General features: G+C 33.9%; 7 protein-coding genes across 9 annotated transcripts; 3 read left to right on the plus strand and 4 right to left on the minus strand.

Moving 5' to 3' along the window:
• On the plus strand, window positions 15914-16837 carry LOC109707949 (transcription repressor OFP7-like). Its single transcript, XM_020229495.1, has one exon. It carries the CDS (start codon window positions 16036-16038, stop codon window positions 16693-16695), a length of 660 nt encoding a protein of 219 aa, XP_020085084.1. The 5' UTR covers window positions 15914-16035; the 3' UTR covers window positions 16696-16837.
• LOC109707699 (probable polyamine aminopropyl transferase) lies at window positions 21508-26906 on the plus strand. Of its 2 annotated transcripts, none has more exons than XM_020229176.1 (9): window positions 21508-21893; window positions 22234-22286; window positions 23111-23170; window positions 23272-23349; window positions 24049-24220; window positions 24487-24539; window positions 25648-25833; window positions 26102-26381; window positions 26500-26906. In XM_020229176.1, the coding sequence occupies exons 1-8, from the start codon at window positions 21563-21565 to the stop codon at window positions 26240-26242; spliced, it is 1074 nt and encodes a 357-aa protein (XP_020084765.1). In that variant the 5' UTR covers window positions 21508-21562; the 3' UTR covers window positions 26243-26381; window positions 26500-26906. The 2 variants fall into 2 exon arrangements, with proteins under 2 accessions (XP_020084765.1, XP_020084766.1); XM_020229177.1 differs by having other exon boundaries at window positions 21509-21893; window positions 24049-24178.
• Window positions 27843-28979, plus strand: LOC109707700 (lipid transfer-like protein VAS). The gene is made up of 2 exons (XM_020229178.1): window positions 27843-28452; window positions 28705-28979. The coding sequence occupies exons 1-2, from the start codon at window positions 28134-28136 to the stop codon at window positions 28821-28823; spliced, it is 438 nt and encodes a 145-aa protein (XP_020084767.1). The 5' UTR covers window positions 27843-28133; the 3' UTR covers window positions 28824-28979.
• LOC109707122 (protein FATTY ACID EXPORT 4, chloroplastic) lies at window positions 29518-31648 on the minus strand. Its single transcript, XM_020228219.1, has 4 exons — window positions 31312-31648; window positions 31132-31196; window positions 29864-29951; window positions 29518-29772 (listed from the first exon to the last, which is right to left on the minus strand). Exons 1-4 carry the CDS (start codon window positions 31595-31597, stop codon window positions 29663-29665), a joined length of 549 nt encoding a protein of 182 aa, XP_020083808.1. The 5' UTR covers window positions 31598-31648; the 3' UTR covers window positions 29518-29662.
• LOC109708287 (1-aminocyclopropane-1-carboxylate synthase-like) lies at window positions 34182-37405 on the minus strand. Its single transcript, XM_020229961.1, has 4 exons — window positions 37055-37405; window positions 36775-36906; window positions 36036-36196; window positions 34182-35469 (listed from the first exon to the last, which is right to left on the minus strand). Exons 1-4 carry the CDS (start codon window positions 37211-37213, stop codon window positions 34470-34472), a joined length of 1452 nt encoding a protein of 483 aa, XP_020085550.1. The 5' UTR covers window positions 37214-37405; the 3' UTR covers window positions 34182-34469.
• On the minus strand, window positions 54375-56856 carry LOC109708021. Its single transcript, XM_020229588.1, has 2 exons — window positions 55324-56856; window positions 54375-54770 (listed from the first exon to the last, which is right to left on the minus strand). The coding sequence occupies exons 1-2, from the start codon at window positions 55701-55703 to the stop codon at window positions 54674-54676; spliced, it is 477 nt and encodes a 158-aa protein (XP_020085177.1). The 5' UTR covers window positions 55704-56856; the 3' UTR covers window positions 54375-54673.
• Window positions 59796-66995, minus strand: LOC109707939 (DUF21 domain-containing protein At2g14520-like). Of its 2 annotated transcripts, none has more exons than XM_020229486.1 (13): window positions 66515-66995; window positions 66298-66374; window positions 66127-66210; window positions 65914-66027; window positions 64571-64657; window positions 63773-63912; window positions 63603-63690; window positions 62855-62928; window positions 62431-62612; window positions 61996-62279; window positions 61458-61504; window positions 60791-61055; window positions 59796-60163 (listed from the first exon to the last, which is right to left on the minus strand). In XM_020229486.1, the coding sequence occupies exons 1-13, from the start codon at window positions 66690-66692 to the stop codon at window positions 60110-60112; spliced, it is 1674 nt and encodes a 557-aa protein (XP_020085075.1). In that variant the 5' UTR covers window positions 66693-66995; the 3' UTR covers window positions 59796-60109. The 2 variants fall into 2 exon arrangements, with proteins under 2 accessions (XP_020085075.1, XP_020085076.1); XM_020229487.1 differs by having other exon boundaries at window positions 61996-62261; window positions 66515-66992.

Genomic DNA, 72089 nt, shown 5'->3' on the forward strand with positions numbered 1-72089 from the left:
TTCCAGCCCGCGTACGTCTCACGCATCCTTTAATCGATTTCGTCGCGTCCCACAGAAAACTTTTTCCTGCACTTGGTCTTCCACGTGCATCATTTGTGAGCCTGCTGTCAGGACTCAGCAAATTTACTATACAATTTGACTCCTTAGTCTAACTTCGCGAGCGGAGCTGGTTCGAGCAGAAAAGCGGATGCCGCACGGACTTTATAAATAAAAATACTAAGACCGTGACACTGCGCACTGAACTATAGAAAATTTTTATATATATATAAAAATATTAATTGCATACAAATACTTACAAATATAGTAAATTATAAATATATTTTTATAAAATTCAACTTTTATATATTATTTCTATAAAATTAAATTCTGATATTTTTAAATATACTCTTCAAAAATCCCAATTGTTATAATCGTGCAGAAATATTCCTTCCAAAAAATTTTAATGGTTATCTTTTTCCTATATTTCTTCTTTTTTAAAACTCAACTCAATCCACCATTGTTGCAACCTATTCTCTCACTACTTTTTTTCTAAATTTTTTTTTTATTTTAAGTAAAATAAGAAAAAATCATAAAGAAAATTGAGAAAAGCAATACGCGTTCGACATGGGCGAGACAACATACGTTATAGATGAATAAGGACGGAGAAATTCTAATTACGGATTTGAAACTAGCACGAAAAAGAGATGGAAGAGGAAGAGGAAACGAAGGAAGAAAAAAATTTCCATTATTTTTTTTTTAGAGATAGATAGTATGCTATCTGCTTCGTTTATTTCATTTAGAAATAACTTAGCTAGAAATGTGAATCAACTAGGATTCGAACTTGGCTCTCAAATACCAACTACCAATTTACCTCATTAACTAATTAATTATGGTTAACTATTTTACCAATGGTTAACTAAATTTTTCTAATGAATTTTAACGGTATGAATATATTTGTAAATATTAGGAGTTTTATAAAAATTATAAAAAAGTTGAATTTTGTAAGAATATATTTACAATTCATTATATTTGTAGGGACTATATGCAGTTAACCTTATAAAAAAGATCTCATAAAAAGTTTCTGATACTAAACAAGTGCAGTCGTATATTTACAAGATTTTTTATAAATCTATATATTGATACTAAGAAATTTTGGTCGTTCAAATTATAAACTTTTACTAATATTCTTATTTTAGTTTAATAAATAATAGTTATTGCAAAACGCGAATAATATGATATCAGAAGTAGATCGAAATCTCTAATACTTTTTTTGAATTACTTAAATTAATTTTAAAAAGGTAATTTATGAGTAACCTATATTGTGGGTATGTAAATTTTTATATACTGAAAAGGTTTTGGCTGACGTGGCAGAATAGGTCCACGCTACAGTTTCTCCACAGTGAGTAATTTTCCCACTATTTTTGTATGGGCATGCTGGGGTTGGCCACTTGCTGTAGCTCACGTCAAGTGTGTCACGCCACGTTTCCATTAAATTTTTTTAAAAAAACAATTCAATAGTAAGCAACTTTTACAAGCTTAATTTGGTACTCCTCACTGTACGTACAATTAATTAAATACAAATAGAAGCGCTACTTTGTTAATGGGGAAAACTTCAAAAACCCTCGTGTGGTTTCATAGTTTCTCATTTTGCCCCCCTGTAATTTAAAATATATCAATTTGTCCTTCTGTGATTTCATTTTTCTCTTTTTCTTATCAATTTTATTTTATTTTTTCTTAAATCAGTGATAAAGTTAAAATTAACGGGTACGAAAGTGAATATTTGATAAATCTAGATGGATATCTGAAATTTTTTGTATATAATTTAATAAAATATTAACGAAAAAGCTACCGAAAAGATAAAAACGAAACCACAGGGGAGCAAATTAATACACTTTAAACCACAGGAGGTAAAGTGAGAAACTACCATAGGGGGGGTTTTTGAAGTTTTCCCTTGTTAATTTAGTGGTTTCTCAACATGGTTCGCGTGGTACATTCAAAAATTTTATAAAATTTTATTTAATTTCTTTTTCCAATTTTAATACTGTAGTGAACATTTAATTTGCAAAACACATAATAAGAAACAATGGAATGCTCCTTATTTTGCTTTTTTTTACTGATAGATTTGGGTAGGATTTTGTGTAGATGTCCAACTAAACTTGATTTAAAAACTATTAGAGTTGGGACATTCATCTAAAAACGGCTCAAAGTTGAAGGAGTTCTACCTTTCTTTTTTCATTTGGGTAAATTTCAACATGCCGCTTAAGTGGTTTACCTCATTTTTTTTACTTTATCATTTTATGGTTTAAAAAAATTATACTTAATATTCTGTAATTTTATCTCTATTTTTATCCAAAAATGTATTATAAAATAGAATAACAAAAAAAAAAAAATTTATAACCATATAATGATTAATTTGTAATTTTTTAAATCACATGGTGACCAAATAAACATGAGCTAAACCTTAGAAAGGTGAAATATGCCTTTATGAACCGCTGAATAGTAAAGTAAAAATAAGCTAAACAGCAAGAATGCAAATTGAATTTTACTTCTTCTTTCTTTTCTCCTAAAGAGGAGAGGTTTCTTTTCCGTTCACTACTTTACCTCTTTTCTCCAATATATGTGAAATGTCAATCTTTGTCCTTCATTTTTAGGTTTCTTTTCCGTTCATTACTTTTGAGTTTACATCAACAAGAACTCGCGACATTGGATCAACAAATAATATTACGTTGGCTGTTGAAGAACTACTAGTTCAAGTGCACATCTAATGTACACTTTTCACCAAAAAAATGTGTTTTTTTTTTTTTTTTTTTTTTTTTTTTTTTTTTTTTTTGAGAGAGAGATAGGTAGCACGCTACTCGCTTCATTTATTTCATTTAGAAATAAACTTAGCTGGAAATGTGAATCAACTAGAATTCGAACTTGGGTCTCGGGTACCAACCACCAAATCCTTTGTCACTTGCTCTAGGGACAGTCGGTAAGTTTTTTTTAAAAAATTTTGCATACGCATTTTGTAGAATTTAGTTATGTATATAAATTAAATATATTTTATAATAAATATAATCATCTAATTTGGCATAGAAATAGGTATAGCAATAGTAGATTTAGTTTAGTTGGATTTGCTATTAAATAAAAGTAGATTATATATCTTAATTAAATTGTCTGAGTTAAAAATAATTTATTTTGTAATGTTATTTAAAGTATTGATACACTTCGAGAATAAAAAGAACATATTTGGAAGAAAATTTGGCAAAATTAAAATTTTTATTTGCTCTTTTATATAAAGCATAATACACATAACTTTTCTGAATGAATAAATCGAACTAATATTCTGTATGCCCTCATCGATCCTCTTCCATTAATTGGTTAACATATGGATGATTTTTTATTTACCAAAATTTTCCCACGTTTTTAACTTGGCATGTAGCTAATAAAAATAATTCCAAATGATAATAAAATATACAAAATAGTAGCGGTTTAGTTAGAGCAAAAACAAATAAAAAGTCCAACAAATTAAATAGTAGAGTACTTTTAACAAACTTTAAATTATTTTGCACAGATTTTTCAGGAATTATTTGTAAATTGAGCTGGCACTACTTTATGTTAACTCTATATATTAGATCCATTTTATTTCCACAAATGATTCCACTAAGATGGAGACACCTAATTTCGATTTGTTTGTTCCTATTGTCCACAACCCACTTAATAGCATTATGGTACAAAGTGCATATCCCTTTAAGAGTGAAATGATACTAATTTTGCCCAATCTTATTCAGCATTAGGTAGAAAAACTGGGCGATATCATTAGTACATTATTAGCGCATGCCCGTCGCTATACTAAGCATTTATCAGTGGAGAAGGTTTTTTTTTAAAAAAATGGAGCTAATATATAGCTAGAAAGAATTGTGCAAGCGGAGAGAATCAAGTAATAAAAAAATTCAGCTCAAATTAAGCTGCACGGTAAAAATTTATATATGATGTATTAAATTTTTCTGTTTCTATATCGGCACTATAATTGGCTTAAAATTGTAATGCAGTTATTTATAATTTCATTCGAAGTGAGATGTAAGATTATAATGACACAATTATACAGTAAATTATTAGTGCGTCTTTTATCTGAATCAAACTCACTTGTTTGTAAAAGTGAAATAAAGTATTGTTACAGAAGTTTACAACTAGGTCTTGTAACGTGAGTACGTGAACGGTTGGTAATTGAACGCATGGTAAATTAGTACGCAAATTTGCTTAGGGTACCACGTGAAATTGAACTCATTAGCTAGAATGTTCAAAATGTTGTAGGCGTATGATACAATAAATTGTACTGTTCACATTGGTCGCATGTCACATCGATCTAATGGGATTTACACTGATCCACCTCAGCATGTCTCTCACTGAATGAAATGAGATACATTGACAAAACATTCTCCTCTACTCATAGGACTCACACCGCAGCTGGAAAATAAAAAAACGGATTGAAAATTAAAGATTAAAAAAGGCCATTTATCTGGTGTCAAGTCTCAATCGAGCATTTTATTATTATTATTATTACTCTTACTATTAATTACTATTATTTTATATCGACCGTCTTTAGAGCAAGTGGCAAAAGACTTGGTAGTTGGTATCCGAGATCCAAGTTCGAATCCTAGTTGATTCAAATTTTCGGCTAAGTTTATTTTTAAATAAAATAAACGAAGCGCATAGCGTGTTACCTATCTCTAAAAAAAAAAAAATATTATTTTATGATTTCCATTAACGATGCAGGTTCAATTAATGCACCGTCTCTTCACAAAATAAAAACGTGTTCCTTTCACAAGATTTTGGCTTTTCAAATCAAAATCTACGGGTTAGTAGGATCCAAGGTTAGGTTTGATACTTGCACAAATTAATTTCTGCTTTTCTCCGAGTAATTGTTGAATTAATTAAGGATGACAAATTGGAAACCTCTCAATACCTAACAAGACGGAATTGGTAGCTAGAATTGAACCAAGTTAGACGAGAATCGGACTAAATTGTTTCGTAATTTTGTGGCGTGATTAATTCCGAAAACAAAAAATAACAATGGCAAGTAATATTAGAACTGAAGTATCAGAGCCTGTCCTAAGCTCTTTTCATTCTAAGAATTTCCAAAGTCAGACTCGCAGCAGATGCACTAATATTCTCCTATTAGTGCATCTGGTATAATTCATCTAATGTATATATTGCTCGCGAGAGAGTAGTGTAGAGATTAATTTTGAATTGTTTTTTTTTTCAGAATGATGTTTTGGATACATCGAGCTCTGAGGCCGTGTTAAAGATTCCTACCTAGAGCAAACGATTAATCTCAACCCTCTCATTCTCTCTAACCTCGACTCTATTTCTCTTTTTATTTCTTTAATTATGCTTTCTCTTTCCAACTTATATTTTTTCTCTTTTTTTCTAAAAAAATATTAAAATTATTTATAGTATTATTTAAAATTAATTTAATTAATTAATTAATTAATTAATTAATTGTATATTTTTCGTAATCTTAAATAACCTGACTAAATAATATGACCGTACGAACCAAACACCGAAATACTACATTCTTAGTAATAAGATGAATAAGAATAAGATTCTCGGATATTTTTTTACTTCTAGTAATTTTTTATAGTGCGAACCAAACGCGCCCTTAAGGTGAGCAAAATTGCATCTTTACTAGTCAGGTTTGAATTATTCGAGCCGGACCAGCTTGGTCATTGTGGCTCGAGTCACATACTCAGAGAAATGGTGCAAACAGGCCAGGTTACGTGGACAGGGGTGTCGAGGACCCGATTCGCACGACAAAAGTTTCTCAGCTTAAGGCCCAATAGGCACTTTCGAGTGTTAGAGCCCAATGCCTCTTTTGGGCCTTCATTGGCCTGTTTGGTAAAATCACATTCGTGGGCAACAATCATAACAATTAAAAGCTAGACTGGTGTCCCTGTTTGTGGGCCGTGAGCTTATCATGTCCTTCAATCCCACCATACACTATGCGACGCAACTCGTTTTGGTAGCTTCTGAATTGGCTAAATGCCAAGTCAATCTCACCGACCATTCCTAGCGCAAGTTGCAAAAGATTTGTATAATAAATATTTATAATAACTAACTGTCCCTAGAGCAAAGTTGCAAAAGATTTGGTGGTTGGTACCGAGTCCCAAGTTCAAATCTTAGTTGATTAACATTGCCAACTAAGTTTATTTCTAAAAAAAATAAACAAGACAGGTAGCAATGCTTTCTTTCACTAAAAAAAAAAACCAAAAATTAGAACCGTTAAAAAAAATGTGCACATTGAATGCAGAGAGAGAGTATATAACATAACGAAATATAAAATCACTGCTACATTGAGGCTATTTTGTTGCATGTTTTTGCAATTGTACTATAGGCGTAACTATATATAGATCTAAATATGGTGTTTAATTTAATACATTTGAGTCCAACTGCAGCAGTTAGAATTTCATAATGAGGCTCAACTACAGTTGTTGGAATTGGATCCAAATTGGTAGAAGTTTTAACTATAATAGTTAAGAGAATAACTTTAAATGAAAGCTAAGAAGGCCATCATCCTAATCATCTTTTAAACAGATTTTTGTTTTTTAAAATATATTGGAAGTAATCTTATGATTCTTATTGCCCTAAATTTAAACCAACAAAATTAGAAAAATACATTTATAAATATAGTTTTCAATACTATGCAATCAAAAAAATTATCTATATTCACAATATTTTATACTATATATAATTAAATAAGATTTATATAATTATAAGTGTTATTTTTCAAATTGCGTATTTTTTCTCAACTATACTGTATTTATAATTGTATATACTGGAAGGGCTCCAAAGTGAAGTGACTCATCTGCGATTTGACATAGCTCGACCACATGACACCACGATAAGCTGTTGCGTTAAATCTGATAAACCGACAAAAGAAATATATGATAATTGCTAAGCTAAAGTGTCATAAGCAAAAAAGAGAAAGTGTTTAGATAAAGTTATTTATAAGCAAAAAAATTCTTGGTTTTTCTTCTTTTATTTTTTTGGTATTTGTTTTTATTTTTGGGGAAAGCCTGGTAACTCCTCACTCATTCCAGATGCTAGAGAAAGCCGCAATAAAGTAGCTTCTTTTTTTTTTGAGAGAGATAGGTAGCAGTATACTATTCGTTTTATTTATTTCATGTAGAAATAAATTTAACTGAAAAAGTGAATCAATTAGGATTCAAACTTGGGACCTCGGGTGCTAACCAGTAAATCTTTTGCTACTTGCACTAGAGACGGTCGATCGCAATAAAGTAACTATTGAAGTCCCCAGAAGCGCTTCTGCGAAGAGCACATCGTCGGCGGTGGGTGAGCCGACACAATATTTCAACTGCTCTTTATGTTGCAATAGAAAACCCAACTCTGTTCTCAAAGGAAAGCAACACAAACACTATCTTATCATACACGTACACCCTGATGAACATCTAATTTGATTAAAAGTTGATTGTTAAAGGGAAAAGAAACGACAAAAAAGAAAACAGAAGGTGGGGAGGAAGTTGGTTCTTTTGGTGATCTTTCTGTTGCAATTATTGGCCAGATTTTGTATTACTTTCTGGGACATGGCCAGGGCTACTAACAATATGGCATGTGGGAGTGTCAAGCAAAAGTTTAACGCAGACAGGACCGCATAAAAGAATTATGAAATCTATTGCATTTTACTTGAATGATGGATCAAATGATCTTGCGATCGGTCTCCCTTAAATTCTTATTATGGAGTGCCTATTCGTGTCAATTGACTTGCTAATGCATCAACCGAAACTAAATTAGCGACCATATTATAGAATTTGATTTTAAAATTGTGCGCAGATAGTGTGATATCTTATATTACGTAGGATTAAGATCAAGATGGAAGCGGGTGTTAACACTAGTTTTTAATTGTTTTCTGTCGGATTAAAATATGTCTAAATTTTCTTGCTTCTTTTTATTTAATCAATTTTTTAGATAACAACTTAGCGGAGGTGCGTAGCTTGTCAATTGCAAACATAATGGGAACCCACTAATTAACTACCCTAAATAAGATAAGTTTTTGACTATGAGCAGGTTTTTATAGTTCTACCACACAGTACTAGATTCTCTCGTCTCCACTTATTTTAGAGGTTACATACACTTTCCCACAGACACACACCACAAGAGAAAAAAATTAAAAAAAAGGTTTGAATTATTGCAGAGGTGTACTACATGTAGAAAATATTAGGGAAAACTTCAAAAACCCCCCCTGTGGTTTCACACTTTTTCATTTTAGTACCCTGTGGTTTGAAGTGTATCAAGTTAGTACCCTGTGGTTTCTCACTTTATCACTTTAGTACCCTGTGGTTTCACACTTTATCACTTTAGTACCTTGTGATTTAAAAAACTATAGGGTACTAACTTGATACAAAATTAAAACCACAGGGTACTAAAGTGATAAAGTGAGAAACCACGGGGTACTAACTTGATACATTTTAAACTATAGGGTATTAAAGTGAAAAAAATTGAAACCACAAGAGGGATTTTTGAAGTTTTCCCAATATATTAAGAGCAAGTGTTGCTGCCTCGTGCCGGCTTCGAGGCATTAAGTAATACAAGAATGTCTATGGAGTGTAGCTAGGCCTCGAGTCTTATTTGCTCCTAATTTAAAGGAAGGTTTGATGATGTATATCCAATTGGAATCTTATAAGCACTTCTTAATTATACAATATTTGTATGTCTGAACTTCTGCTTCTGCTTTAAGCTATAATCACTTTTAGTACAGTATTTGTCAAATAAGAAAATTTGAAGAAGTTTCTGTTGCGATGAAAATTAGAAATGATATTTTGAGGATGAAACATAGACGCTCCAAAATTGGAGCCTGTAATTTTGCTCAATTGACAAAAAGCTTGATGATTGGTATGTGAGATCTCACACTTGAAATTTAGTTGTTTCATATTTCAAGCTAAGTTTATTTCTAAAAATATAAATACAGAGCGTGACATGTCATCTTTCTCTTTGAAAAAAGAAGAAAAAAATTAACAAAAGAATGCGAACCCTACCTAGCGAAGTTGCCTAAGGTCTTGATGGTTGATATCCGAGATTCCAAATTTGAAGTCAAACTGCTTCATATTTCTGACTAAACTTATTTGTAAATGAATAAACGAAGCGAGTAGGTTGTTATCTTCCCTCTGAAAAAAAAACAAAATTAAGAGATGATATTTGAAATAGAAGTTATACAAAGTTTTGGAGACGCAAATTTATGTCAAAGAGGAGCTAGGCTGCTATATTATCGATAGCACAAAGGTCTCTGTGCTATCAAATTATTTTCAATGATGCGGCTTTCAAATCAACGATAGACTCTGTTAGACTTGATTTATACTATTGAAAGTATTTATAAACTAAATTTTATAATTTTTTAACATTATTTAGTTACTGATCAAAAGGTCTCAAAATTGAGAATTTTAATAGTTGATACGATGCATTTATGAATTTAACGATATAAAACAATTCAAATTTGATGAATTTTTTATATTTTTTTTTTCACTATTTAGAGTAAGATCAATACATCCAATCTTAAATTTAAGCCTTTTATCATCATTTTTTATGAAATTTTTATTTTTAGCCGTTCATTTTTAGATTACTTATTTGATAGGTAAATAATGTCAAAAAATTATAAAATTTAGTCCTAAATACTTTTAATAGTGTAGATAAAGTTTAACAGAATCGACCGTCGATTTGAAAGTCACATTATAAAAAATAATTTGGTAGTACGGTGATTTCTGTGCTACCGGTAGCATAGCAATTAACGGGACTCTTCAAAGAGAGTTTATAGTCAGAAATAGAAGCTGATATGCATAGCTTTTGTAGTTGTTTTCTTTTTTGTGGGCCTACCAGGTGAAGGTTGATACCATGTTATTGCCAAAGTTCTTTTTTAAAGTGAAAAGGCCAAAAAGATAACGTGCACATAATGCATGTGGACTCATTGAAGGTTGTGCGCTTTCAAAATAAAAGATTATGGTCTTTAGAAATAATTTTGTTCTATATATAAAATTATTTGGTTCTTTATCCTCATATATAGCAGGTCACATCAGCCCGGTTAAAACATTATGTGGGTAGTTGACTTCTTTTATTAATTATTAGATGCATGCCTAACAAAATGTCATTTTTTTCTATAAAAATTGACATATACAACTTTTCAATATTATTAAAATAGATGAATTATATTCTAGTCAGGATTTGAATCTTTTAGCTCTGAGAACAGTAAAATTTATTTTGAACATACTAAATTTATTTTATAATTCATTTCGATATTGTCGTATGAATTTATAAATTTTGATCATTATTTACTAAATTGTCTGTCCATATTCAAACTCAATGATGAAACCTTAGTATATGAGTTCTTCGCTAAGATACTTAAAAAACTTTTATTGATTAAAAACAAATAAAAATAAAATTGGTTTTGTGATTTGGTGGGTACATAAGTCAAGTTTGAACAATTTGTTAAACTAGATGTTTTAGTTTTTCAGTTGCCAAAAACACAACATTTTTTTTTCCTTGCGTAGAAAATACGTTCCAGGGCCAAATAGGCCTCCATCATAGATGGCTATTGAATGAACAATTATAAGATAGATCGATCCTAAACTGGTATAAGAACTATTACTTAGTGCAGTGGTTATTCTCCAGTGAGGATTTCTAAATTGCAGGTTACGAATCCCGTACAACGATAAAAAAACCTCCACCTTTTTCGGTATTATAGTAGCATGTTAATTTCGAATAGAATAGAGTTATGGAGCCTATGGGCAGTGATTAAAAAAAAAAAAGATCTATTGGTGAAAGTGGCGTAGTTTGAAGATTAGAAATTAGCCAATGGCCTTTCGTATCACAAACTACTCTTAGAAGATAATAATTTGTCATTAATGAATAGTTGTTTTTTATTTATTTAGTGTTCACAGGGTGGATTTGGCTACGTTCAATATAAATGTTCAATCAATATTATCATCTTTTTTTGTTTTTTAAAATATAATTAAGTTGAAACAAAGGAAAGAACTAGGAAATGTTCAACTATCGCAGAGATCAAAGAAGATGACCGGTGCTCTTTAATCTCTACCAACAAAGGCATTATCGCGGATAGAAGGGCACAAAGGACTAGGCATACTCTGTTTGGTTCGAATCATATTACTGAACTAAACCAAGTTATTTCAAATTAACTCTGTCCGTTAATTTTTTGGGCAATAACGTTGGATTTAATTTTGCAAAGTGTGGATCAAATGTATAGAGTTCATGATCAAATTGGCGCACACTATTGGGACAGGAAATTCGTGTGCTTGCCTCTCTTTTTTTTTCCTCTATGTTGTGACTTTATTCTGTGCTCACGTGTAAGACATGTAAGCAATTACTCCGTAAATGTTAATAGGATCAATTTTTGAATAAAGCTTATAAAATTCCGAAACTTCGCATCCGATACATTTTGACCAGGAATTGAGTTTGCAAAAAGACACATAGTTTAATTTACAATCTCATCATCAAAATTAATTCGATCGGGGAGCAAAGTCGAACGTTAGCACATCACATGGCCATAATCATGCATAATTAGTCGTAGCATATTTATGTGTAATAAGTTTAAATATAAAAATGCCTCTGCAAGCTTTTGCTGTAGTACGACGCTGCTTCGATCGATATATGCCTCCATCTATGTACCCCGATTCTCTATGCATAAAAGAAGGATAAAATCATATAACCCACAAAACCATGCATAAATCCAAGAGGAGAGTATATTTAGAAATTTGTGCTCTCGATTAATCTAAGAAACGAACAATCATTCTAATTCGACCAACTTGTTCATATATAGAAAAATATTTAGACAAACCAAACTCGATCTTTAGGTCGAGACCACCTGAATTTCTTTTTCGCATAAGTCCAAATTTTTAGAAGGGGAAAGAAGGGACCATTAAAATGCCTATAAAAGTTAAAATTTTTTTATGCCTATCCCTTAAAAAGAAAATCCCCACAGTTGATAATCTATTGAAAAAGGGATGGTTGGATAATCCTCTCTGTATCCTCTGTGATGAAGTTACGGAGACAGTGGACCACCTTCTTATAGGATGTATATACACTAGATTTATATTTTTTCGAACCTTGAAGGACATCCAGTGTTTACAGACAATAGAGAACGTAACGATTTAGAGTAAAATGACCATAAATATTAGGTCGGGGGAGATTCTACAGGATCTGATTACCGTAGTAGCGTGCCGTTGGCTAATCTGGAAGAAAAGAAATAACACGATTTTTAAAAACCACATTATCGACCCTTTCTTTGTAGTTGGGTGTATCATCAAGGAATTGGTAAAAGAGTGGAGGGACTTTTGTTGAGCTGAATAACATGTCGATTACTTTTGTTATTATTTCTCTTTTCTTTTTTCTTTGAGCTATATTTTTACTTACTGTTTGTAGCCAAGTTCATTTTCGAAATGAATGGAGCAGGTAGCGTGCTACCTTTTTTTCAAAAAAATAAGAAAAGTAGGGACCATCTTGCAATAAACGAAAGAGAATGTGTGTGAATATGTGATAGCAATAAGTAGATCCACCACCTGCATTGAACACTGTAAAAGAGGATCACAAATCATTGGTTGCACAATGCGTATTCGAATTTCTCGTACACCGCGAATGAAATTTCATAACTATATAACATAAGTTAATCTCATAAATATGTTTTATATATTGCATCTAAAGTTTGAAACTTGAAAAGTTAGAAATAAGAAGATTGAAAATTTTAAAAGTTTATTATTCAGAAATCAATTATTGAAGAAAAGTATAACAAAGAAATATTAAAAGCAGATGTCTCAATTTTTTAAAACTTTTAAATTATTAAATATATATATAGGGCATGGCTACTATACTATTATGAGTATTGGAGCCCTCGTACTCATAAGTTGTTTTCAATGATGGAGCTTCCGAATCGACGATCCACTCCGTTAAATATGATTTAGAGTATTTGAAACTTCTAGAAAATAAATTTTGTAAATTTTCGAAATCATATTAAAGTCCATCAAGTGGGCATAAAATGAACGGTCAAAATCGAACGACGTCCTAAAAAAAGATGATCAGATCTTTCAATTCAAGATCGGAGTTATTGAACTTTATCTATGTGATGAATAGAATTTTTTATCAAAAATTCAACAAATTCCGATTCTTTTACACCGTTAAGCTAGCAAGTATTTCATACCGGCCGTTAAAAATTGTCAAATTTGTGGCAAAGGACTTGGTGGTTAGTACTCGAGACCCAAGTTCGAATCCTAATTGATTCACAATTCCAGCTAAGTTTATTTCTAAATGAAATAAACAAAGCGGGTAGCGTGCTAGCTATCTCTCAAAAAAAAAATGTCAAATTTGTGACCTCTTGATTGTAAGGTAAATGATGTCGAAAAATTATAAAATTTGATTTCTAGAAGTTTTAAATACTGTAAATAACGTTTAATGGTATGGATCGTCAATTCGGAAGCTCTATCATCGAAAATAATTTATGAGTACGAGAGTGATCGTACTCATAATAGCATAGTAGCCGGACCCTATATATATATAGAAAGAGAGAGTGCGTCTGGTATGCTTCTGGAAGTACGGAGCGCTCCGTGCTTTCAAGTTGTTTTCGATGTTCGGACTTTCGAATTAACGATCGGCTCCGTTAGAGTTGATCTAGAGTATTTGAAGTATCTAGAAAATAAATTTTGCGATTTTTCAATATCATTTGCCTAGTGATCGAAGTGGCTCAAAATCAACGGCTGAAAATAAAAATCTTACAAAATATGATGATATGACATTAAAATTTTAGATCAAAGTTATTGATCTTGTTTTATATGGTATAAAAAATTTTTTATCAAAATTTCATATGATTTGAATATTTCTACACCGTTTAACTTGCAAACGGCTCACCACGGCCTTTAAAATTATTGATTTTGAGCCCCTTCGATCACTAGGAAAATGATATCGAAAAATTACAAAATTTATTTTCTAGGTACTTCAAATACTCTAGATCAACTCTAACGGAGACGATCGTCGATTCGAAAGTCCGAACATCGAAAATAACTTGGAAGCACGGAGGGCTCCGTGCTTCCAGAAGCATACCAGCCCATTATATAATAATAATAATAATAATAATAATAATAAATTAATATATATATAGAGCATATCTAATTTGAAAGTATGTGTAATATGTTATTAGAAGAGGTTATCAGAGGGGGCAAATGCTTTAAGTTCCCTTAAAATTGCCTCTATACTATTTAAAATATATTGACAAGACATTCATATGTAACAACAATATACAAATGAAAAATATTTTGCTCACATACAAAATTTTCAACTTTTCACATATAGGGACGTAATATATATATATATATATATATATATATATATATATAGAGTTGAGCTAGAAATACTTACTCGATAGTAAAACGGGGTGTTTTACTATCGAGGTTGTTTTCGATGATAGAGCTTGCCAATTGACTGATCGGCTCGTTTAAATATGATCTAAACCATTTAAACTACCGAGAAATCAAATTTCACGGCACTTTCGATAATTGTTCGTTTAATCCATCTAATGAACAAAAAAATGAATGGCTGAAATAAATATTCTTTAAAAAATGATGATAGGAGTCTTGTAATCAAGATCAAGAGTAAGATCTTTGTTAAATAGTTTAAAGATTTTCTAACAAATAATTTAAATTGAGTTTTGGATATCTGTTACAACCGTTAAAACGAGAAAACGTCTCTTATCCACACATTAAATTACAAATTTTGAAACCGCTTTGATCATTAGGCAAATGACGAAAAGATTTGAAAATTTATTTCTAAACAACTTCAAAGTGGTATATGGATCATCTTCAACAGGAGCCGATCGTACAATTTGGGAACTCTATCATCAAAAAACAAACTCGATAATAAAACGCCCCGTTTACTATGAGAGTATGTGCGAGCGTCAACTCTAAATATATATATTATGAACAGGCTACTAACTATCGGTACACGGAGCGCTCCGTGGTACCAGAGTGTGTTTCGATGATGCGCTTCAATCGACGATCGGCTCCGTTAGACTTGATCTACACTATTGAAAGTATTTAGAAACTAAATTTCATAATTTTTCGATATCATTTACCTATCAAACAAGTAGTCTAAAATTGAACGGCTGAAAATAAAAATCTCATGAAAAATGATGATAAAAGATTTAAATTCAAGATCAGATATACTGATCTTACTCTAAATAGTGAAAAGAATTTTCTATAAAATTTTCATCGCATTTGGATTTTTTTACACCGTTAAACTCACAAACACACCACATCGGCCATTAAAATTGTCAATTTTGAGATCTTTTGATCACTAGTCAAATGATGTCGAAAAAATCTGAAATTTAGTTTCCAAATACTTTCAATAATGTAGATCAAGTCTAACGGAGCCGATCGTCGATTTGGATGCCGCATCATCGAAAACAACTTGGTAGCACGGAGCGCTCCGTGCTACCGATAGCATAGTAGCCGGACTCCTATATATATATATATATATATATATACTTTTAAATGATTCTCTTTAGCTGTAAGGATTATTATTTTATTCATAAATTAAATTACTGTCTATATAAATTATAACATTCATATGATTAAATAGGATTTTATTATCAGGTAAATAAAATAATATATAAAAATTATAATTATATATAGCATGTCATATATTGGTTCCGTTTATTTTTCTGAAAAAATAAATTTAGCTAAAAATATAAAATAATTAAATTTTAAATTTAAAATTTTTGATGTGTCAACCTTATGTCCTTAGCCGGTAGATTTGATTGTTTATTTATTTTATTTTTTTTTTCGTGGGGTGGTGCACCTAGTGCATGCAATAATAGTTTCTCATCAAAGGTGAAGAAAGGTCTTTCTTGTTCTTGTGATTATGGTCCGTAGGTAGCGCGAATAAATACGCGCGTACACCCCCACTTGGCACAATTGGCATAACGAGAAAGAGAGAGATAGAGAGAGAGAGAGGAGGAAATTAAGAGTGAAAAAAAAGAAAAAAAAAGAAAAAGAAAAAAAAAAAGAGATGAGTCCGGGTGCGGCGAAGAAGCGAAGCACGCGGAGCTCCCTGATGGGGCTGGGATGCGGGTGCAAGGACGCGAAATCCGTGTCGGTGTCGCTCTCCGCCTCCGACACCTCCACCGCCACCCCGCGCCGCCCCCGACACAACTCCTCCTCCGCCGAAACCCTAACCCTCCCCTCCACCTCCTCTTGCTCCGACGCCGCCGCCGACGACCTCGGCCCCCAAATCGGGAGCTCCGCGAGCACGCCCAGCTTCTCCGGCCTCCTGCGCGAGCTCGGCGAGCTGGAGCAGAGCGTCATGTCCCTCCCCACCTCCGCCATTGTCGACGACGGGGCGGCGGAGGAGAGGAGGAAGAAGATCCCGATCCATCGGCGGGTGGAGGAGGAGAGCGTCGCCGTGGTGAAGGAGTCGGAGGACCCGCTGGGGGACTTCCGGAGGTCCATGCTGCAGATGATCGTCGAGAAGGAGATCGTCACCGGGGCCGAGCTCCGCGAGCTCCTCCGCCGCTTCCTCGCCCTCAATTCCCCCCACCACCACGATCTCATCCTCCGCGCCTTCGCCGACATCTGGGACGACGTCTTCGCCGGCTACAACGACCACACCCCCGATCTCATCCGCCACACCCACCGCCGGTATCCCCCGCCGCCTCCTCCGCCATTCTAAAACCATAATATAACGTACACATAATTGGAAAATCAGTATTTCCAGCGCCAGATCAGTGCATACCAGATTTATCATATGATATCCCACGTAAAATATGAAGTGCTCTGAAAATATCAATTCCTCTATAAATTTCATTCAATTATTTTCGGTTGTATAGCAAGTCGATCGGGCCGGGCATGCTTACTTTTGATGTTCATATACTGTTATGTTAGCATCTGCATAATTTGATCTTCATTTTTAATATGTATAATAATTATTATTTTAATTTAGATATTAATTAGAAAGAGCGGTGCGAGACTTTATATGGGTGGTTGAGGTGGAGTGGAAGAGAGGGCGATTGGAACCTCGTGAGTTATGCTACTGCCTACTGGTGGTGTTGGTGGTGGGTGGAAATGACAAAGCGAGAACGAAAACTGATGCGCAAGTTGGCGTAATCATTGGGCCCCCCGTTTGTCCCTCGTAACCGCGATTTCAATTGTTAAGCACGAGTTAATACTGTACTATTGACTTGACAAGTTTAAGTAATCATCATTACATATATAATTATATATATTTGTGTCCGTGGTCTAAACACACGTCTCAGAAATTTGAGGGATTTAAGGGAACTAGTATGGCTAAAATTAACTTTGATTTTTCTAAAATAAATTTATTATTATATCTGGTCATAATTGAAAATTTTTCACTAGAATAATAATAATAATGTAAACTGCTTTTATAATACTAATTTCCGCGAACTAATTAAGTAGATTGAAGTTAAAGAAGGAAAAGTGGTAACCGCAAATTAATGATCAAAACATCTGGAGGACGAGGACACCTGGGAACCACGAACCGAGCTCGCGCGAACATCTGCTTTAAGTGAGTCGTACAGTGCCCACGTTGGCACTACACGAAGCCCAAGATATTCCGATAAATGTTTTTTTTTTCAATTGGAAATTGTATTTTCTTAGGGGTAAATTTTAAATGCCACCGTATAATTTCGTATTTTTTACTTTAATATACTATAATTTAAAGTATATTAATTTAATATTCTATAATTTTTTTGTCAATTTTTTGTTAATTTTTTATTAAATCATATACAAAAAATTTCAGATGCCTCACCTATAGTTTATCGAATATTCACTTTAATATTCTTTAGTTTTAACTTTATCACTTATTTAACGGGCAAAAATTAGTAGAGGGGTTAACAAAAAGAAAAAAAATAAAATCACAAGCTACGAAAGTGATACATTTTAAACCACATAATACTAAAATAAGAAAGTACCAAACTATAGGATGGTATTTAAAGTTTTCTCATTTCTTAACACAATGATAGTTGCAAGGAGGGGTAAGAGCTGCAAGGATAAATCCCACCCCAAATTTGATAGAATGAAAATTATGATGTTAAAATTTAGCATTTAACGTATTATATACGAATTCGCGTACGAAAAAAAATATATAAATATAAGCCGTTTTCATCCTTATGATAAAGACGATGTTAATATCTATTTGTAGTGAGATAAAGTGATTTTATTTTGTTATTCGTTTAATTTATTATAAATTTTATGTTGAGATTATATTTATATTTGCTAAATATTAATTTTTATGGAATAAAATATAGTCATATAAAATTTTAATACGAATATAAAACATTGGTTACATTGTATTCACGGTAATTCTAATTTATATTTATATATGTATATGTATTATTATTACATACTATTATCAAACTAATATTTGAATTTAAACATTCTTTAGCGAATATGACACAAAATTGGGCATCCTTTATATACCGTATTTGAGTTCGCATTTCAAGAAAATATAAATATAGATATAATTTTGTCAAAAATCTGACTAAACAGTTTTCACCCCTAATTGCAAGGGTGATAAAATGAAAGATAAATTTTTTATTCTTTTTAAAAAAAATTAAAAGATAAATGTTGAAATGGTCCACAACATGCTGGGGTAGTGGACAAGGTCCAGATAATAATTTCTCGTACGTCGCCGGCAAAAGATGAACGAAGCAGACCTTTTGAGTTAAACAATGATGCAGTGATGTTTTAATTATTTGCAAAAGTAGCATTATTAATTAGCTGTCATTGTTTGTATACATCAAACATTGCTGAGATGTTTGTGCGGGTCAAAGGAAAAGCAGGGTAAGATCTAGAGATGCTCGAGTCCGAGGCAACTTTAGAGAGCTGATCCATATGACCCGTAGTCTTCGTCCAAATGTGTGTTTGTACGTCGTTGCAGTGGTATAAACAGTGTTGCAGTGCCTGACACTATACTAGTTCTGCACAGTTCTTCTATGTCAAGATAAATAGATGTAGATACGAGCATTACAACAGGTAGTCTATTTTGGACTCTCCCCCTAATATTAACATAACATCATTTTTACCTACCAACCGTCTCTAGAGCAAATGACAAAGAACTTAGAAGTTGGTATTCGAGATTCAAATTTAAATTTTAATTAATTTACATTTCTAACTAAGTTTATTTCTAAATAAAATAAATGAAGTGGATAGCGTACTACCTATCTCTCAAAAATATATTATTTTTACCTACCGTCCTTAGAGCAAGTTAGAAAAGACTTTGTGGTTGATATCCGGGGTCCAAAGTTCGAATCCTAATTGATTCATATTTCTAGCTAAGGGCCTGTTTGTTCGCCCGTAAAAATTTTTTTTCGAAAAACTCTTTTTACGGATTTACGTTTTCCGCTCAGAACGAGCTGAAAACGAAAACGCCGCGCCGAAAAATCGCGGCGTTGGAGATAAGTTGGAGTTGAGGCGGGGTTCAGCAGGCACGGTCCACGAGAGACACCCCACCTCGTGGACCGCCCGAGAGAGAGGTCCACAGTCAACAGTGACTGTGGACCTCTCTCTCTCCCACATTTTTTTATATATAATATATATATATAATATATATATATAATATATATATAATATATAATATAATATTAAATATGCGTATTTTATTTTAATATAAATATATTATATATATAATATTTTATTTATAAAAATATCTAATAATTTATTTTATAGATTATATATTATATTATAATTTTAAAATTATTTAATCTACATATAAAAATTATAATAATAATATATATAGTATATTAATTATTATTATATAATAATATATATATAATAAAAAATATATTAAATATGTTTTTATTTATTTTTCTTTTCCTTTCAACCAAACAACCTTCATCGAAAATTATTTTTCTTTTTTTACAAACCAAACACTAAGCTACGTAAAAAAAATTTTCCACCGAAACTTTTTTCCACCGAAATTTTTTTTTCGCAGTTTTACCTCAAACCAAACAGCCCCTAAATTTATTTCTAAATGAAACAAACGAAGCGAGTAGCGTGCTACCTATCTCTCAAAAAAAAAAAAAACTAAATCTCAAATATCATTATTAAACCCTATGTATTATTATTACACGCTAAACTCTCAGCTTTAAATCTTGTATATATACATTTCAACATACCAGCAATATTATAGATTACAAATTTTGGCATACATCTTCAATAAATATAAGCAGAATTAAAATTTTCAAAAAATATTTAAAATTAACAAAATTAAGTCCAACCGGCTTTATCCTCTTCAACAGTCCGATCATACCTAACACGAAGGGGTTAGTTATGATTGAGTGTTGGATCAAGTTGAAAAATGTCATGGTCACATCGAATTGATTTTATTTGAGCAAATACTACTCTTGGACTCATAAACTAGCTAGGTGTATATTTACTTAATATCTTTTGCATCTCATGGCTTATATTCTCCTACTAGACTAATTTAATATATATATTTTTTCCTAAAAATCTAAATGAGTCTTTGTGAATTCTAAGAAGGGTGAATTGTAAGATTTAAACCCCTAGATGTACAGGCAGCATTTTGTAATTTTTTTAGGCCGGCAATTTAGAGTAATACTGTCTGTAAACTAGATGTACATTTTACATTATTTGGCCGAAGACTTTTCACTTATCGATTAGTCTTGTCAATCTTTTTTTTTTTAAAAAAAATTAAAACTCTTTTAAATTTTATAAACCTTGGATTCAAGAGGTGTGAGATTTAAAAACACGCGTGCGCGCACACACACACATATATATACATACATGTAGCATTTTTCGACAAATTATTCTAATTTTCAAGCTTAGTAATTTTAATCTAAAAAATTTATAACATTTTGGATCGCATTGTCAAAGTATAGTTTACACTGTTAGCGGAGAGATGTGTAGTTGAAAGGCTGTTTATGTACGAGTCATTTTATTCTGGTGGCGTATATCTTAGGATTCTTAGCCTATTGTAGCTAAAAATGGCATATTGATTAGTTCACTATACATTGATGTATTATTGTGAAATCTCATTAATGCCTCCAAGTTTTTAATTTGTTGAAATTAATACATTGATATTCAATTTTATTTTAAGGAGCGTTTGGCTATGCATGCATTGGAGTGCGCGTTCACGACACGTAATAGCGCATGAAGCTATACTGGAGAGAAGCTCCGCAAGCAGAGCTGTTTATATCCAAAAGTCGTACGGTGCGGTCCTCTCACAGAGCGGCTAAACATCACTTTAGTCACAATCCATTTACATGATAATCTTTATAACTTATGTATTCCGTTACAATTCACAGTTAATTAGCATGGTAATATAAGATTAAGTTATTTATCAAATTTTTAGCAAAAAATAATAAGCCGTATGGCGTGATAGAAACAAAAAAATTGAAGCCAGTGCACAGCTACTGTAAATTAAAATTTGCTGAAAAAAAATAATGTCCCCTACTCACGTGACCATCACTCACCAGTCACGTGATTTTGATCCTAAACAATTCGAACGTTACCCATCCTCTATACTCCATTCCACTCGAAGCTCAGCATCCCCAACCATGGCGACGACGATCGCCATGGCCCTAACCCTTCCTCCTCCTCCCTCTCTCGAGCTCGCTCGAGACCTCCGATGGCGCAACCCCCTCCGCATCCACCCCCTTCGCCTTCGCCCGCTCCAAGCGTTGCGGCGGGGGGAGTCCTCTCCCCTTCCTCCGACGCTACGAGCCCTCGGCGGGAGCTCCGCCGCCGCTCCCTCCGAGGCGGTTGCTGAGGGTGAAGAAAAGGAGGAAGAGGAGACCTTCACGCTCCTCGCTTCCATTACGAGTCGATACAATGAGATCACGATCGTGGATAGCCCCAAATCGAGGCTCTTACTCCTCGACAACAGCGGTAAGAACCCACTTCGATAACCCCATTGAATTCCTGTGAGACCCATCCTGTATGATGAGTTTGACGATATGGATTTTGGTAAAAAATTGTGCAACTATTACTCCATTTTCGTATTCTGATTCAAAAAAGACGTCCCTCGAAAGAGAGAAGATGCTCTTGGTTTTTCTCCGGTTTTCCTTTTTATCTTCTCATAATATACAACAGATCTCCAGTTATTTGTGCTCAAGCTTCCCTGGATTGATCTAGCTGATTCATTATTGTTAAGAAAACAATTGGATGACGAAGACTAAGCCAACAACGAGCTTTCTTATTTTTTGTCCTTGTTCTGTTTTGAGCACAGGCAACATTCATAGCATGATTAAGAAGGAGAATTTGTGGACGGGCTCTTATTGGGTAAGGGGGTAACTTATTAATCCTACCATCCTTTTTCTTTACAACTAGTAAAGAAATGGACCAATTAATGCTATTCTGAGAATCCAGGACATGAGATATTCGATGTTGTTGAATCAATTGTTGGATGTAAATCGGCAGCTTTGTCTATCATAATGAGGATTTTCACCTTTTCAAACTTCTTTGAGGGCTAATTATTCCTCTCTATTATTTGAATTTAGCTTAATGCTGTAATTTTAATGTACGATGCTCAGAGATGTTCAAAGTTGTTTCCTTCCATAATTATTAACTGATTGAATTGTTTACCATAATCACTTCTTGTATCTATTCTACATTCTTATATCTGTAACTATATGTATGTAATACATATACATATACATCTTTATGCCTATATATATATACACACACACACATGTGTATATGAATTGTTGAGAATGTTCTTTACCTGAAAAATTTATGCACTTATGCATCTGTGAAGACGAAGAAAAGCCCATTCCATTAGTTTCTTTAAGATGATGATAGCCAACTTTTGTAGCCTTTAACCGAGACATGTATAGCATGACAACAGGTCTTTATTAACCATTACAAAAGGCTGATATTACTCAGTAGGGACCTATGATAATCCTATTATTACATAAGATGGTCATTTGCTCTTGCAATTTTTATTTGGCCATTATGCTATGTGCTGATTAATGTAAATACACAATAAAGGTTTTTTTTTGTATTACTTGTTTGTCATGATCCAGCCTTTCCTGGCTCTATTTCTCTCTGTTATATAATGAAAGATCATTTTTTTTTTCCTCTTGATCTGCTTGCATCCTGTACAGGATGAGTTTGCAAGTCTTCCTGCTATCATTCCACATGGACCAATTGCTATATTAGGATTGGTAAATCAGTCTTATTCTCAATTTCTATAATCCTTATATCTTGCATTTTAATATCCTAGAAGATGTTTAAATAACAGCTTTTTTTAATTTGTCTCTTTCAGGGTGCTGGAACTGCAGCACGGTTGATGCTCGAATTATGGCCTTCATTGCACCTTATCGGTTGGGAAATTGATGAGACGGTAAGGAACACCACTATAAGTTGTAAAATTATAGCTTGCCATCTGTAACTTTACCTTCTCATTCTTTTGATGACTCCTGATCAAACTTAATCTTGTCAATATTCTCCGTCCCTTTTTATGCCTTTCGATACTAATCCCTGATTAGATTTTACTAGTTGGTTGGAACACTTACCTTCTGATTGACTTCACAAAAAGATACTTTTACATTATGAAGGACATGCAGAGCCTTTTTATGATTAATCTGTAAGGAACTCCCTGCAGAATTCTGCCCTATAGAAGGCTAGGAAACTTTCGCTATTTCTGAAAGCTGGGGAAACCGCAGCTCCAGGGCATACTGTAGCTTCAATACTGACTGGCTGTATCGTGGTGCAATATCTTTTAGTTAAATCTTTTAATATAATTGTCCATCTAGGTCCATTGATTGTTGTTTTTGAACTTGGTGTTTTATTTCACGTAACTTCTTTCAATAATAAAATGTTGTGCACACTCATTGTGATGATACGCGTATGATTTACTGCTAGCAAATGTGTCAAACACACAATCGACACGTGTAACTACTTTGATGGAATCTGTATCTTTGATCTTTACTCTTCCTTTTTCAGCCTTCCATTTTATGATTTTGCTAGCTCTTCAAACATAACATTCTTATCATGAAATCACTTCTTATTCAGATATGACATAAAGACTGCTTTCTAACAGTTGATTTATATGGCAAGGGAGTACTTTGGTCTATCAAATTTAGAGAAATGCACCAAGTCTGGTGGCTCACTTTCTGTTCAAATTGGGGATGCTCTCTCTCCATCTGCTACAGTTGAAGGAGGGTTCGCTGGTAAACTAAACTGTCTTAAGACACATGCACAATCTATCGACAGTAAGATGCTTCTTATACTTGCATCATGTTGATGTTCTTTATCTATGAATCAGGCTTCTTCCTTGTGATTTGCCTACGTATTGTTTGTCTCTTCTCAACAAATCTAAACATTCGATCATCTAGCATTGATATCCTTATTGCATGTGCATCCCGGGACCCAAACCTTGTTTTTTTGTGGGAACACAGGGCTTTACTATTGGGTTTGAATGGTATATGGCTTTTGAATATTTACTTTAGAATAATACTTAATGCATGTCGTATTACAGGTATTATCGTGGATTTATTTTCCGATGGAAAGATTTTACCTCAACTAGAGGAGGTACTTACTTATTCGGTCTTCTTACTTTCCTCATTATGACCTTGTTTGGATACATGAATATCTTGTTTGGTATATCTTGTAGATTTATTAAAGAAACTTGTACATTTGGCAGATAAGGAGTGTGATGAAATGTCGAGAATTGAATACCATATTAGGTCCTTAAGTCATTTCTTTGGATAAATCACTAGGTAGGTGAAATATATTATCTTACCAAATCTTGGCTATTAAGACATTTCGAGGAACGAAAATTCAAATTCCTTTCTTACAATTACACTAGTAAATTCTCATACCGAATAAGTTATCCAATGATAAACTTATTCCGACATCTAAATAGGGCCTGAATGTTTGTATCCATTGCACAGCCTAAATGTTAGCTCGCTATATTTAGTTTTGATATCTTGGCTGTGTATAATTAAATGATGTTTCTATAGCATTTAGCCTCTTTGATTTCCTTCATCTTAACATGCAGATATAAGTGGATATGAACATGAATGATCAGCTTGTTTATCCGTACAAAAGTTAGTTAGTTAGATGAGTCATCGTCATTATTGTATCATCACCTACCCAACCTTTTACCTGTTGGGCCTGTTGGAAAGCTTCTGACAGATATGAAGGCTCTGAAAGTATCGGTAATCTTTTACAACAGGTTGTTAATTGACATAAAAACATATTCTTTTCTAAACATGGCTCAGTAAGAACACCACTCAAATTATGAAAAGGCATAGGAAGATCATGGTATTTGGTTCTCTGTTGACCTGGCACCAAATTTTAATGTTTTCTCATGATGCAAACCTTAAATTTAGGCATCCTTTAACTAAATGCCAATAACATATATATTTTTTCCACTCTTAGGCAACATTTTTATGTTCATCTTGACTCAATTAGCATTAATCATTTCGTTCTCTCCTCAGTTATTACTGTGATTAAATATCATCAGATTGCTTCTAAGAATGAGTATCCTTTCCTTGAATGTAAGAAAGATCCAAGATTAATGAGCGATGTCATTTTTTTTTCCCTTCTTTTGTTTAACATGTGGTTGAACTATAATCCGCTTATTTAAATTGTCACATGTTTCTTTAATGTCATTTGATAGCAAAATGTACCACAGGTTGAGACATGGTTGGAAATTGAGAAAAAGTTGATGCCGCATGGTCGGATCATGGTAAATTGCGCTGGAAAAAATGCTGAAGCATCTAATGATGGAGATAGAACAGCGCCTACTAATGTTTTAGCCATTACATCTTGGATGAAGAACTCTACAATAAAGACACTTTGTCGTGCATTTCCTGGAAAAGTATATGAGTTCTTCTCTCTACACTCAATTTTGAAATGTTTCAGAGCAAGGCAAACACAAAAATATAGCATCTTTGACCAAAAAGTATGAAGTAAAAATTTGTTTTCTAAACAACCGTTAATTTGGACAAACTACAATTTTTGAAAAAATGATGCTAAGAGTAGATAAATAGGTAACAATCTTCAAATTTCAGTTAAGCGTGTGACGCCTATGGCTATTAGTAATTTCCATTTGTCTTTTCTAACCCAAAGAAGGTACCAAAATTCAGGTAAGCTGGAAGAAAATGGAAGGAGAGGATAACTATCTTGCGCTCACTGGTCCACCACCAGACTTGGACACTTGGTCAGCTGCCGTGCCGAGCCAGCTGAGCTTGAGTGCCAAACAGTGGAAACCTTGTGAACTGGACTGACGATGCTTATGTTCCCTTTCCCTGCACAAAAGGGCCTCCTATTTGGTTCACAATCTCCGTTAATTTGATCTTTTTGATCCATCCAACGGAAACTCTTATTACTGAAGCAATATCTTTCAATGTGACAATCGCTAAAGCGGTATGTTTTCTTTGGTTCCATTTTCTCTTCTTGCAAGAGAAGTATTGCACTCTGATATGCAAATACAGGTTTTTTCTTAATTGTTTTGAACTTCTGTAAGATGTGCAATTTTATGTAGGTGATTGATGAAGCGACAGCTTGCCTGCTGCGGCAGCTTGCTTCCAAAAACTGTGGAATTACTATCTATGTTCACCTACTTCGGTCCAACAAATTTTAAGCTGTGCACGTCCCTATTTCAGCTCGGCATTCTCTCTTAGTAAGTATGCTTCACTGCACCCCTGTTTTCTCGTCAAAATTTAAAACACAAAAGCGGTATCATTGTGAACTCACAATTTTTAATAAACACCAGACAAGGAAGTGAACACTGCATTATTCCAACATGTGTTGGTTTTTACGATTGTATATTTCTTGAACATAAGGAATCATTGGCGTCTCTATTTGGTTTTTACAATTGTATATATTGTTATGCAGTTCATAAATCTTACGTTGTGATTAATTAGATGCAGTTATCAATTCTTGTTCTCTCGTCACTTTACTACTATCGAACAACATCACCATGGTGATCATTTGAACTGCTATGTAATTGCAACGAACTGTTTCCAAAACTTTATGTAATTATAACATTGATTATTCAAAGGTTAACATAAAAATGCTTTGTTTCCATGCCTCGATTAGTTTCTTAAGCCTTTCTATATCTTGTCTTAAGACCAACTCCTGTGGTTATGCACATTAACTGTTCTTCACTGCGCGAGGTGAAGAAGTCGATGTAAGAGTTTCATTTTCGTGTCAAAGATGTTTATACTGTCATGGAAAAAATTGCGATTGGAAATTCCGTAGAAGTGTAGTTTGTGTGAAAATCTTCCTCACCGTGACCTTTATTAATGATTCCATTTTCGAGTACCCATATTATACTTATCCATCCGATAAGATAAATAATAATTATTTTTTGAAATACCTACATTATCTTATCCATCCGATAAGATAATTAAAGCAGCTGGGTGTGTATCATTTGATCACTTAATAAAAGATAACCAATTCTAAAGACGTAATTAAAAAATATTTTGATGCTGGAAGAAGTAATTTGGTAATACCATCTCTATAAATTTGGCACCTATTCATCCCACGGTCAGTATTTCACACTTGTCCTATTAATATTTTTTTAATATTAAAAAGCTAAAATGAGTTGTTTAAATATTTGGATTGAGGGTTATATAAGATGTACATCTATGTTTTCTTGGATGTAGTGATAACATTTTTCCGAGTAATTTGGTGAGCAAATATTCACGCTTCTAAAAAACGCTTTCACATCAATCTAGTTTATGTGATTACATCGGACTTTCATATTTTAGCTATTGTGAGGTCGACCTCCCTAACTTTGGCAAGCAAAAACCAAGAGGAAGTTGGGTCAGGTACATTATAACCTAATTATTATTATCTTAATTCCCCCACGGTTTTGATCCTTGAATCTAAATAAATATGATACGCATCAAACAAACAATATTGGTATTAGTTGGTGAGCTGCACAACTAGAACCCACCTATTAGGGCAAAACCCAGCTCTCCGCTTCAACAAGCCTAGCCTAGTCAAAAAAAGCATGCCTTTTTCCGATCACCAACCCTAACCATGCCCTTGTAGGAGAACAATATAAAAGAAGATCTCAACAGTGGAAGAAAAGTACAATATTATCAAAACAGGGGTTAACCCAAAAAGAAAAGAAAAAACAAACAAAAGAGAAACATATTGGGAAAGTGCATGTTTGCCGATATGGAGAGAGCTTTGATATGGTGTTGTTGCATGCTAGCAATATTGGGTGCACAAATATCAGTCTCAGGAGCTCAGGACTCGGCTTGTTTGAACCAGCTGGTCCCTTGCCTGCAGTACATCAACTCGAAACAGACTCCCTCGAGCAGCTGCTGCAGCCCTCTCAAGTCGCTCATCACGTCGGATCCGCAGTGCCTCTGCAGCATGCTGACGAGCAACTCCGCGACTCAGCAAGCCGGCGTTAACGTGACTCAGGCCCTGCTCCTGCCCACGAGGTGCGGAGAGAGGGTGAATGCTGGATTGTGCACGAGTAAGCGTCTTCGTGGATCACAGAAATACTTTTCTAGTTGTTCATGAGAGTCATTCGATTCTTAGGTATCAAACAACATAGACATATAGTGGCTAGTGTGAGATTCTAGCCAATTCCTGGTACTAGTGTGAGTTGCTGAACCAAATGGTCTCCTCACTCAGAGATTAACTCAAAAACTTGGGTTGCTTTTAGACTTTATAATATATTAAAATGTGCATGGCTGTGACGCATATATATGCATGCTTTTTGCAGGTTCACAAAAGAAGAGGAATGCAGTTTCAAGCTCCGCGGGCGAGTTGGTATTTGCAAATGCAGTGATGGTTGCTGTGCTGTTGTTCATTGTTCAGAGCCTGTGGCTTTTACATGAATGATTGGCTGGGAATGCTTTCTTTTCAATCCTGCTGGATTTTATACATAGAAATAACTATTATTTGAGCCTCTGTTTTTGTAAGTTCCGATTCTTGTATTTGGTTGTAATCATTTGACAAAAATAATATATTCTTTTCAGTGGTAAAATGATATGAAAATTGAGGTTGCCAATTTACATCTTTTACTAAAGCAATGCTAGCAGCACACCTACATTCTAGCCATAAATTTTATACCTTAAGCTTTCTCTGTAACTAGAATTCATTCACTAGTCTTATCAAAAAAAAATATATTTTTCCCACTAAAGATCCAAAATTTTTTCTAAATCTTAGAATTCAAGGGTGTAAGATACACGTTTCTATATAGGATATACATATAACATTTTTCTATTTACTAAGAGAGTGTTTGGTTCCTCGAAAAAGTACGAAAGAAATTTTTTCAAGATAAAAGTTTTCTATGAAAAATACTTTTTTCCACAATTTTTCTTTTTCCCGATAAAAAAAAAATCAGAAAACAAAGGTAATAATTTTTAAAAAAATTTTATATTCTAGGAACCATGCGGACGAAAATTACCTTTCCAACCAAAATATTATTATCTAATATATTTTTCGAAAAACCAAACACCCTAAGGCCCATATTGAGAATATAGCTCTTAAAAATTAGCAATTCCGAATTACTCCATGCATTAGCACAAAAGTAGGAAGAACCCTAAAAACAAAGTACATAGAAAGACAATGTGCAAAAAAAACTGTCTACATATTGCACATCTCAGATTACAGAGTCATATCTAGCATTTATGCGCTTACAAAAGAGAGATCTCAAAAAGTTGCCAAATATACAGAAATCAAATTTTATCACTCACATAAGCAGAATAAAAGACTGCCAAAACACCGAGAGAAAGGCCCAGCAGAAGTCCGGATGGCACAAATTTTCGAGTGTTAGCCAACCGTATACCTGTAAATGCGAAACAAACAGTTAATTACGTATTCTATTATGCCTTCATGAGTGCTTAAAAAACAACACGAATGTGAAGAAAGGATTATACCAAATACAGAAGCAAAGAGTAATGCGGATCCGAACCCAATTGCATCACCTACTTCCTTCGTCTCAGGCGATTGCATCAGGTAATAGGCCTACATAGAGATTAATATCCAATAAGCTAAATGACGAATGATACTAATAAGCTACTAAAAAAGGCATTAAGCCGCAATATATTAATAACGAGAGTTCTCAGGCTAGAGCACAATAGTTGTATTGTTAGAATGAAGGCGGAGAAATAATTTCTCCCATGATTACATTTCATTAAGAAGTGAGAAAGTGAGAGATGATTGCTTGCGAAAAACTTGTTGAGAGAGCATCTAACAATTATTGTGTTGATTCACAATAATCTAACCAACCGTCCCTAGAGCAAGTGGCAAAGGACTTGGTGGTTGGAACCTAAGACCCAAGTTCGAATCCTAGTTGATTCATATTTCCAGCTAAGTTTATTTCTAAATGAAATAAACGAAGCGGGTAGCGTGCTACCTATTTCTCAAATGCATGCAACTCTATTCTCACTAGACTGAAGCCACCGTAAAAACGCACAGATGAGGCATTTCGCTGAGTAACTAAGGCTATTTGACAGCCGAGTTAGGTTAGGTAGCAATTATAAACCTTAACGCGATGCATTATAGACTGAAAATTCTCAGGCTTCGTTTGGAACTATGGGGAGACGAGAAAAATATTCAGTTTGTTTCCATAGACAATACCAATAACCATTGTGTAGATCGCAACAGTTTTTTTTTCCCTCCCTGAAACATATCCTAGAATTAGATCTTCATTATCTAAACGGACCCGGAACATACCGTTGGGAAGTGATTCAGTAATTAAACCCTCATGAATCAATTTTTGTTCTTTCATTCCAGGTAACCTCCTTGAAGTATCAACTAATGGAGGAAGAGTTATATAACTCACTTTTCCTCTCTATTTTACAAATAGGAAGTTAGAGATCAAATTCGGATACCAGAGGTGGAAGATTACCATATATAACACAAAATTTCTCCTCCAGTTTTTTTTTCTCAACTCTTTTATGCTTAATAGGAGTTAGAATGTGATCAATAACAGCTAAAGCTGGCAAAAAAACACTTGTCCTGTAAATCCAGTCCAAATGTACTGAGATTCAATAGTAAATAGTGAATAATAGATAGCAGATGCGTCTTTGGAGTTTACATTCTCTTTGTTTAGACAAAGAATATTGCGGGAAAAGTCAATCTAAAAAAAAAAAAAAGGGGAAAAAAAAACCACACAAAAGCAGAAGAACAGCTACTTAATTACCACAGCCATAAGAGCAGATCCGGAGAGTCCTCCGAGAATGGATCCTTTGCTCCCCGATCTCAAATCTACGACAAACTCACAGGGTAAGAGATCAATCGCTCGAGCAAAATAAATAAACACAACAAATGAAAAACAAGAAGAGCGAGAGAGAGAGAGAGAGAGAGAGGAGTGAGTGCGCACAAGCGAAGAGGCCGCCGCCGAGGAGGAGGGTGCCGTAGGCGGCGGAGGCGGCTGGGGCGAGGTCGGCGAGGAGCTGCGCGCCGCAGCGGCGGAGGCGGCGCAGAGGAAGGGGAAGGAGCGAGACGGCGCTCTTCCGGTCGAGGAGGAGAGAAGAGGGGGAAGGGGAAGCGAGGGGGCCGCGGAGGAGAGACGAAGCGTACGCCACCGGCGAGGCCGACATAGCGCCCCTGCGATGGTTTTCCCCGCGGAGGGTCGGCTGAGTCGAGCAGCGGCGGATGAGGGACATGCCAGACCTCACGGGTCAAACACCTTCCGCCCTGCAGCCGCACGTGACGCAACCATACTATTCACGAAAATATATATTATTATATATTATATATATAAAAGGGCAATTACTTATATATTTTTAAAAAATTTTTGACTCCCTTATTTATCTTTCTTAAAAAATTAATATTAAAAATATCTTTTTTACATTTCAACCTATTTCAAATATACTTCTAGTATTTTGATTTTTGATCTTTTCAAATAGACCCTTCTACCGTTATCAATATTTCTTATTTGTTCTTAAGTTAAAGGCATAATTGGTATTTTAATTTTTTTTAACTGTGATAAATATTTAACTCACGTTTAACCCATATTTACTTAACAGTAGATAATTGTGGGAGTATTTTATAATAACGGTGGAACATATGAAAAATATTTTAGAAAAAAAAAAAAAATATAAATAAATCAAATATTTTCAAACGTATAAAAATATATAGACAATTATTCCTATAAAAAATATTCTTAACTAACCTTACTATGTATGTATGTACTGTGTAAGGGCCTTTTGGCTGACGTAATTGAAAACACAGTAGAGCCGGAGATGCTTATAGTTAAAAGAGAAATACTAGTAGTACACCCAAGAGGGATGTACATTTTACATTTTATTCATCTTTAAATAAAATTTATCTATCGATATGATCGATGGATTATACTATACTCTAGAATATATGATGTAAGATATATACTCACTAATAATTTCCTAATTATTAATATCTTAGGTATAAATAAAGCAAGTACTATTAGGAGTACAATAATTCTTGTATTTTTAACTTTTTAATTGTCTATCAATTGTGACGAATAATTAGGATAAGAAAGAGAAAAGAAATTGAAGAGAAATTCAAAGAAAATAAAAATTGAATGTAGTTGAAATGTATAATTTTAAAATTTTGTCGTTTTATTTATATGGTAATGAGATTATCGCCAATATAAAATAAAAATTATTTTGTATTTAAAAAGTAATTACAAAGGAAAACTTACGTTTGGTTTAAAATTATTCTCTTTAATTGTTGCAGTTAAAATTATAGCTAATTTGAGCGTAGTTTTTATCTGTAGTAGTTAAATTAAAATACATCAAATCAAACACCGAATTAGAATATAAATATATTTTCAACTATATTGTAATTATAACTATATATAATGAAACAACTCTAAGATGAAAAATGATCGAATGAAAAATATATTAAAATAATATTTTAAAATTGTAATATAGAAATCTTTATTACATATTGTTATCTTTATATGAAATATATGTGATAAAAATTAAAGACTACAAACTTCTTAAACTTGGAGCTTTTTCTCATTTACACTTTACTACTATCCAAAATTTTCAAGCATATTCTAAAAAATTATCAAAATATCTTTTTAAAATTCAATCTCATTACTAAACCTTAGGAGAAAGAGAGATATTTGAAGAAATTTTTTAAAATCAACAAGAGCAATTTGGTCGTTCAGAAATAAATAAGATATTTTTAAAATTTTAAAGAATATATTAGATATTTTTAGCCCAACAAATTTTAAGAGAAATAAAATAATATGAAATGCAATGCATTTTTTTTCACTTTTAAATTTCACTAAAAAAGATGCATCGGAGAGGAGCACTAGTGTGTAGAATATTTTTGTACGTGAGAATTGTAAGATATTCTTTATAAAAGCCACTTTTTATAAATAGCAGGAGGACAAACCTTTCTAGAAAGCACCGCGTTACATGGGATAAAAATTTTATGGACATTGTGTCCATCTAAAGCAATTTGGGGATGTCATGGAAGGAATGCCGCATGGCACCTACCCCACGAGTTTTTTTTCTGGTGAACCTGGTGCATCGTTTTTTTACTTTAAAATTTTATTTTTTACTTTTTAATTATAATTAAATATAACATATATATTATATATTTTAAAAATATATGTAAAAAAATTTATAGTTTAGGATTTAAAATTCTTTTACATATATTTTTAAATGTCATAAAATATATCTCTATTATTATATTAAATTATAATTAAAAATAAAAAAATAATTTTAGAGTAAAAAACGGTGCACCAGGTGCACCAGAACAAATCCCAGTGCTCTTCAAAATGGCCGAGCAGCGGTGGCACGTGGCGGGTTACACGGCGCCCATCGGAAAAGTCCGGGTGCCACATGGCATTCATCTGCATCATCCCCAAATTAGTATATGCGGACATAGTGTCCATAAAATTTTTGTCCCGTTACATGTCCTTGGATAACACCAGTAAATGAATGCGACAATTAATTGCTGTGCTTCTTGCTTTTATTTTTCCAAATTTTCATTGTTCTCTCTTTTTTTTTTATTTGAAATAGATGTAAAGTTTTTTGTTTTGAGAGAAAGATAGCGTGCTATATGTTTCGTTTATTTTATTTAAAAATAAATTAGTTAGAAATATAAATCAACTAGGATTCGAACTTGAGTCTCGAGTACCAACCACCAAGCCCTTTAAACATTTGCTCTAAGGATGTAAAGTTATTACGAACGACATAGAATTTATATAATTACGCAACTTGAAACCACACTCTTTAGAATTCGGTTCAGGTATGATTCGGAAACAATAGTATTATTCCATCCAAATTGACATGCAAACTACAAGTGTTCAAGAAGATAAACCAACATAATCAGATCTATTTATTTCTTGCGTGTGTATATCTGTAGGAAATAAATTAATTCTAACATTCTTCGCCCTACATCTATATTCTTAATTGGAATGAATGAATTTCGGTCAATTTTCGTAATTCATGCATCCCAAAAAATGAAAAAAAAGGAAACAAGAAGATCGAGCAGGAGTTCCTACTCCAGAAGTAAGATTATGTATGTAGCAGCAAATGCTCATGTGGTGGCATGAACAAGCGGGGACTGCGGCGACATCAGGGACGGGCTACGGCTGATCTCGACTTCGAACCTCCTCGGCAAATCTATTCTCAAGACCGAATTATCCCATTTCTTCTTCTTCTTCACCATCCTCGCCTCCGCATTGGCCCTGTTAATGCGGCACACGAAAGTCCTGATCCTCTTAAGCGCGACCCGCGTCGTGTCGTCGTCCATATTCGCGATGCAGACCCTGAACCAACCTGGCTCGGCGCAATGAAACGACGAACCGGGGGACACATTGAGCTTGACATTGTTCACTATCACGCGCCACAGCTCGAGCTCGCCGTCTTCGGTGGCTTCTTTGAGGAGGTGCCGTAGGTCCATCCAGCAGAAGACCCCGGCATTGCCGTCCAAGCAGCGGATGCCGACTTCCTCAAGGCCGGAAGAGAAGATCCTGTGCCTCTCCGACAGCCTCTTCGCGCTTTCAGTCAGTAATGTTGCCAAAAATTCTTCGTCGGATAGCATGGCGCCCAGTAGGTGCTGTGTCTGCGACGAGACGAGGCCGAAGCTCGACATTCTGCGTGCGCAACTAACCACCGTGTCGTTGTAGGAATACACGATCCCGACTCGGAATCCGGGGAGGCCGAAGTCCTTTGAGAGACTGTACGCAATGTGGATCAGATTCTTGTCGCAGTTCGGGTCCTCTTCTATTACCTCGGAGATGCTGACGAACCTGGGCTCCCTAAAGATGGTTGCGCCGTATAACTCGTCGCAGACTAGGTGGATTCTCCTTTCGTTTACGAATTTCACGAGGGTCTGTAGCGTGTGTTTATCCATGGTCGTGCCGAGCGGGTTGGATGGGTTGGTTATCAGTACTCCTTTTACTCTGATGTTATCCTTTCGCGCCTTCTCGTATGCCGATTCTAGCGCCGTTTTGGTGACTCTGAAGTGATTAGAGCTCTTGCAGTGAACCGGGAGGAGCTCGACGCCCGTTCTCCACCGGAGATCGCGATTAAATCTGTTTAATTACAGCATCATGAGCAATTGAAAAGAGAACTTCAAAAGAGAGTAGTTTCAGGAAACGAAAACAGTCAGAATTCTAGATAACTACACACTCTCTGTGCTCATATATTCGTCCTAATAGTTTGTTAATTAATTAAGCAGAGGTTTGACAAACGGAAAATTTTAAGATTTTTCAATGTTAGGAAGTCTAAAGAATTTTTGGATCCTGAAATGGATGCTACAAATTTAGGCATCTCCTTCTACTACTTGCCGAATTATATATCAGAGGCTTATGATAAAAAAAATCATTGATATTTGTTTCAATAATTTTACAAAAGCAGCACTTTTTCCTTTACTATAAGATTATTATTATTTTTTTATCTTTAATATTTGACTAGCATTAAAGAAGGAACCTTTTGATATCCCAGATGCCTAAACACGAGAACTGAGAACTTACAGTTCCCACAACTTCAAAAGAGCTATATAATTTTTTAGCAGATAAAAATTAAAGGAGGGCTATATATGGTTACTTCAAATTTATGAGAGGCAACTGATTTGGTTACGTAGAGCTGATGATCTTACGCTGGATAGTACGGAGTTGGGACGAGGAAGGCGTCGCCAGGGTCAGCGAGACAAAACGCGAGCGTTTCTTGCGCTCCAGTGCCTCCGCCGCTCATCACCACGCGGTTCGGATCGAATTTGACCCTTCCTCCTCTCACTTTCTCCATCAATTTCGCGATTCCCTGCGTGTTTTGACATATCACATCAGTATACATACCTAACTTGCGATCGCAAATAGACTCATCTGCTGATCGATGGTCCACGAATGCGACATGTCCATTAAAATATTAGAATGATTGATCGTCTCGTCTCTAAGTTTTACTTTATATATGATGACAGCTGTGAAATACTTACGAGTCGCCCACGACAACTATACGTACTAACTGTAACCGGATCCTTTATTCGTCGCCTTTTTTTTGTCCTCGAAACTCATTTAAGGATGTTGACAATCGTACAAAGGTGGTAGGCCTACACCACTTGTATACTAATAGTGAGAAATGTTTTTTTTTAAAAAAAAATTATTGCTTGGACCGTAAGATAGTTTGTTGATTTGGTGGTTGAAATGATTATTAATTTGGTAGCTGATAAAAAGAATACAATATATAATAAGCTTTTTCGTATTAGCTTTTTAATTTAATTCAAGTTAAGAGTAAAGTAATTGAGAGGATTAAGATCACTTTGACCACACTTGACATGATTTTCATTTTTTTTTTTTTTTTTTTTTTTTGTACGTTCCAATTTCATTTTCATTAGTGTTCACCTGCAGAAAAGCCGGCAAGCCATGGTAGTCTTGGAAATTGGCGATCTCCATGAACTGCGGCAGGCCCTCCGCCGAGCAAATGGAGGCCTCCGGGTGATTCTTGATCCACTCACGTATTAACTCCAGCGAAAGCTGCAATAATAGAAAAAAGAAGAAAAAAAAAAAAAAAACACATATCCAACACTAGTTAATTAGTCTTATATATACACAAGAATGATAGCAAAACATAAGCAAAATGCGCAATATATATATATATACATATATATACACACAGACGTACCTGGTTCTCGGAGAGTCCCATTTGGATTACGCCCCCAGGATTATGTCTCGGGTGGAAGGGATCGTTCTCGTAGGCCTTCCAGCCGTCAAAGTAAGGCGAATCCTCGCCGTGGCGGCCGTTGGTGGCGATGCGCGAAAGAAGGCCATCGTTGCGCCCCATCAGCAATCACCAAAATAGTAGTCGAGGTCGAATGATCGCCAAAAGAGAGAAGGGAGGAGAGGGCGGGGGATCGATCGAGTGGGATAAATGGAGATCGAGGGATTTTGGCGTACTTATATAGTAGAGGCAATAGTGGCTGAAAACCGAGTACGTGAGGTTCTTGTGGTCTGGACGTTGAAATGCGTATGAATATATATATATATATATATATAGGATTTAATTAACATAAATATTTGGTGCTATTTAGAGGAGAAATTCTGAGTCAGTTGGTGAGCTTCGGGGAAAGAAGAGTGGGGTGGGGGGGGGCTGCGTCGAAGTCGGATTAGCTGCGGGGATGTAGCGTCGGCGCTGACGCTTAGATCGGAGACTACGCTGCAGCCTGCTAGCGCGCAACATTGTCATCGTGGTCCCCCAATTAACTTGTCATTCACTACTGTTTTCTTTTCTTTTTTTAAAAAAATATATAAACTTTCAAGACTTTTGCTTATATATTTTTTTTTACCACCATTCAAAAAATTTTAAAATTTATTATTTTTTTTTCTTAAAGTACCCTTCTAAATTCTAAAATATATTAGTAAACTCTTAGGATAGTGTTAGATATGTCTTGAATTCTAAAATTGCAAGGTGTTTTCTAATTCTATTTTATTTTGATTACTCATTAAGTTAATTTTAGATTATACCTAATCTTATTGAGATATTTCTAATTTTAGTAGATTTATATTTCTAACTATATTAGGATTTAACCACTATTATAAATATACCTTTTATTCTATTAATTTAGTGCGGCAAATAAGAAAGAGTATGAGTGTATTTTTGAAATTAGACTTTTCTAAGAGAAACATATTTTGTATACCACTTTAATTACAATGAAAATCTTTGCTTCGTTTTCGCCCGTGGACGTAGGCCGGTGGCCAAACCATATAAATATTGTGTATTTTATTTTTCTTCTCTCTTTCTCGTATTTATCTTGCTATTTTTGAATCCAATGAACTAGATCTTTTCGATTTTTGTCATAATAGATAGAAATATATTTGAAAAAAAAATTGTACCTAGAAAAAATATTTTTATCGATAAAAAATAAATTAAATAGTTTTAAAGTTTTAAAAAGTATATTAAATATTATTTATAAATAATATGTAATTAAATACACGAGTGGATAAGTCTGCTTTTATATTGTTCCCCTTATTATGTTAGATTGCATTTATTTTTCCTTTTATTGCTCGATTGTATGGTTACAATTTCTTCAAAAATGCTGAAGCAGTAAAAAAAAAACCTTAAATTATTTTTAAATTTCTACTGTTTGTTGTCAAACAAAATATAGCATGCAAGGACCGCAAGCAATCAACTACTACCCACTCCTATATTTCTTATCAGGACTTGATCTTCTGAAAGCATACTACGTTCGACCACTTAAATCGGACAGCACTTGGAAGGATGGAGAGCTCTTTAGGAATGCTTCTTCCCGATCTAGACTTTCAAAATGACCAAACTCTCTTATAAAACATTACTGAATAACTACTACCAAAAACTAGCGAACTTTTGTTACCAAACTACTCTTATTACATAATGCTACCTAGGCTATTTCTACCAAAAACTACTTGTATTGTTTCTTTAAGTTCTTCTGAAAAGTTGAATTGTGTCATGGAAAAAAAAAATTCCTCCTCTCCTCATAAGTATTTGTAGTTGGTGGACATACCATGGCCTCCCCAAAGTTTACATATTTGCCATAAATTTAATATGTATAAACTCTCGAATTGTATAAATTTCTACCTTAAAATCTTACTAAAATTATTTATTCGCTTCTTTTATATGAAATACTTCACACAACTTTTCTTATTTTAAATCTTATAGTTATCGAATATCTATTCTCATATGGTTAAACTCTTCTAATTTGCAAAGCTGATTATACATGTACTACACCCTGCAATGTTTAATTTCTGGCTTTGCTCCTGTTTATCGCTCCTTATCTTCAAACCCCAGTCAAATTCCGAAATTAACAGATGTGGTTGTTACCCGCCTTATATCGAATGAATATAAACGGCTAATATAATTTTTTCACTCGTTAAATTTGATGACCGAAATGTCACGTCAACAATAGCAATAATGACGGACAGGGCCTTAATTTTAATTACAGATCACTTTATTTCTATTATGATTCAAAATCCCACCCATCATTCACATCCTAGCTATTAATTATCTTTTTATTCAAAAAATGTACCAATAAATTTTATTTTGTTAGTATTCTGTTCTCCCGAGTCGGACTCGAGAATGATGATACGAACATGGAAAAAGAAAAAGAAAAAGAAAAAGAAAAAGAAAAAGTCGTCTCATAATCTTCCAGCTGGATCAAAAGTTTTATAAGATCTGCCACGTAGAAACAACCAACGTATAGGCAAAAAATTATGTTGTGCTACAATCTTCCAGGTGGAACAAATGACTAATAAGACGTGTCACGTGTTAACTAGCTAGGGGGATCTCCAGGTCACAGGCTTGGCATTCAGTCTGAAAGATTTTGAATGGCACACGCCGTTAAAGGCACAATAGACCTGGAAATTCCATACATTCTAAGTCAATCTCTATATATATATATATATATATATTAGTATATATATATATATATATATATATACTATATATATTATATATAGTTGAGCTAGAATATTGTAAAGTATTATATGAATGATGCTTTTGAGTTTTTAACCAATTGGACTGGAGAGATGTGAGGTTGAGATGATGGTGGTACATGTGATAATGAATAGTGTTTGATTCAAGAACTCTTAATAATCAAGGAGTAGATCCAATGGCTAAAAACCTAATAGCATTATAGAGATAATACTGTAAAAACATATTCTAGCTCAATAGCTCAATTCTATATATATATATATTATATATATATATATATATATATATGTTTAAATAGCTTTCGAAGTATACATTGATGTTCGTACATCCAAAGCCTTTGACGTACCCTCCTTATTTCCACGTTGGATCGCACTAGGAAATTATTTCGATCTGCTGGTCACGAGGGTCGGACAAATGAAACGTATAAAATTAATCTTAAGTATTGTTTATCTTAATCAAATTATTTAAAATTAAAATTTTTAATCTAGTCATCTAATCTTTTAATATTTTATTTTTAGCCGTTAATAATTCTTTTATTTCAAATTTATGTTCTCTATATAATTTGTATACTATAAATTTGTAGTAGGAGAGCCATTAAATAATTTATATTAAATGAATTGATAGATTGAAAACTAAATTTAAAATTTTAAAGTATTAATGTCGAGTCAAAATAATAAAAATTTTGAATAAGTTATATATATTTTAAACTTACCAAATCTATATATGCATGTGATACTTAGTTATTTAAAATTTTGTACAAAAGTATCTAAAAAGTGGTATTCAGAACTTGCACAGTTGCACGATATGACCGAGTGTTTTTTTTTTTTTTTTTTTTTTTTTTTTTTGAGTCCAGTAGACCTATTCAAACAATCTTTCCAAATATAGATATTTTTTTATTCAAAAAGCCGAAAACTCAAAACGCTTCACTAATAACCGCACATATGAATCTCGAATCTCAGACTTATTAGATCAACTATCAGATACTGACTTTTTTTTTTTTTTTTGAGAGATAGGTAACACACAAATACACACAAATGAATGCTCGAATCTCAGACTTATTAGATCAACTACCAGATACCGACTTTTTTTCTATTTTGAGAGATAGGTAACACGCTATCCGCTTCGTTTATTTCATTTAGAAATAAACTTAGCTAGAAATGTGAATCAATTAGGATTCGAACTTAGGTCTCGGGTACCAACTAGCAAATTCTTTGCCATTTGCTCTAGGGACGGTCGGTAATACCGACTTATTAACTTTGCTACTTAATGCTGGTACATTAGTTATTTCTTTCGTGAGTGTTCACAGTCTAGATCCAAATTGAAAACCAAGCAGAACCAAACCAAATAAGCTAATTTGGTTCGATTAAATTACTTTTCGATTCAATTCCTCTGGAATGTTTGTGAAATTTTAATTTTCAATTTCGATTCGATTTGGACATATGTACTAACTGAATCGAAATAGTGACTGAATAGCTATATATAAATATGTATACATAGATTAAATAATAATTTGACGCTAGTGTTGGTGCTTTCATCTTTTAATTTTTTTCGACTTTTTTATTTCATAATCCCTGTACATTATTAATCCACATGTTATCGATAACTTAATTACTTTTGTTGTTAATCAGTGCCAATTGATCTATTTGGTGTTGAAAAGTTGACAGACTTTTTTTTTTTTCCCTCAAACTGGACCAAACCCAATATTCGATTCGGTTTAAATTTAACAAACTAAAACAATTCAATTCGATTCAAAAAATATAAGATAAATCGAGCCAAATTCCATTTACAAGAAATATTTTTGGCATATTATATGTTTGACTAATGTCCCGTACGTAGACAATTGAGGTTGTAGCTCCGTACACTCGTGATGTTGGACTTAATTACAGAGACAAAAAGTAAACAAAATGGACTAAATTAATTAACAACGCGTTGAATAGAAAGTAATTTCTATTTTCGTGCCGTTGACTGCTGTCCTATATTGACAATTAATTACAATTAGTTAGGTTTGATTTATACGTATAGAGATTCACACAAATTAAAGTGGCGTATTTTTTTAGCTGTGATTTCCATATAATATTAATTTAGCCAATGATTTTTTTTAATTTCACTATAATTCTTAAAAAATAGCATTTATCATATGTGCAAGTATTCTAGTAGTCCTTATACTTAGTTTAGACTTATAATATAATATATATTTTTATAACCGACTCCTCACAATATGCGGAACGCAATATTACATACGAAAACAAATAAGATATTTTTTCATCGTACTTTCTTACCACACGTAACGCAATCTTTCCGCAATTCTAAACGAAGCTTTAATTTGTACTTACGCGCGGAAGTAACTATGTTTGGACATCCCAATTAATGTTGACATTAGCTCAACGGAAATAAAGGGGGCTTTTGTGTCTTAAGAATGTTTTTATCGAAAAAAAAATATTGATCTACTTTGCGGACCGTTTGATTGGATATAAGTAGAATACAGTATAATTGAAGATATATGCACTTAGAGATTATGTGGTTACAACTATACATATTTCGTTTGGTTGGATCCACTAGAACGCACTGCAAGTATAAATTATTTATTTCGTTGGATATAGTTAAGAAGTGCATTTGAAAAATATTATTATTTTATATTTATGGTGGTTAGATTACTTCCAAAATAGAAAAGAAATATATTTTTCATTTAAAAAATAATTAGGGAGATGAGTTTTTTTTTAAAAAAAAGTTAATCTCTCCGACCGTCACAGTTGGAATTATGACCAATTTGAATATAATTTCAATTGCTATTGTATAACCTAAACACATCAAACTAAATATCATATTTAAAAATCTACGTAGTTTCAATTACAATATAGTTACAATTACAAATAATCAAACAGCCCTAAAACAAGTTTCAGTGGGAAAAAGGTTTGTACCTTTGACCAAGTTGCATCATGGGGTCTAAGTTGAAAATTAATTTGTTGAATACCATTACAAAGGAGTGGATATTGATTGGCCAAATTTCTTTATCGAAATTCCTACCACGAGGAGTAATACCCAGCTCAAATATTGAGTTTAAATACATGAAAGCATTACTACAGGCACGAAATTAATGCACCAGCGCGGTGGCTCAATTACACATTTTCCAAATTTTAATTTATTTACTGTTCTAATGTAAGCTGAAAAGTAAGCATCTAAGACTGCGTTTGGTGCCGGAGATATTCCGGAACAACACGGGATATTCTCCAAGTTGTAACCAAACCGTTAGAAAAACATGAGGAAACGGATGTTTGGTGTCAAACGGATTGTTTGAAATTGTTCTGGAGTAACCTGCTTTAAACAATTATATTCCTAGGAGAACTGAGAACAATTTTGTTCTTCTCTTTATTTTTATTAGGTAAATAGATTGCGAAAATAAATATATAATATAAATATTATTTTTTTGATAATATATTTATATTTATAATATTATTATATAGTATAAATTATTAATATTGAATATCTATTTATTTTATTATTTATTATTATATATTATATTTAAAATATTTTATTATATTAAGTATATATATATATAAAAATTATTTTTTCATGCACTATATATTTTTTAAATTTGTTTTGAAACTTATTACTATTATTAATTAAATCCTATAATGGATACTACATAGTATTATGAATAAATTATATAAAATAAATATTTATATTATATATAGTAAATAAATATACTATTTTAAATTAAATTGTTACATAAATATTACAAATTACTATAAGAAATATTTATAAATAATTTTTATATTAAATACACTAATATAAATTAATTATTTTATTTTTAAAATATATTCAAATATTGTTCTACGCTTTTTATTCAAACGTACTAAGCGATATCATTTTAAGAATATCTCCGGAATACATCAACTAATTTATAAATTGCTTCTATCTTATATCAGAAATTTTCGAAAGACAACAAAAATTATTCTCCAAAATTGTTCTCTCCACTAACACTGCCTAAAATCAAAGAACATTCTAGCTATAACCTGTTAAGTAGTTCTATGTACAAATTTGGACCATGTAGAGTGTAGGATTTCGAATTGCTCACGCTTTTCGGCCCTAAATACAATGCATTAAAGTTAAACTTAATGGAACACAAAAATAATTTCCTACACACTTATAACTTGCAAGTGCTTACCCGTATCCCTGGTTATAGTCTACTTTTTCTTCAAAACGGTTTAGTAAGTTTTAGTGTTACACCTAACATGCGCAAAAGTGTAATCCATATTTCACCACTATATATAAATATATTTTGTATAATATATATATATTATTGGCTGCTTTCACATTTATCATAAGTTGATAAATCTTAGTTGGCCTCCTTTGTTCATGGGGCTTGCTTCAACCTAGTAACGGAAGGTAGGGGAAGTTTGATTTTACTTCCTTTTAGTTTTCTTGTAAAATTGGTCCTCAGCTAAGCGGCTTTGAAATTGTCTTCAAAGAGTTGACCTTCTTTAATTCTAAAGTTTCTTTTACAGGAATTATTATTTGAACTAACTGATGAGAGGTGAAACTACTGTTTTTTTTGTTTTGTTTCGGTTTTTTTTTTTTTTTTTTTGTTCTTTTTTGGTAACAGTATTGATAGAGCAACCACTAGAATGTTAAGTAGCCAACCCTATCAGCTCCTCGTGTTCGGATCGCTTAATAACAAGACAAACCCGAGTGTCATGCCTCACGAGCTGAAAGCAACAACATTAAGTGAAATGGATTTAGATTGGGATATATATAAAAATAAATTTATTAATATTAACCTATTAAACTTTGATCTAATGGTCGAAACTTTACATATAAATGAGCTTGTTATAATTGAGCTCTACTTATATTATATATATATTTTGCTAAAATCAAATAATAAAAAATATATATATATATATATAATTATTTATTATATATTAATATAAATTAAATAAATTATATAAATATAAAATAATATGTATATTTGAGCTGTTATCGAGCGAAGCCGCCGAGCAAGCTGACTCCAGCTGTGTTCGGCTCGTTTACTAACGCGGCGATTCGATCCTCGAATCATTTCGAACAGAACACAAGCTGGCTGGAGCGACGGTGACTAGATTGCAAACCTAAACCACCCTAACCCTACATTCTCATGATTCCCAGAGCGTTGGATTTTGCACTCAAACCCAAGGCGATTAAAATCTACCGGCCATTGAAGCTAGTTGTGGTGTAGTCGATCGTTGGTTGGTCGCCCCGCTACGTAAGTGGGTACTAGGTTTGCCACTGATCCAATCCGTTCTCTTCCAACACCCTAAACAATTGTAGTATGCGGGAATCAAACACGATGACATGTCCTAATGTCATTTGATAGGACGCCTATTATAATTTCAACTCTCTAGTTATCATAAAAAAAATTAATTACACTAAAATATATAGACACAATATCTACGGTATTCGATTGTGATTTGACTTACTCTAGTCTCTGCCACTTGGCATAGATACTAGACTACGTGCCAACTAGTAATCCTAGAAGAAAATTTCTCAAATTTTGTTGGCATATCCTGTCGTGACGCAAGCTTTTTAGAAACAGCAGTATTATGATTCCTATATATCTCGCCAATTATAGTAACTATGAATCTCGATTGCGATTATACTCCTCCAACCTCCGCCACGCTAGATATAATACCGCCTATTGCCAACTGGTGATCCATATCCTCTAAATTTTGATGGCATATCCTAGTCATTTACGCCAGTTCTTTAGAAATAGCGAGTTACTATAATTCTTCAATATATCTCTCAAAAAGTTATATATCTATGAATCTCAATTGTGATTTGATCCATTTCAGTCCTGTCGCATTGGCATAATACTAGCCTACTTGTCACCGTGATCCTCTAAAGAAAAATTTCGACTTGGTAGAAAAATTTAAACTTGAACCAAACTCAAAATAAAAACTTTTGTACATGAAACTTAAAAACCGAATTCAGACTATTAATAGAACAACTATTAAAATGAATCATTAATTAAAATAATTAAAATTATATATTTAAAAATATATTTTTATATAGTATGTTTTTATATGGCTTAGTTTGGATTCAACTTTGATCAAATAAAGACACAAAATCAAAACAGAACTGAGTCCATCAGGTTCTCATTTTTTTTTTTTTCACTCTAATCAAATCATATCCATTAGCGTCGGTTAAACTAATCCTTTCGAATTCATCTTCAGTAAAATTTCGAACATCGGTATGCATCGACTTTCTTAGTAAAGGACAAGTTGTCTGTTGAATTTTACCCCACTTTAAAGGATACTAGTGTAGAGACCGCGCGATGAACGGGAAGTAATAATAGAAGCAAATTTTTTAAAATTTTAATAAAATTTATATTTACAGCTTATAGAAAGTATACATGTTAAGCAAATTCAATTGTTAAAAAATAAATTATATAGCTAGAACATATGAAATACATAATAATAACTAAAGTATCTAGTACTTAAGAAAATTTTGGATGGGTCTCAAGGCTCCAGTCTCCACATCATACTTTTTAATCTATGAAAGAAATTTTGCCACAACGTGTCTACTCAAAATATGGTCATAGATGAAAATAAACAAAAAAATTAATCTTAAAAAAACTAATAGTTTTTGGGCACTTTTTTTACTCATCCCAAACCTCATAAATCTTCTTAATTTCAACTGTAGTTGCTCCCACGCCGAGTCCACTTCTGTGATTTTTTTGTAACTTATGAACAAACACCTCATTGCATCACAAACTACGATATCTAAACCCGACACAAGCTCTGCCTTACATCAACCACTAAAAAGTCCTACTTCTAACAATTTGAATTTATCAAGAATTCCAGCGATTCTTTGAGAGGAGCTCCCGCGCACGTCCCGCGTAAAGGAGGCTAGGATCGAACGTCCAAGAGTCTCGCCGTCGGCCCAGATTGTGGGCGCGTGCGACCGCCGAGAGTAGCCGAGGCGGGGTGTGTCGCACAGCGAGTGAGGCTCCGGCGCAGACTCGCCCAGCGAGTACTTTTATGGCACGCAACTTGACTTTTACAGGACGCCCCCCCCGGATACTTCTGAGGAAGACAACGTTTTCTCGCTCCTTCTTACTTCATTATTCTCTCATAATCTCTGTTAACAACAATGAGAATAGAGAAGGGGATAAGTGTGAGCGTGAGAGATTAGATGATTAATGTTCTTTTTTGTATGAGAAAATAAATGCCATGCAAAAAATGGGTAAGGGGGTTATATGGTGGAGGGGAGGGATTGGAGTTACAAAGCTATTAATGTGGAATATAGGCATTAATTAAATGTGGAGAGGTGAAGGGTGCAGCATGTTAGAATGAGAAAACGTAAATTAAAAAAAAATGAGACTTTGCCATCGTCCATCATTTTACATTTTGGGATTCATATATGGACTGCGACTCAACTTATCAGACGACTACTCTGAGGAGCAACGTCTTCGCATACTCTTCTTCTTCAATCTCCTCATAATCTTGTAAACAATGAGGATAGAGAGAAGGAGATGAGTGTGGGGTTGTGAGGGATTAGTGATTATGTTCTTTTTGTATGGAAAATAATCTGTCATGCAAAAAAAAAAGGGTGGGGGGATAATGGTGGATGGAGGATTGAGTTACAAAGCCACTAATGTGTGATATGAATGCATTTAATTATATGGAGAGGTGAAAAGTTGAGCATTTACGAATGATAGAAAAAACCGTAAATGTTAAAAAAAAAAAACATTTTGCCATATCATCATTCTATATTAGGATTTCAACATAAGAGTATAGAATGTCGCCATTTCTATTAGATCAAGTAGGTCAGCACTCACAATCCGAGTAGAAAAGGAAAAAAAAAAACATATAGAATGTCAACAAGCATTAATTTCTTCTTCTATGTCACCAGGGGGAAAAAAAACAACACAGTGTTTGAAAGCTTCAAACGAAGGCAGGACTAAGTTTGAAAAACTCATAGTTAAAGAGCATGGATAAACATTCTGAGTCGCACTGTCGAGAGATCTTGTGTACGAACTGGCCAACTGTTTATTAAGTGTCTGCTTTTCGGAAGCATGTTTTTGGATTTTGGTTTTTGAATAGCTAGCAAATGTCAAAGGGAGCTATCCGAACATTCTCAGCTTCTCCTTAATCAATCACTGTAGGCAGGCTCAGGAGTAGGACGAGGCTCATTATGTTTTATTAAGCTCTTAAGAAGTCAAATTCCTGCCGTCCAAACGGTCGAATATTGCAGAGACATGCCGACATCAAGTTGTTCTTTGTCAAATAAATTTGCGTTCTAATCTTCTTACTTCTTGGGTTTTCTACGCGTCACCAATCTACAGCGACGTGCAGAGGTCCTGTTTCTTTGCCCTCTTTTCAAATTGAATAGTGATTTTTAATTAGAGCCATTGGTTGTTCATATAGTTTATAATTGTAAATCCGTAATTGTAATTGCATATAAATATAAATTCGTGTTTGAAATACACTACTGCAAGTATGACTTCGTATCCTCCCGTCTACCGTGACCCCGATGTTACGCCTACAGTTAGTCGTTTTCACACTAGTATAACTGTTGAGAAAGAGGTTCAACTGCTGTAGTTGGAAATAGCCCAATATTGGCCGCAGTTCCAGATGCAGCAATTAAAGAGAGTAATTTTTAAATAAAGACATGTTTTAACTCCTTAATTTTTTTAATTATATATATAATATATAGAGAGTAGACCGCCTTATAACTAGCGGGTAGGCAGGCAGGCCTGCTGTGGTTTATCAGTTGTTTTAAATGAGTGCCGCTTCCAAATCGACAAATCGGTTCCATTAGACTTCATCTAGTACTATATGAAAGTATTTGGAAACTAAATTTATAATTTTTTGGTTACATTTACCTATCAAGAAGTAGTCTAAAATGGAACGGCCTGAAAAAAAAATCTCATAAAAAAGATTGATAGAAGACCTTGAATTTAAGAATCAGGTACTAATCGATCTTTACTCTCAATTAGTAAAAAGAATTTCTATAAAATTTTATTCTGCTTGGCATTATTTTACAACCGTTAAATTACAAATGCATCACATCTACCATTCAAAATTGTCAATTTGAGACCTTTTAATCACTAACCAATATGATGTCGAAAAATTCTAAAATTTTTCGGTTTCTAAATATTTTAATAGTGTAAATCAAGTCTGAACTGAGCCGATTGTGAATTTGCGAAAGTGATCATTGAAAACAACTTGATAGCACAGAAGCCTCGAGGCTACCGATAGTATACCCAGACTAACTCTATATATATTACATTTACAGATAATTCACCATCTATATATAAATGATCAAATTTAAAATTATTTCTCAAATATATAAACAAACAATTATTTATAGTTCATGACGTTTCTACTACATCCAACCAAAACAGAATGCTGTGTTAAATTGTTGCATTTCCAAACCTATATGAACATTCGTTATCCTCCAACTACACTGCATTTATAATTACATCTAGTCAAATTAGTCCCTTAGTGGGAAGTAGTTCACATAAAAGAGTTTTTCACCAATTATTGTTTGAGAGAAAGTTAAATATTTGTAATTATATATTATTTCTATATTTTATTAATCCTCATTGAAAATTTATTGATTAGATGAAAGACTGAAAAAAAATATAGCAGTTAATTTTTACCGTTCTTTCTAATATTTCTCTCTTTCTCTCTCTCACATATTGATCTTGGATGCTATCAAGGGAGGCCAATTACAACGTTTTTGAAAATATAGAGTACAAAAGAATTATATTACGACAAGCCAAATAACGAAAAGTGTCTAACGGTTTTAAGAACCTAGTTATTATATTAAATAATGCATGTATTTTGTAGTAATTGTTTTAGTTGAGTTTTGACTAATAAGTTATGATCTTTGAAGAGCCTGAATAGAGGTGAGCCAATGGTGAAGATGGAAAAAATTCAAGACTAGCCACATGTTGCAGAAAGCCTATTCTGTTCATTGGTTAATATTGACAAGTTAATTCTTATTTGGCAGCTATTGTTGTGAAAATTGTATATCTTAAAATTGGACGTTGAGATTGAAGGACTTAAAAGGCAACTATCGTGTTCCGTCCATATGTCACACCATGAATCAAAGAGTTACAGTATAAGTGATGTGTTCTTAAATCCCGTACAAAAACTTATTTACGCACTATCTAGAAACAATTCAAATAAAGTTGGAGCTGATTGACAAATAGAATATGCATCAAATTAATGTGAAACATTTCTATTTGATGTTTTTTTGTTGAGTTAGCTTCCACACCTTTAAATCACGTGAAATCTCTTAAAAAATAATGTCCTTTTCAATTATTATACATCGGTTCTATACCTATAATAGATAGATATATAAAGTTGATTTTATGGGAGTTTATTGGACTCGGCCTCGATCTTTCCGTACTCTAATTGGTCACCTTTGAATTAGAGAGCTCCATCTTATAAAATAGCATGTGCGGGTTAAGTGATAGTTGCGTGGGCGCGTCAGAGCCAAATTACATTCGACCCAATATACACACCGCGAGTCGTGTGTTCAGCAGAGCGACCAAGTGAGCTGACACTCGGCTCGTGAATACACTGACTCGTTATGGATTGAAGTCGAAAAATTTGAGTTATCGTCCCGATTTCAATTTATTAACGAATCAATACGAGCCGAATATGAAATTAAAAGGATTAAAAAATATATAAAAAAATAAATAAATTTTGTGAGATTGTATCTATGCAATTTGATCTAAGATTAGAAATCTTATATATACATGAATTTTTTTTAATTGAGTTGGACTTTTATATTTAGACTGCACATTAAAAATAAATTAATAAAAATTTATATTATATATATAATATTTTTTATTTATATAGAATTATAATTATATGAATAAAATAATGAATTCACACTGTTATCGAACGTAATACAAAACGAGTTGACCCAGCTCCGTGTTCGGCTCGTTTATTAAACAACGTTGTTCAGCTTGTTTACTAACACGACGCGACTCGATTTTCGAAGATTTCGAGCGACATGAGCGGCTCGTAAACAGCGAGCTGGATTGCCATCCTAATCACACAGTACCGTAGCGACAAAAAAAGAGGCAGCATGCATGCGCAGATCAAAGTCGACAGCAGAGCGGCCAGTTCTCAACTAAGGCTGTCTGTAGTGGTTTTGAATTCTTCGAAACGAACTGTATAAAAGGGTGGTCAGAGATTTTAGAGTACTTTTTAATTTAGTCATTTCGATTAACAACTTTACGAAAAGCTTTTATTGATTATTTTTAGCTACACGTTTGTGTTCGGGGTTAAGGAAAAATTTAGATTTATTCTAGGGATATGGTTTAAGTTCAGGTTAAGATGGGGTTGGAAGGATTTTTATGTTTGGTTGGAGGTTGGAATGTCCAGGATAGTGAAAAATAGCTGTTTTGGTTGAGTTAGGTGGGATAAGAACGATATGAGTTATTTGACTAGAAATAGTGATTTTGGTTGGCAGTGTGGTGGGGGTTAGTAATGCGGAATTGCCCATTTGAGGTGGGGTTAGCCTAACCTGGTACCATTTTTGGTGAGTGTTTGAGAAATTAATATGGGAGTTAAGGGTTAAGGGGTGTTTAGAGTTTTAGTGGAATAAGAAAAAGATGGTATTTACTAAACACTCTTAGTTTTTTTGATCTGTAAGAAGACATAATGTATAAGTTCTGATCTTTATTTCTTCATATAGGGAATAACATTATATTTTCACTCTCCCAATGAAATAGTAATTGTCGAATTACCGTAAATTTTGGTTTTTTTTCTCTACTGTTTTTATTTTTTATACTGTTTTCGGTCTATTATTTTCATGATTTATATTGATACACGCATGACGGACGATCCCATTCCACGTTCCAACGAATCAAATATTTAGATGATAAGAATATATTACTTTTATAAAAAAAAGGCTTAATTATACAGATGCGCCTCAAACATATTTAATAGCAGATATATCCCTGCCCAAAGTTAACTCTCATAAGTTCCCTACACGAAAGCTCTCTCCCTAATGTTTTATTAAGATATGTCCCCTACGCAGTTAATACCTTGTTAAAACTCTTAAGTTACAACACAGTTAAGTTCTTAACGCATGGATTAGTTAAAAGGTAAAATAGTAGTTTTCTACCCTTCTTCCTTGCCCTTCTCTTTTTTTCCCTCTGCTTCTTCCTCTCTTTCTCTCCTACTTTTTTCTTCTCTCCTTCTGTTCGTATCCTCATTTTCCTCCTTCTTCTTCTTCGTCGTCGTCATTGATGATCCGATTGTCGTCGCTGTCGTGGTGCCCCCGTGGGCCGTCATCACGGGCGCCACCGACGGCATCGACCACGCCTTCACCTTCCGCCTCTTCCTTGTCCTCGTTGGCCGCAACCCCGACAAGCTCCGCAAGGTCACCGTCGCCGCCGTCCGCTTCCACGGCATGAAGAGGAAAAGGAAGATGAAGAGGGTGAGGGCAAAATAGTCATTTCGCAACTTTATTGTTAAAAAATTAACAGTTTTTTAACATATTCAAATCAGAGGAACATATTTAAATACATTAGGGTTTTTATAAGGATAACTTATGATAGTTAAATTTTGCAGGAATATGTCTGCTATTCAACATGTTTGCAGGAATCTGTATGAAACTAACCCAAAAAAAAAATGTCAATGTAAACGTAAGCTGTTTCTTAGACTGATAGAAAAAACCGGGAGCCCGAAAAGATCGAATCCAGGCGCCGGAATTTTCGCACCCGATTTTCAATGAGTGTGCGCTCGATTTCTGAGTGTGCTCCCGATTCTGAGGAGCAAGTTTCTATCAGAGAAGGTGCGGGTGCCTAAATTTTGAAGCTTGGAAGTAGTCCTGTGGTATATTTTTAATTTGAAGTTTCCTATTCTCTCTCCAAACTTAAGTGAGTTATTTTGATAGCGATTTTCTATTCCCTTGCGTAGAAATTAAGAGTTGGGTTTTTGTAGCGGAAAGATTTATCTTTTGAGAAGAAGAAGAAGAGAAGTGGTTGTAAAGACTCGGTATTTGCACTAAAAATATCGGAAGTGTCGTTCCCACCACATGCACATGCAAGAAGAAGGCCTCTTATATATGCACGTCATTAGATGCCGAGCAAAGCCCTGCATGATTTTAAATCAGTTATAACATGTTGGTGGGCAAAGCTACCCTGTAATAATCAGAATTAGCTACAACACCCAAATAACTTCATGATAGTTTATAGTTAGTCACACTTGTAATTAAACAGTTGCAAACTTTTTCTAAGCACTATCTAACTCGTTCGTACACCCGAACAATGGTTCTGAAAAATAGTGCAGCAACAGGTATAAGTTAATCACGTGGATAATCCAATAGGTATGTATACTAGACTGAAAGTAAGTTATAGAGATCGAATTAGACAATTCGTATATCAATTGCGGAAACAAAATAAGGATGCATACAATGATGCATGTAGTCATATAGAACAACAAGTGAACTTCAAACAGAGCAAGTATAGAAAAATACTGCAAGAAGTTGTAAACAATATTGGTGTTATTATATGAGAAGGCATATGCTATTTATTAATTTCAAATTTGTTGTTATTCTTTTAATCTTATTAGGCCCAACAAGCTGATTTCCCGCTTTCAATCCAAATCTAACAATATTTGAATTGTCCAAATCGAAATTGAAATGAAAAAGTATGCCCAATTTACAATTTAGTGCCTATTAATTCGTGCAAATCAGTCGAAATTTAGAATTTATGCATATCAAATGAATGCCATGGTGGCAAAAAGAATTTCATAATGAATCCAATGATAATAAAATCATGTAAAATGGAGACTGTCAAAACGAAAACACTAAAAACTCACTGACCGAAACCGGACAATGGGAAAATTCGGGCCCAAACTAGAACCAGGCATGGGCCAAATGTGTCTCTCTCACGGATTCAAATCATATGCGAACTTGATTCTAAACTTAAACTTTTATCAAATATAGGCTAAGCCAATTTAATATAGTCCATTTCCTTAAGGTGAAATAAATATGCTCTAAAAGCCTAAGTTTTTACTGTGGCACCGTTCGACGACCGACCGTGGGAATTAGAGTTGCTACTCGGACTAGATCATCCAATTCAACCCGAATCTGACCCCCAGACTCGAAGTATTTTTGTGAGGTGTATAGGTTAAAATTAGGGGAAAATCCTAATTAATATTCAGTTCCGAGTATAAACACGTTGATCCAGTCCTTATTTTTTGTGTACTATATTACATGCTTTTGTGTACTTTTACCGTGGGTGATAATATTGTTAACAGAGCTATATTTTATACGCATAGACAATAGTAATATAAACTTAATATAGTGTTATCACACCCCTTTTGAAAACAGCAATCATTTGTATATTGTTTTTAATTTGAATTTTTTTTCAGTTAACATGAACAATGAGTAAGATTACCGTTACGTTCAGAATTTGCTGTATTTTCAAAGCACATAGATTACTTAATAAATTTACTCTTATAGAGTGGACATGGGACCCCTTTGGATTGATCTTATGCTAAGGAATGAATGATGGTCCAAAACCATAAAATAAGCAAAGGCCTGATTCAATTTTCAGGATTAGTGAATTACGGATCAATTTTCAGTTTCGAGCCATTAATCGGATACATGACATTATCTACAGCCATATTTGGATTAATAACATTATCTACAATCAAAGAAACTAAGGATAATCGATCGAATAACTGCGTTACGTCGCGGCCCAAATGTTTAATACCACACAAAGAAGGTCCCTAAAAAGGCCCATTAGATATCAACCACCACGCAGTTAGTAATAAGATGTTAAAGAACATCTTCTGCAATCAAAACTGCATCCAGGATTACTGTTGTTCATCTGCCACTTTGTAAAATTGCTCGCTTCGACTTTCCTCGACGGTACTCCAATAACGCCGACCAACATCCCGGTGTCGCAGCTGGTTCCCTGTCCCTGTAAATTAAACAAACTTGACTTAAAGCCATTTGCATATCAGGAGCTCGAGCGCGAAACGATTAATTGATGTATGTAACAATCAGTCGAATGAAAAGATTATCCTTGGTTTGAATTTCCTGTAAAATCGGTGTTCGACTTAATGACAAAATTGATTGGAAAGGATGAATTTCATAGAATTTCTTCTTTTTTTTTTTTTAAAAAAAAAAGAGAATTATGTAGGATCAGGATTGGTGATTTGCTCATCTAGCACATTCACAACGTCAAATCGGAGAATAGGCTGATTAGCTTAAATTTGTGTTGAAATACGTATCCCTACGTAGTACTTTTAAAATCACCAAACAAATATTAAGGTCACATCATAACCGATCAACAAATAATGATCGTCAACACCTAATTGTCAGTGTCCAAAAAAACCGATTGATAGAAATAATTTAAAAATAGCCTTAAACAATAAACTGAAGAGATATATAATCATCTTTGCTAGTACGTGACTTAAAAAAATCAATCTGATAGAAAATAACACAGTATAATCTTAACACTAGTTATATACCTTTTGTTATACTCGGTGTTAGCTCGCTGATCCACCCCCCCACGGCTCGTCCGTGCGGCAGTGAGGCTCCGTGTCAACGACGTTGGCACGTAGAAATTTAGGAGCACTCCTTCGCTACTACCACCGCAACTACTCCTGCGATCTCTCCTCTTCCTCTCATTCATTTTAGGCCTCTTCTCCTTCGTTTCGTCGTCATGTATTATTTTTTTTTTCGTTACCGCTCCCGTCTCCGACGTTAATCCTTCTTTCTCGACTAAGTCGGTGAGGGAGAGCTCGTAATCGGACTCCGGAACGTCGTTTAGTAGCCTCAGAAGCTCTTCGCGGCTTTTGGCGATCTCCGAAGCCCTCACTGATAGAGAAGCCGAGGAAATGCCTTCCATTTTGCTCTCAAGAAGCCAAAGACTCCTCCCAGAGAGTGCAATTGTGATGATTTCGAGGGAAAATAAAAAAAAAAAACAAACAAGATAGGAAAATATAATAGTGAGAGATTGCTATATGTAGCGAAGAGGCCTTTGTTGTGAATGGTCCATTTGGTGGAAACAAATTGATGGCGTACGCACAAAACGGGCTTAAGAAATTGACTAAGTTGTGAATGGGACCTGATCTAGAATAACTCTTTTGAAAGTTTCAATATTTATGTATATTGGTGGGGCCTCGATGGTTCGCTAAGGCTATTACACTATCATCATCACTGTGATGAACTAATAATATACTATTAGGAATATGATTAACTATTATAAAAGCATGTGTTTATAGAAAGAACACATTCATTGCATTTAAAAGCTCAACCACATTATTCATGGATTTCGATCTGACTCAATTCACATGGATATTAAATTTTTATTGTTAACCTCTTTTCGTTGGGTATACTATGGATCACAGCTCTACGCAATTTATTAGGATAATTTATTTCAAATTATTAGTTTTCTAAATTTATTACCACAGAATAGAAAGTTGAATCTATTTTAGCTAATAATAAATAACTAACATTATATATGGATTATGGATTGCGTCTCTGAATAACAAATTTTTGTAACGTTTGGAACTACATAGGAATCTATTAATAATTTTCATGTTATGCGTATTAGTATAACAAAAAATTATAAAAAACGCGCTCTAAATCATTCACAACGTGTGCGTGATATCATGTATCTAAAAATAAAAATATTGAACAGTTTGGGTTGTTGATGCGATCAGTACGTTGATGTTGACTCGATCGTTCGTCTGGTTGCTTTTGTAACTTGTGTTCAACTCAATTTAGTGTAGGTTGTTTACCAATTATTTTTGTTCGAAGAAGCCTAGAACTTCACGAAGATTAATTGCTTTAGTGAGTTGGATTTGATTGAACACTTATTTGTAATCTTGTGTTAAAAAACCATTGGTCTCCAATGATTCACTACTTTTTTACACTATGATTGTAGTTTTAATTGTGCTGTTACGCACCATCCCTCAAAATATGCAAACAAGAAAGGAAAAACCCACCGACCGTTCCTAGAGCAAGCGACAAAAGGCTTGGTGGTTGGTATCCGAGACCCAAATTCAAATTTTAGTTAATTCATATTTCTAGCTAAGTTTATTTCTAAATGAAATAAACGAAGCGAATAGTGAAAAAAAAAAAAAAGAAAAACCCTAAACAAAACTGAATACTATTTCATTGCACATTACTTTTTCTTTGTTCTTGTGGGATGAACTACGTTAGTGCTTTTCCTCCAATAAAGTTACGGATCTAACTCTATTAAGGTTCTAACACCTATATCACCAGCAAAAATAAGATATAAAATATCCTTGCATACTTTAATTCAAACTCCTTTTGATCCAGTAATGTCAAATAGCTTTTAATAACAAACGAATCCTTAAATCTGTTTTTAAAAAAATGGCATGAGCATCAATTTGGAACCAAAACTCACTATTTTATTCTTAAAATTCTCACGAGTAACACAAAAAAAAAAAAAGTAAAAAAGGAGAATTTTGTAGAGCCCACTCAAGCCTAATTTCCGGGATTACGTTGTTTCCCAACTTACCCACCCATAGATTAAAGTTTTGTCCTCTGCATCTAAGGACAGTTTGTTTTGATTAGGTGTAATTATAAATATAGTGTAGTTGAAAATATATATAGTTAAAAATATAGTAATTGTAACTATATGCATCCCATTTGATTGGATGCAGTGAAAAGCGCTGTGACTATTAATAGTTTGTTTGATTGCATATAGTTGAGAAATAATTTTTAAAAGTTTATTATTTTATATATATTATGGTGAGATTATCTCAAATATAAATATATATATGTTTTATTTAAAAAATAATTAAAGAGGTAAATATACTTTTTGTTTAAAATTACTCTCTCTAACTGCTGCAGTTCGAACTGCGATCAATTTAGGCGTAGTTTTCACTACTACAGTTGAGCTTCCTCTTATATAATTCCTACTGCAACAGATGGAGCTAAATGCAACAAACCAAATGCAAGCATTTGTATTTACATACAGTTATAATTATAGTACAGTTATAACTACGTACAACCAAACAGCCGCTGATATGCCGAAATTTGTTTTTTGGTGACAGGGCTACGACGGCATCTTTATTAAGTTTGCTAATAAAAATTTAAAATAAATCAATAAAAAGAAAAATTATCAAAAGTATTTTTTAAAAATAAAATTTCTCACTTTTGTCGTTTAGTCTTTTGACTGGAGAAAGAAACGGAAGTTGCCGGCGGGCTCCACGCCGGCGAGCGAAGCGCATGATCAAACCGTACATCTAGTGGGGCCCTCATAGGTTGGGAGTGCTTCTACGGCCTAGATGCGTAGTAGTATGTAGGGGTGGTGGTCAAGCGACGCACCCGATGAACACTTTGCAAGACAAGTAATCGGAACTCAAGTACGAGCCTCCAAAACTTTGAGATTAGCACAAACTAAATAGAGGTTAAGAAAGTACGAAATTTACTTAACTATAAATTATTTACATTTGACTATCAACTTTTTTAATTTTAATTTAACTATCTAATATTTCCTAATTTGTTTGATTTAAATTAGTTGACAATACTTTGACTTCAAAATTCGAATACGATTTTATTATGTTTTATAGGTTTAGTTAGTATACTTAATGTTATTATCACAACTATAAATTTATTAAAGTAATCAATCTAATTTTTGAAGTCAAAATATTGTTGACTGATTCAAATCGGATGAATTACAGGTTGGATAATAAAATTAAAATTTTGAAAAGTTGGACAATCAAATCCAAATAATTCCTAGTTCGGATAAGTTTCATACATTTTCACATAAATAAAAGAGTTTTCATTTTCAACAGCAATAATTTATTAGTAGATACTTATGCCTCATTGGGCATTATTATTTTTTTTTACACTAATTATATACAATTTGAAATATTGTCTAAAAATTTAACTTCTTGTTGCCGCCGTGATTGGTTAGCATGTAATACACTTGGCCAAGTAATACTGACAACTTTAAATAAATTTCAAAAGAAAAAAAGCTTTATTTTAAAAATTTTATGTTTTGTTACCAAATAAACAGCACGAAAGAAAAAGTTGTTAGTAATGTACTACTACTACCCACTACTATACCGTTTTTATGTTAAAAAATCTATTTAAATAGATAAAACACGATGCCAAATGAAGCCTTAATTGCTTTGGTTTTGCTCTCTTTTTATTTCTATTCGTACCTGCAATTAACTACCCCAGAGCATTTGGCAAATACCAAGAAATAGAGTCTTTGCTGCAGCGCAAAATTTAAGTCCCAAAAGAAGTGGCCTGGTTTTAGAATTTATGATTTTGCAGAGAAGTTTGAGAAATTTCAATATGGAACCTCTCCGTACAATACCACTGGAATATAAACTACAACCTACAAAATCGCATCTGATCGGTATTCTAAAAAATAACGATCAAGAGCAGGTAAAATATTCTGATGTGACCCAATTTTTTAGTTCTCAAATGCAGCTAGAGATTCTTTTTTGTCTTTGTTGAAGTTGGATTTCACTTTGGATTTGCTCTAATAGAGACTAAAAATAATTTTTTATAGGGGCGTTTTCTCACCATTTCTGCTGAAACGGGCAAAAAAAAGGAAGAAAAAAACAATTCTCTCATGAAGACGATGGATCATATTTTTATTACACCTATACATGGGATGTATAAATCGCGTTGCTCTTTTACAAAGAAAAATACTACGGGTACACCCTTCCGGGAGGTGTACATTTTCCATCTTTAATCCATAAATTCAAACCACCCCTTTGGAGTTTAAAGAAAAATTTTTTTAAAAAAAAAACATGATAAGATAAGTGATTTATTCTGATCTACAAAAAATTTATGAGTATTAAGTTTTACGATGTATGCGTCGCATTACTCTTCTACAAAACAACAATACATTTTTGACAAAAGCAGATGCTTTCATTCATGCATTATGTTAGGAAAACATATAATCTATCCTCAATGTTTCCACATAATACCAAAAATTTGTCATGAATAAAGGCGAATCAAAAATATCTGCTTGTTAAAAACCATAAGAAAGCATATTGGTGTTTGAGCTTATATGTCTATATACAAAAGCAATCAATGGATAGATGACATTATAAATATGGATCAAACTCTTAAAGAGTCAGATTAAAAGACCTGTTGATCCAAGAAACACAATCGTGGGATGCTCCAAGTATGTCTTATAATTTATGTCTTATAATTTACTGTCCTATTAACTTAATTAACAAAACAGTGAGAAGTAACACATAATTAAACTTTGATGAGGTTAGGTAGAAGAGTAACCTTATCAGCCGCGATAAGCGATCAAACATTGCTCTCACCATTCTTCTGAAGTTTCTCATATAGTTTTCTCGAAACCTGCAAAGTCGAAGTAAGATAGGACACACAAAAACCGAGCTTGCGTATATAGGAAACAAAAGCTAACTGTCAGGAGAGGATAGTAGTGATTTGAAGGTTCTCCATCCTAATTTTGCTAATCAAGTCTGATAAAATAGTCTGTCGGAATAGGACAGGTAGTTTCTCTTGATAAACCTGTTAAAGAGTCAAAATTTTCTATCGGCATCCCAACAAAACAAATGGGTGACTATTTTTTTACCACCGTTTCTCGTAAACCTGTTAAAGAATCAAAATTTTCTATTGGCTTCCCAACAAAACATATGGATGACTGTTTTTTTACCACTGTTGCAGACTCTGTCATTTTAGGGGTCAGAAGGTGATAAAAATCTCTCGCTTTAGTTTACTAACGAACTACAACAATTCCAAGGGTTTTATATAGTAGAAATGGTAAAAGCTTTCTCCACCCAATAGCATATACTATGATATTCTATTAAGTTGTATGGCCTACAATGAACAGGTCGTTATACTATTGGCATTACCTTTATTCAATTAATAGATTCCTTAAATTATACCAGATTTATCATATAACAATTTTTACCTTAATTTTAGAATCAGAATTGTCTAAGAATAATACAGTATTTAACTCACTCGATGTGAAGTTGGAGAACTAGAGCCAATAACAATATGATTAGTTGGTGAACTCGGAAATGACTTTCCAGGAGAGCTTAATATGGTTGGTGTTGGGACAGGAGCTTGAGCATAAGGCGAAACAGGAGAGCGTAATATAGAACTTTGATGATAAGGTGAAAGCGGAGATTCCGTTGGATTTCTTCGTGGGAACTGAGAAACAGATGTGGGCTCTGGAGATCTCGATGATGATCTTTTCCTTGGAGGCTGCATATTTATCTTAATCCTGCAAAAGGAATATGCTAGTAATCATAACACACCAATAAGAAAGCAGCAGAATAAGGAATTGGGCAAAATGTATGGATTGTGCCTGCAACTTCTTCGCAACATATTTTTGCTCGAATTCTTTAGTTCCCGAACTTTTTCATACATCCAATATCATCCCTATAAAGTGACCATTACACTTCTAACCTTTCTGTTTCAGTATAGTTAAATCAGTTGAAAAGGCCATTTTACAGGACAAGGTCGCACATTGTCAGACGTTGTTGGCGACTACGGATAGGATTGCAATAAATGAGAAAATTCAGGGGCTAAAGTGTTTGAATGATATGTCAGAGAAACAAATTGGGATAGAACAGAGACAAATCCATATATTTTAGTGTAAGTAATTTAGATGGTAGCTACTTACTTGTTGTGTACATCTACATACTCATCAGTCTCATCCAATATGTCTTCCTTCATAAAGCAATCAAGCAGAGTTGTTAGTTACTTAGCTTCTTGCATGAACGAATGTAAGATAGCAAGGACTACTTAACAATAATCATGAAAAAAAAAAATTTAATAATTAAAAGTGCAGAATCAGATAAGCAGTGGGAATGCAATTATGAGGAAAATATTAACAGACTAGGTGTCATCAATTGCATGAGCAGACTAATGGGCACAAAGAATGATCCAGAACTTTATGATCCTTGTGTGAGAATATTTTCTCTCACTGGACATTGAATGAACCGAACTTCATACGTTACCAAATGCCAAAATATTGTATAATTCCAGGAAAATCCCTAACAACTCTAAGCTGCATAGATAAAACATATTGCAACAGACCTTTCTAGATGTAAATATGACATATATAATAACAATATAATAAAAAGTATGGGGAACCAAATTATACTATATTTCTATAGCTTCATGTAAATCACAGTAGAAAAGATATTATAAATTCTGACCTGTAGCAATTCCTCTATAACATTCTCCATTGTAATAATCCCAATCACTTCCTCATCTAATGAGTAGCTAGGAAAGGAATCTGAATTAACATCAAGTATATTGTCATGTCGTCCTCGCTCTGACTTCTTTGGCTGTGTTCTTACATATTGCTTCTCCATGTTGCTTCTTTTTAGAGGACTGTGAATTCCAGAAACACTAGAATACAAAGGTGATGCATTTAAAGTGACACCCAAATGATCAGCCAATGCTACATGAGATCCATCTCCTGCACAAGCAGGAATTGCTACATGAAAAATATACATAATTGTATGTAGTTCTTTGCATAAAGGAATCAAACATGCAATTGGTACTTCTAAAATCATAATCGACATAAACTATCTTTTGAGAGGATAATATACTTAAACTATGAAGTAAAGCATTCTCACAATTCTTACCAGGAGTACCATCAGCAGGAACATTTTTCTTATACTGGTTCATTCTGTTCTCTATTATATTGCTTTTGCTTTTATCACTGGATGCACCAATATCCTTGGTGCGTTTAATGACCACGGCCATATGACTGTGACCTTTCTGAAACTCATTCAGAATGTCATAAAGAGGAAGATCCTCATACACCCTGATACAGAGATGATATAATGCACAACTTGGTTAGCTAAAAAATTTCCTATTAAAACAATATATGATTCTCAATTCAATATTGCATGGGGTTAATTGAGAAATACTGCTGATTCTTAGTTACAATAAAGACAGTTCGATCCAATTAGTGTAATTGAGAAACAGGACCTTAAATATTTTTACTTATCTAATATGTCAGAAAATCAAAGAAATATCTTAATGTACAAAACATAAAGAATATACCTAGGAATTTTTCTGATGGTGACATTTCTAATGGGAACTTCATCTTCAGGTCGACAAGTAATCAAATTCTTGACCTGAAAGAAAGGCAAATCATTAAATTGGCAAAGTTTCAAGCATACAAAGAGAGAATAAGGAGTTACTACTCTCTTAACCTGAAGAAAGACAACTCATTAAATTGACAAAGTTTCGAGCATATAAGTAGAAAAATAAGGAGTTAATACTCCACAAGCGAATCATGAGAGAATTTACATACAGCAAAGAAATTAACTACTGAATTTTTGCTTTGTATGCATGGATAAATTCACTTATGATATGTTAATTGAGAGTAATGCTACACTCAGAACTGTTTTACATGCATGCCGGACAAGGGACCAATAAATTCCATAGGTAAGAGATTAATAGGTCACTGTGGAGTCCACATCACAATTTCAACCAAATCACAGCCCAGCAGGTTTGACATTCATGTCAAATGTTGGTACATCATTCCTCTTTGGTTAATTTAGACCGTCAATCAATCTGTTGTAAATGGAAACCTCGTGATCTTGATAGAAGGAAGTACCAATAGGATATAAAAGAGTAAATTACGTATAAAAAAAAATCATAAAAAGAACTGCAAGTAGATAAACAAAAAGTTCATAAAATCTTGGTGGGCAAACTTCAAATGACCAGTCCTACAAAGACTGTCATTTACAGTTATTTGTAAAAGATGCATCATATAAATTTCACAAAAAAATAGCAAGGTGCTCACCAAAATAAGGCCAATAATATTTCTTGGGCTACCCGAATAAATTGGCACACGACTGTGCCCTTTTGTCATTATCAAACCCATAGTGTGCCTAGCAAGATATAAATGTCAGCAGCATATAGAGAAAAATCCCATAGTATGGAAGCTACTAGAAATCAGTGAAAGGCATGTACATGTCTAGCTTGGAGTTTATATCAAGTGCAAAGGTATCGGCAATTTCCGTCATAGAATCTTTAGCGGTCTTTTGGGTCAAATCCAAAGCTCCTGTAATGATAGTAGTTTCATCATGAGTCAACTCTCCACCCTTCCCTGCCTAGCAAGCAATTTAAAGAAGGTTTACTGTTTGCCCTGCTTCAAAACTACCAGCATAAATTTCTATATTTCTTTCTCATAAGTACTGCAAATATGAAAAACCTCTCTTTGCTTCTTTCCTGATTTAACGTTCATGCATACATGTAAGTCGTCCAGGCATGCAAATCAGAAAATTGACAATACAAATAGAGTCACCAAAAGATGAACTTCTACTAATGTTAAACCTTAACACAAACAACAACGCTTCTCTCAAACAGCACATTGGCCAGTAGTTCAACCCATGAGATCATTATAAGATTAGGCACTGTAGAAAGAAACCAATTAGAATATTTAGCACCATTTTTTTTTCCCCTCAACATTCTGTTAATATGAAACTAATGCAAATGACCTTCTTTCTAAATATTCTGTTGCATTCATGAATCATGATATTTTATTTTCAAACATGCAAAGTGAGATTTTGTGTTGTTGTTAAGAGCTAACATCAGCATAACAGGAATGCACAGAGTAGCGAACTTCTTTTTTTACCAACAAAATGCTTAGCAGAAATAGTGAATGCATAGACGAGATATATATGATACCCCCAGATATCGTAAAATGTAGTGTAAAACACTTATCATATTATCATAAATAATCAAATAAATGTACAATGTAAACCCAACCTCATTTCCATGCATATCAACCAATGTCTTCAACTCGGCCCTTCTCATAAGTGCAAAATGCCCCTTTCCTAAAAGCCAGTCCAGCAGCTGTCCACAGTATGAACATCAAACGATTGAGATGTTGAGTCTATGTCAATATAAAGAAAAGGAAGAGAACTTGAATAAATTGTCTAATAAACTAACTAGATATTGAGATATAGATTTGCCAATTCTGGTGCATCTAATAAAGAAAGAGATTTTTTTTTATTTACTTTTAGATCTATTAATCAAGTTTTAACTGAATAAATCTTTAGATATATAACTGTGGCAGCATGCAAGCTCATTCTAATTAAGTCCTGCATCCAAATTTTTTTTAGGCTATTTGAAAAGGTGGTAAAATGCAGGGTTGAAATTGATGCAATCTACAATTCAGGAGATAATTGAGATAACAGTAAAAGCCCAAGGTGCTATGTTGTTATTTAGCCCCAAAAAACATTAACCCCCAAATTGAGAAGGGTGAAATCTAGTGAAAACCCACTAGACAAGGAACCGGTCTCACGAGTAGTAAAGTAATATGCATCACCTACTTCCACTTCGGGAGCACATTGCTGTGAAGAAACACGGCTATATGAAATGTGCAGTTCACAAAAAGACTTGTGGTCCGCACATGCAAAACAACAGGTCATGTCCAGCTAACATTAAAATTTTTCTTTCAGAGCAAGTATTTCCAGGATTTGAGCTCTCATCACTTAATTTTCTAAGGTACAAAATGTAACTTTTGCGTAAGGTCAATATACAAGGAGCATGTTACATGTGCTTAAGATTTTTCAGCAGTACTTGTAAGGCTGACTTCATGTTCTTTTGTCAATGAGTCAGAATTAGCCCATGTGATGGCCCGATTAGCTCATTTCACAATTTTCTTTTCTCTTATTTTTCCTTTCAAGAATTCTCTCTATAAACTAATCTGTGAACATCGCGACCCCTGCACGAAAACACACCTCAACGGCATGATCGGCCAGCAGAATAGGCTGCTGGCAAAATTGTTATCGGCATATATATATATTAACTCGTAAACCTTATATTCGAGCTAATGAAAGCCTTTTTATTTATCACGGAGGCGCCATATATCGCACAGCAAATTAGCTACACAGTGCAATTCAATTTTTAAAATTATTCACCAAATAGATCATTACTAGGTTCTCTAACGTCTCGAAATTAGTTATTTATCTTGCCGATATTCGCGAATTCAAAGGGAAGGCACATAAAGAAACCATGGGGCATCCATTAAACATATCCGATTAAGTCTCTTTTGCCGGTTCGAAAGAAAATCACAATACCTACGTTAACAGCAGACAAGAAATCACCTTACTAATGGGATAGGCGACAGGAAAGAAGACGAGAAGAAGAATCCGGACAACCCCAGCCAGCCGGGCTCCGACGCTCAGCCCGTACCGCGAGCATACAGCTTGAGGAATTATCTACAACAACACAATCAAACAAGAAAAGAGATTCATATCGCCCTTCCGGCACCATCTCATCTCAAAAGGCGACGGAACGCGATGTTCAAGCGGAATCACCTCACCGAACGCAAGGATAAGCGTCACGGAGATCAGGATCGCCCCCCACGCCGGCAGCAGAGCGTCGAGGAATATCGGCAGCGCCTGCGCAGCAAGAAGAAAGGAAAAATCAATCCACGACAGGATCGATCGTTAATTAAATCGTCACGATCAGGAAGCTAGAGACCTCACCTCCATGGCGAGGGAGTTGCCGATGAGGAGGGTGCAGAGGAGCAGGTGCTGGTTCTTGACCACGGGGAGAATCTTGGCTAGTATTAAGCAGCAGAGAGAGAGAGAGAGAGAGAGAGAGGGGGTAAGAGAAAGAGAAAGAGAAAGAGAAAAAGAAAGAAAGGTGGAAGGTAGGAGGAGGAGGGGAGGAGAGGAGAGGAGAGGGGGTGGAGGAGGGAACCGGCATTGATTTGGTCGGTAGGGGTTCCGGCCTTGCGGAGGACCTCGAGGTCGACGAGGCTGAGGGACATGAGGCCGAGGGTGAGGCCCGACATGAGCCCCGCGAACATCACCAGCCCCAGGCACACCATCAGGTACACCCAGAACATGCCCCCGCAGCATGACTCCTGCGCCGACATCAAAACTTCTCCCACACACCAAAAGAGAAACAGAGAGCAGAAGAGGAGAAGGGGGAGGAGGAGTATGGCGGACTGCTCTTGGAGGAGGTGCTTTGAGGCCGTGGCAATAAAGTGGGGTGCCGACTGCCGAATGCCCCTTTTTTAGTTTTCCTTTCCCCTTTTTTCCCCCACTTTTTAACGGTTGGGTGCGTTGATTGTGTCCGTCCTTGTTTGCGCTGTGAATGCTTCGACTCTCGGAGAACGCAGCACAGCAGCAGGTATAGGTATGAAACGCGCCGCCGTGGCGATTTTTCCTCGTGCTTCTGACTGCATGCTCTCTGTTTTCTGGATCAGTCTTTCGGATTTTTACGCAAACCTTTAACGTATGGACCTGTTTCAGTCAAAAGAAATGTCAAATCTACAGTAAAAATATATATATATATTATATAATTTTTATAATTTTTAACTTGATGATTTTAGAAGTTTAATAAATCTATTTAGTTTTTAATTTAAAAAAAGAGTGATAAAACAAGTGTAATAAATATAGTCTTTAGATAGGTAAATTATAGATTACAACTCAAGTGAAAGCAGATCGAGCATTGCTGAATTATACTCATTGCAGATTTGCAGCGGAGTAAATTCTGAGTCTGAGGCTCCACTTGTTATTATATTTATTTGTTCATAATATTTATAATTCTTCTATAAAGTGCTGGATTGATTTAGGGCTAATCCAAAATAGAAAAAGCTTTGAAAACCTACTTATTAAAGCTAATCCGAAATAGAAAAAGCTTCGAAAACCTACTTATATTAACACTTCGATCTCCATCCTATACAAACCACATTTGGGCTGGTCGCGTTGGTCATCCTCTAATCCGTGGCAGTTGTCATCCCCAGTGAGAAATAATTATATATTAATCACAGATGATAAAATCAACTTAGGTAAAGGTGGTCGTAATTAATAATTGCTTGATTGCAAAGCAAAGTAGGTTTATAGTCACATCTTTTATGACCTGGACTTTGCAGTCACATTTACCTTACATGTAATAGGTGATGAATTTTTTAAGCAGGTCAAATCCAATTTACCGAACAAGAAACTTTAGAAACGTGTAGGTAAAGTGTGGAAAACATTCCATATATACTACTGTTGTTGTTAAGATTTAACAGGCGAGGAAGATTATTATCATACTTAGTTGATAAATATAAGCGTTTGCTGATACATATTTCTTTTATGTGGGACGTCGCACATTCTAAGTTCTCAACCTTTAACACTACTGCCGATCAATCAAACACTAAATGTGCCCAAAAAATTACGCGATTTAGCGGTGTTTTGGATTTACTATGACCTACTAGATCAGCTAGTTGGTATCTTACATATGGAACAATTGGCTTTTGGTTCAAATCACAATTTAAGCATGATTTAGAATGTGTGTGTGAATACCTGTGAATTTAATTACTGATAAAACAACAAGGTAGAGGAAAAAGAAATAAACACCTTTGTTTGTGTTTTCCTTGTTATATTAACTTGTTGAAAACCTAATTTTGAGTGTTGCCTTCGCCTCATATGTATCATTGCCATGAGATTAGATTAATAATAAAATACTTCAAATTAGCTCACTTGTGAACTGGATACAAGTCAAGCAGTATATTAATCAACCAGATTCCGACCCAACACGACAACACCAATCGTCTCAAGGGCTACAAAGTTTAACTAATCAGCAAAATTAATTAAATCTAACACTCTAATTAAGTCAACTAGTTAGGTACCAAACTCCTAGAACCTTCGATATGCAAACCGTAGGGAAAACCAATCCTGATTATATTCATTAATCACTCCACAATTCATGGCTTAGAAACTATATAACACATACACAACCACCCCGGGCATGCAATGCTCTCTCCTCTCAAATTATTAATTTCCGCTTATGGTACGTAATAGATTTAATATTGCTGTTTTAGTTGTCACCTACACCTTAATTAATATAATATGGGTGCATGTGAACTTACGAAATCAACTAAATGAATATACATGGCTCTTTGTTTCTCGAGGGGTTTTAATAAGTAACAACCCTTTAGGAAGTGTTATCCTGAGAAGGTATATATATTCTTGTGCTTGAGGGGATGCAGCTATATATTTTATGAATATACTAGTATGGTAATTCGTGCAATATGACGGGTATATAATTAGAGAAAAAATAAAAAACGATGATAAAGGGTGAGATTTTTCTTGTCGATGAAGAAAATTGAAGGAAAAGGAAGAAGAACAGTTGGCTCAATGCAGAGGTGTAACCTGGTTCGATTCAAACTAAAAAAAAAGGATGATCTGATTCGATTCAAATAAAGAAAGAGAGAAATCAGATTTATTTGAAGCAAAGAAAGAGAAAAACATATAGAAGCAGACTTGAGCCGGTTCAGGAGAGCCCACATTTAATAATAATTAATTCGGTTCAAGTAAAGAAAAAAAAAATTCAGCCTGATTCAAGCAAAGAAAGAAGAAAATATGTGGAGGATCTGAACCGATTTTAGTTAGAACTCACACTAAACAATAAAGGACATGTTGTCATATGGTAAATTTAAGAGGAATAATATATAGGTATAGATATTTTATGCATGCATGCTAATGGGTAATGCTGCGCCCAATGAAGGTGGTGGGCTTGTTGATGAGGCTAATTCGCATATTATTCCCGCAGAATAATTCGAGTATTCTATCTGAAAGGTAGTGAAAGGGAAAAGAGATTCAGGAAAGAAATTTTTCCATGAACCGCGTTCCCCAATCATGCATGGACCACAAAATGATGGGTCTCTAACACTTTTAGAAGCTAGTTTAAACTCATAAATAACAGTATATATTGACCACATGTAATGGTACAATACAAAGAGCGTCCAAATTGGCGTAGTTGTTGTTCCGCTAGAAATTAAATTTGATGAGAGTGATCATATATTGGTCTTGCCATCAATTATTATAACGCCAAAGAGATTCACTATTTTGTTAATTATAGGCTAGCTTTTGAATCCTTCTACTAAAGTTGACTTTCATACCAAATTATTTATTTTTGAGAATTTAAGCTCATGAAAAACTACGAGATTTTCTCTCAATGTCTTCATGATCGTGAGAAATGACAAAAGCTAATATTTCTACTCTTAAAAAGTTAGATTTACGGTTGAATTATAGCTTCCTTCTTAAAGAATAATGAAGATGGGATAGTGGATAGACGATCACTTCACTCAGTCCACGACTAAAATGGTGAACTAGGTGTAAACAATACGTACATAATTCTTTTCTCAAAAAAAAATACGTACATAATTCCTCAAATAATGAAGGGCTAAAAATAAGAGATGAATGCTTCAATACATCAGGTAAAATAAATCTAACCGTTCATATTTTAAGGGCGAGATTGACTTTTGCATAGTGATTACATGCTCAATAGGTTACCATTCGTAAAGATAATATGAAAAAAAAATACAAACTAATTACCAAATTTGATCAACCTTATACAAATATTTATTTCCTTATTTAATTTTGTTACTTACCAAATTAGATAGTGCTAATTTGATAAGTAATAAACCTTTATAATTTGAATTTAAAATTCAATTTGAGCTTAAACTTTATAATTGTGTACATTAAATTTAATTTTAATTTTAATTTTTATTTTCAGAATGAAAAAATTTATGTTTAAATGAATAGTATATTTCAATTCAAATTGTTAATTTGATATATTAAAATGACACGAAATTTCAAATATATTAATTTAATTTAAATTATAAATTATGCTGTATTTATAANTTTATATTATAGTTAAAAAAATAAAATTTGTTAACTATTTAAACTAAATGATCCTAAAGCAAAAAAGAAAAAGAGGAGCGGCGAGAAAGAAGAAATTGCGGCCTATGTGTAGGAAAATATCGCGGTCCATGAGGCTGCACTCAGCCTCGTGGACTGTGTGGAGTGGGAGGTCCACGGTGGACCTCTCGCTCCACTGCCCTTTTTGTGTGTGTGCGTTGTGTGTGTGTGTATATATATATATATCCAATTTTATTTTTAGATTTTATAAGAATTATAATTATTTATGCATGATAATAGCATAAATCTAAAAAAAATTTAATTAAATAAACGAATTTTTATTCCGAATTTTTAAATGATAAACGTAAAATTTTCGTATAAATCGCGTATACGAATTATTGGCAAATCTAATTTTTAAACCGTATTTTTCAACGAACTTAAAAATTAAGATACGAATTTTATTCGTATTTTATCCGTATCGAATTTTAGTCGTATTCGAATTAACTAACTATGGTTTAAAGACATGAGGTTTAATTTAGAAAAGATAATACTACAAAGATGGAATATTGGAGGATAAGAATGAAAGAGGTGGAATATTCTAAATTTATAAAAATGGCATGTTATGAGGATGAAAATTTATCAAAATACCCTCATTGCAAACTCTATGTAATAAAAAAAAATTTTGCCCTTATTTAAGTGGTGACCGGTACCTATACCCCCAAGTGCCGATCACCCTTTTTTAATAGGTCTATCGTTAATTTGTTACCGTCCATTTAAAAAACTTTAATGATTGAGATTTGTTCGGTACACAGGAGCATTGCTCAAAATAAAAAAAGATTAGGAGAGGAGCCAATGGAATCCTTATCACATAGGATATCGGTGGGCCAATTGGGTCAGTTGTTGGGGTTTGCATTACCGAATATCACAGCCATTTTGTTTGTTGGCAAGTTTGACTGAAAAGTTTGGTATCTTATATTTTTAACTAATGGTGTTTTTTTTTTTTTTTTTTGAGAGATAGATAGCATGCTATCCGCTTTGTTTAATTTATTTAAAAATAAATTTAGCTGAAAATGTGAATCAATTAGGATTCGAACTTAAAAGTTCGGATACCAACCACCAAGTCCTTTGCCACTTGCGCTAGGGACGGTCGGTTAACCAATGGTGTCATTATGTGCGGTTTTTGGTGACCTTCAATGCGACCGCAACCGCAAGGTCGGTTTCAGCGAACCCATCTACTGGTCGGCAGCACCAAATCGCACCAAATTCTTTTTTGTTTCCCGGTCCAAGCTTATACTGGTCAGGTTCAACCAGGGAAGGAACTAATTAATCAAATACCAAAATTATGGGCCACGGTGCTTGTTTAGTTCAGCTTCTAACAAGCATAAAAATTTAAGAATTTTGTTGTGGGAGGAAGTAATAAAAAAAGAATAAGACTCTGAGATCCATGAACAAAAGCAACAAACAATCGAATCTGTTGTAAATCTAAGCCATTAAAAAACTTTCGTATAGAGTTTTTTCTCATAGAACAACAGCGACACTTTATTAAACATACTAGGCATAATTTGAGAAGGATGGTTAGAGAACTTGTGATCACAGCTTCATACAAACCTGTAAATAAGTTGTGTTACGGCATCTAATTT

The sequence above is a fragment of the Ananas comosus genome, linkage group 3 (assembly GCF_001540865.1).
Source record: "Ananas comosus cultivar F153 linkage group 3, ASM154086v1, whole genome shotgun sequence".
Lineage (NCBI taxonomy): Eukaryota > Viridiplantae > Streptophyta > Magnoliopsida > Poales > Bromeliaceae > Ananas > Ananas comosus.

Bases quoted from the DNA above. Each gene is read 5' to 3' on its own strand.
- LOC109707949 (XM_020229495.1), top strand. From the start codon at position 16,036: ATGAGTCCGGGTGCGGCGAAGAAGCGAAGCACGCGGAGCTCCCTGATG.
- LOC109707699 (XM_020229176.1), top strand. From the start codon at position 21,563: ATGGCGACGACGATCGCCATGGCCCTAACCCTTCCTCCTCCTCCCTCT. The intron at 24,540-25,647 runs GTACTTACTTAT...AATGTACCACAG, and splicing joins TTTTACCTCAACTAGAGGAG to GTTGAGACATGGTTGGAAAT. The intron at 25,834-26,101 runs GTATATGAGTTC...ACCAAAATTCAG, and splicing joins GTCGTGCATTTCCTGGAAAA to GTAAGCTGGAAGAAAATGGA.
- LOC109707700 (XM_020229178.1), top strand. From the start codon at position 28,134: ATGTTTGCCGATATGGAGAGAGCTTTGATATGGTGTTGTTGCATGCTA. The intron at 28,453-28,704 runs GTAAGCGTCTTC...TGCTTTTTGCAG, and splicing joins GAATGCTGGATTGTGCACGA to GTTCACAAAAGAAGAGGAAT.
- LOC109707122 (XM_020228219.1), bottom strand. From the start codon at position 31,597: ATGTCCCTCATCCGCCGCTGCTCGACTCAGCCGACCCTCCGCGGGGAA. The intron at 29,952-31,131 runs GTAATTAAGTAG...ATCTCTATGTAG, and splicing joins GATCTGCTCTTATGGCTGTG to GCCTATTACCTGATGCAATC. The intron at 29,773-29,863 runs GTATAATCCTTT...TCGCATTTACAG, and splicing joins ACTCTTTGCTTCTGTATTTG to GTATACGGTTGGCTAACACT.
- LOC109708287 (XM_020229961.1), bottom strand. From the start codon at position 37,213: ATGGGGCGCAACGATGGCCTTCTTTCGCGCATCGCCACCAACGGCCGC. The intron at 36,197-36,774 runs GTGAACACTAAT...CAAAACACGCAG, and splicing joins GCTTGCCGGCTTTTCTGCAG to GGAATCGCGAAATTGATGGA. The intron at 35,470-36,035 runs GTAAGATCATCA...GTAATTAAACAG, and splicing joins CCAACTCCGTACTATCCAGC to ATTTAATCGCGATCTCCGGT.
- LOC109708021 (XM_020229588.1), bottom strand. From the start codon at position 55,703: ATGGAAGGCATTTCCTCGGCTTCTCTATCAGTGAGGGCTTCGGAGATC. The intron at 54,771-55,323 runs GTATATAACTAG...TTTAATTTACAG, and splicing joins AACACCGAGTATAACAAAAG to GGACAGGGAACCAGCTGCGA.
- LOC109707939 (XM_020229486.1), bottom strand. From the start codon at position 66,692: ATGTCGGCGCAGGAGTCATGCTGCGGGGGCATGTTCTGGGTGTACCTG. The intron at 64,658-65,913 runs GTGATTTCTTGT...TACTGTGGACAG, and splicing joins TCGCCTATCCCATTAGTAAG to CTGCTGGACTGGCTTTTAGG. The intron at 62,929-63,602 runs GTGAGCACCTTG...CCTTTCTTTCAG, and splicing joins ATATTATTGGCCTTATTTTG to GTCAAGAATTTGATTACTTG.